The sequence below is a fragment of the Lolium rigidum genome, chromosome 5 (assembly GCF_022539505.1).
Source record: "Lolium rigidum isolate FL_2022 chromosome 5, APGP_CSIRO_Lrig_0.1, whole genome shotgun sequence".
Lineage (NCBI taxonomy): Eukaryota > Viridiplantae > Streptophyta > Magnoliopsida > Poales > Poaceae > Lolium > Lolium rigidum.
In genome coordinates this window covers 66,180,056-66,251,673 of record NC_061512.1, presented here as the reverse complement: position 1 = coordinate 66,251,673, position 71,618 = coordinate 66,180,056, and the positions used below count along the sequence as shown (strand labels likewise).

General features: G+C 43.5%; 4 protein-coding genes across 6 annotated transcripts; all 4 read right to left on the bottom strand.

Annotated features, from left to right (window-relative positions):
• Positions 1 to 23,367: 23,367 nt before the first annotated feature.
• LOC124658347 (pentatricopeptide repeat-containing protein At4g13650) lies at positions 23,368 to 32,959 on the bottom strand. 3 transcript variants are annotated; one of them, XM_047196702.1, is made up of 8 exons: positions 29,001 to 32,959; positions 27,011 to 27,086; positions 26,802 to 26,890; positions 25,300 to 25,620; positions 25,111 to 25,209; positions 24,874 to 25,023; positions 24,646 to 24,724; positions 23,368 to 23,981 (listed from the first exon to the last, which is right to left on the bottom strand). In XM_047196702.1, exon 1 carries the CDS (start codon positions 32,957 to 32,959, stop codon positions 30,200 to 30,202), a length of 2,760 nt encoding a protein of 919 aa, XP_047052658.1. In that variant the 3' UTR covers positions 23,368 to 23,981; positions 24,646 to 24,724; positions 24,874 to 25,023; positions 25,111 to 25,209; positions 25,300 to 25,620; positions 26,802 to 26,890; positions 27,011 to 27,086; positions 29,001 to 30,199. The 3 variants fall into 3 exon arrangements, with proteins under 3 accessions (XP_047052658.1, XP_047052657.1, XP_047052659.1); XM_047196701.1 differs by having other exon boundaries at positions 23,368 to 24,724; XM_047196703.1 differs by lacking the exons at positions 26,802 to 26,890; positions 27,011 to 27,086 and having other exon boundaries at positions 23,368 to 24,724.
• A 3,038-nt stretch (positions 32,960 to 35,997) lies between these two features.
• LOC124651432 (universal stress protein PHOS32-like) lies at positions 35,998 to 36,638 on the bottom strand. Its single transcript, XM_047190531.1, has 3 exons — positions 36,379 to 36,638; positions 36,187 to 36,294; positions 35,998 to 36,088 (listed from the first exon to the last, which is right to left on the bottom strand). The coding sequence occupies exons 1-3, from the start codon at positions 36,636 to 36,638 to the stop codon at positions 35,998 to 36,000; spliced, it is 459 nt and encodes a 152-aa protein (XP_047046487.1).
• Positions 36,639 to 37,174: 536 nt separating this feature from the next.
• On the bottom strand, positions 37,175 to 39,394 carry LOC124652708 (universal stress protein PHOS34-like). Its single transcript, XM_047191748.1, has 4 exons — positions 39,061 to 39,394; positions 38,878 to 38,966; positions 38,232 to 38,353; positions 37,175 to 37,562 (listed from the first exon to the last, which is right to left on the bottom strand). The coding sequence occupies exons 1-4, from the start codon at positions 39,269 to 39,271 to the stop codon at positions 37,475 to 37,477; spliced, it is 510 nt and encodes a 169-aa protein (XP_047047704.1). The 5' UTR covers positions 39,272 to 39,394; the 3' UTR covers positions 37,175 to 37,474.
• A 5,968-nt stretch (positions 39,395 to 45,362) lies between these two features.
• Positions 45,363 to 54,550, bottom strand: LOC124658429 (pumilio homolog 1-like). The gene is made up of 8 exons (XM_047196762.1): positions 54,445 to 54,550; positions 47,466 to 48,097; positions 47,151 to 47,292; positions 46,961 to 47,068; positions 46,337 to 46,549; positions 46,126 to 46,236; positions 45,837 to 46,037; positions 45,363 to 45,744 (listed from the first exon to the last, which is right to left on the bottom strand). The coding sequence occupies exons 2-8, from the start codon at positions 47,957 to 47,959 to the stop codon at positions 45,544 to 45,546; spliced, it is 1,470 nt and encodes a 489-aa protein (XP_047052718.1). The 5' UTR covers positions 47,960 to 48,097; positions 54,445 to 54,550; the 3' UTR covers positions 45,363 to 45,543.
• Between the last annotated feature and the right edge of the window lie 17,068 nt (positions 54,551 to 71,618).

Genomic DNA, 71,618 nt, shown 5'->3' with positions numbered 1-71,618 from the left:
CTGGGCCGCGCCGCCCTAGTGTGGCGGCGCCCCGTGGCCCCACTTCGTCTCTCCTTCGGTCTTCTGGAAGCTTCATGTGAAAATAGGCCCCTGGGCGTTGATTTCGTCCAATTCCGAGAATATTTCCTTACTAGGATTTCTGAAACCAAAAACAGCAGGAAACAGCAACTGGCTCTTCGGTATCTCGTTAATAGGTTAGTGCCGGAAAATGCATAAATATGACATAAAGTATGCATAAAACATGTAGATATCATCAATAATGTGGCATGGAACATAAGAAATTATCGATACGTCGGAGACGTATCAGCATCCCCAAGCTTAGTTTCTGCTCGTCCCGAGCGAGTAAACGATAACAAAGATAATTTCTGGAGTGACATGCCATCATAACCTTGATCATACTATTGTAAGCATATGTAATGAATGCAGCAATCAAAACAATGGTAATGACATGAGTAAACAAATGAATCATATAGCAAAGACTTTTCATGAATAGTACTTTCAAGACAAGCATCAATAAGTCTTGCATAAGAGTTAACTCATAAAGCAATAATTCAAAGTAAAGGCATTGAAGCAACACAAAGGAAGATTAAGTTTCAGCGGTTGCTTTCAACTTGTAACATGTATATCTCATGGATAGTTGTCAATGCAAAGTAATATAACAAGTGCAATATGCAAGTATGTAGGAATCAATGCATAGTTCACACAAGTGTTTGCTTCTTGAGGTGGAGAGAAATAGGTGAACTGACTCAACATAAAAGTAAAAGAAAGGCCCCTTCGCAGAGGGAAGCATTGATTGCTATATTTGTGCTAGAGCTTTGGTTTTGAAAACATAAAGAGAGCATAAAAGCAAAGTTTCGAGAGGTGTTTGTTGCTGTCAACGAATGGTAGTGGGCACTCTAACCCCCTTGCCAGAAAAACCTTCAAAGAGCGGCTCCCATGAATTATTTTTATTTTTGGGTGGCACTCCTTCCAACCTTTCTTTCACAAACCATGGCTAACCGAATCCTCGGGTGCCTGCCAACAATCTCATACCATGAAGGAGTGCCTTTTTATTTTAATTTTATTATGATGACACTCCTCCCCACCTTTGCTTTCTCAAGCCATGGCTAACCGAATCCTTCGGGTGCCGTCCAACAATCACATACCATGGAGGAGTGTCTATTTAGTTTGATTAATTTGGGACTGGGAATCCCATTGCCAGCTCTTTTTGCAAAATTATTGGATAAGCGGATGAAGCCACTAGTCCATTGGTGAAAGTTGCCCAACAAGATTGAAAGATAAACACCACATACTTCCTCATGAGCTATAAAACATTGACACAAATCAGAGGTGATAAATTTTGAATTGTTTAAAGGTAGCACTCAAGCAATTTACTTTGGAATGGCGGAGAAATACCATGTAGTAGGTAGGTATGGTGGACACAAATGGCATAGTGGTTGGCTCAAGGATTTTGATTGCATGAGAAGTAATCCCTCTCGATACAAGGCTTAGGCTAGCAAGGTTATTTGAAACAAACACAAGGATGAACCGGTGCAGCAAAACTCACATAAAACACATATTGTAAACATTATAAGACTCTACACCGTCTTCCTTGTTGTTCAAACTCTTTACTAGAAATTATCTAGACCTTAGAGAGACCAATTATGCAAACCAAATTTTAGCAAGCTCTATGTATTTCTTCATTAATAGGTGCAAAGTATATGATGCAAGAGCTTAAACATGAGCACAACAATTGCCAAGTATCACATTATCCAAGACATTTTAGAATTACTACATGTAGCATTTTCCGATTCCAACCATATAACAAATTAACGAAGAAGATTCAACCTTCGCCATGAATGCTATGAGTAAAGCCTAAGGACATATTTGTCCATATGAAACAGCGGAGCGTGTCTCTCTCCCACACAAAGAATGCTAGGATCCATCTTTATTCAAACAAAAACAAAAACAAAAACAAACCGACGCTCCAAGCAAAGTACATAAGATGTGATGGAATAAAAATATAGTTTCACTAGAGGAACCTGATAATGTTGTCGATGAAGAAGGGGATGCCTTGGGCATCCCCAAGCTTAGACGCTTGAGTCTTCTTGAAATATGCAGGGGTGAACCACCGGGGCATCCTCAAGCTTAGAGCTTTCACTCTCCTTGATCATATTGTATCATCCTCCTCTCTTGATCCTTGAAAACTTCCTCCACACCAAACTCAAAACAACTCATTAGAGGGTTAGTGCACAATCAAAATTTACATGTTCAGAGGTGACATAATCATTCTTAACACTTCTGGACATTGCACAAAGCTACCGAAAGTCAATGGAATCGAAAAATCCATCAAGCATAGCAAAACAGGCAATGCGAAATAAAAGGCAGAATCTGTCAAAACAGAACAGTTCGTAAAGACGAATTTTATTGAGGCACCAGACTTGCTCAAATGAAAATTCCCAAATTGAATGAAAGTTGCGTACATATCTGAGGATCACTCACGTAAATTGGCATAATTTTCTGAGTTACATACAGAGAATTAGGCCCATATTCGTGACAGCAAAGAAATCTGTTTCTGCGCAGTAATCCAAATCTAGTATGAACCTTACTATCAACGACTTTACTTGGCACAACAATGCACAAAACTAAGATAAGGAGAGGTTGCTACAGTAGTAACAACTTCCAAGACTCAAATATAAAATAAAAGTTCTGTAGTAAAAACATGGGTTGTTTCCCATAAGCGCTTTTCTTTAACGCCTTTCAGCTAGGTGCAGAAAGTGTATATCAAGTATTATCAAGAGGTGATGCATCTACAGCGGGGTTTGGAGTTTTCTCAACCATGCATTGTATTTTGGATACATAAGTTTCAGAGGCTCCCTTTTCATTAGTCTTGGGCTTGCTACTCTCATCAAACAAATTTTGAGGGACAAGCCAAGCATAATTATCATCTAGAGCTTCATGCATAGCTAGGAGCTTGCAAGGTATTGGTGCTTTAATCTCCCCACCATCATTAACATTATTAGTGTACTTAATTCTATCCATATCCATCTTTTCAAGTGTTCTTTTAAAATCGGTGATCATACCAAGCCTCTCATGCTTACTAAAAACTTTTCTAGCTTTTTTGGCTATATCCTCAAATTCTCGCACTAGGACTTTTAGAACAAAATCTCTCTTCTCTCCCCTCTCCATATCAGAAAGTGTAAGGAACATATGTTGTATCATGGGGTTGAGACTAATAAATCTAGCTTCCATCATGCGTACCAAACAAACAGAGGCATCTTCATAAGTAGGGACAGCTTTTGCAAGGTGTATATCTTTAAGATCTTCATGCATACTAACATGGGTGAAAAATTCATCTATATTATCTCTTCCAATTATAGACCCTTGTCCTACCGGTATATCTTTTACAGTAAAATTAAAAGGAAACATGATGAAATAAGTAAAGCAAATGCAAGTAACTAATTTTTTGTGTGTTTTTTTATAGGGTGCAAATAAGACAGTAAATAAAGTAAAGCTAGCAACTAATTTTTTTGTATTTTCATATAATGCAGCAAACAAAGTAGTAAATAAAGTAAAGCAAGACAAAAACAAAGTAAAGAGATTGGAATGTGGAGACTCCCCTTGCAGCGTGTCTTGATCTCCCCGGCAACGGCGCCAGAAAATCTGCTTGATACGCGTACAAGCACGCGTCCGTTGGGAACCCCAAGAGGAAGGTGTGATGCGTACAGCGGCAAGTTTTCCCTCAGTAAGAAACCAAGGTTTATCGAACCAAGTAGGGAGCCAAGAAGCATGTTGAAGGTTGATGGCGGCGAGATGTAGTGCGGCGCAACACCAGGGATTCCGGCGCCAACGTGGAACCCGCACAACACAACCAAAGTACTTTGCCCCAACGAAACAGTGAGGTTGTCAATCTCACCGGCTTGCTGTAACAAAGGATTAGATGTATAGTGTGGATGATGATTGTTTGCAGAAAACTGTAGAACAAGTATTGCAATAGATTGTATTCGATTAAAAGAATGGACCGGGGTCCACAGTTCACTAGTGGTGTCTCTCCCATAAGATAAATAGCATGTTGGGTGAACAAATTATAGTTGGGAAATTGACATATAGAGAGGGCATGACAATGCACATACATGATATGATGAGTATAGTGAGATTTAATTGGGCATTACGACAAAGTACATAGACCGCTATCCAGCATGCATCTATGCCTAAAAATTCCACCTTCAAAGTTATCATCCGAACCCCGTCCAGTATTAAGTTGCAAACAACGAGACAATTGCATTAAGTATGGTGCGTAATGTAATCAACAACTACATCCTCGGACATAGCATCGATGTTTTATCCCTAGTGGCAACAAAGCACATCCACAACCTTAGAACTTTCCGTCACTCGTCCCGCATTTAATGGAGGCATGAACCCACTATCGAGCATAAATACTCCCTCTTGGAGTTACTAGCAAAAAGTTGGCCGAGCCTCTACTAATAACGGAGAGCATGCAAGATCATAAACAACACATAGATAATAGATTGATAATCAACATAACATAGTATTCTCTATCCATCGGATCCCAACAAACACAACATATAGCATTACGTATAGATGATCTTGATCATGTTAGGCAGCTCACAAGACCCGACAATGAAGCACAATTAGGAGAAGACGACCATCTAGCTACTGCTATGGACCCATAGTCTAGGGGTGAACTACTCACTCATCACTCCGGAGGCGACCATGGCGGTGAAGAGTCCTCCGGGAGATGATTCCCCTCTCCGGCAGGGTGCCGGAGGCGATCTCCCGAATCCCCCGAGATGGGATTGGCGGCGGCGGCGTCTCTGGAAGGTTTTCCGTATCGTGGCTCTCGGTACTGGGGGTTTCGCGACGAAGACTATATGTAGGCGGAAGGGCAGGTCAGGAGGCGTCACGGGGGCCCCACACGCTAGGGCCGCGCGGGCCTCCCCTGGGCCATGCCGCCCTACTGTGGCGGCGCCCCGTGGCCCCACTTGGTCTCTCCTTCGGTCTTCTGGAAGCTTCGTGTGAAAATAGGCCCCTGGGCGTTGATTTCGTCCAATTCCGAGAATATTTCCTTACTAGGATTTCTGAAACCAAAAACAGCAGGAAACAAAGAATCGGCTCTTCGGCATCTCGTTAATAGGTTAGTGCCGGAAAATGCATAAATATGACATAAAGTATGCATAAAACATGTAGATATCATCAATAATGTGGCATGGAACATAAGAAATTATCGATACGTCGGAGACGTATCACTGCTCTATGTGATTTGGGAGCAGGAGTTAGTGTTATGCTCTTTTCTCTTTACAAGAGACTTTATTTAGATAAGTTGATACCAACTGATATATCTTTGCAAATGGATGATAAATCTACTGCTATTCTTGTTGGTATATGTGAGGATGTTCCTGTTCAAGTTACTAATAATTGCTTAATATTAACTGATTTTGTTGTGTTGGAAATGCCTGAAGATGATAATATGTCTATTATTCTTGGGAGACCTTTTCTTAACACCGCAGGGACAGTTATTGATTGCAATAAAGGAAAAGTTACTTTCAATGTTGATGACAAGGAGCATACTATTTATTTTCCCAAGAGGATTGATAAAGTATGTGGAGTTAATACAATTTCTAATGTGAGAACTATCAAAGTGGGAGTTATTGATTGTCCTATATATGAGCCTAAAGAAGGATATCAAAATATTATGATTGGATCCATATCAATACAATACAAGGTAACATGATTGATTTGAGGTTTATTTCTTCTTATGTCATGTAAAATCTATTTGGTGGAAAGACTTGATCAACCTTGTTAACAAGTACATTTTATATGCATAGAGGAGCTAAACACCATTTCTTTCTTCCTCCACTTGTTCTACTTGCTGTAGCACTAATTGTTTTGCAAGATGCTTTAATTGTTTAGAGGTTTTGAAAATCTTTTTCTGCCTTGTAATAATAACTTTATCACCCAGAAATGTGCATTTTTCAAAGTTTTCAAAAATTTACAAAAATTATACCGTTTGTCTTATTTTTCGAAGAGCTACCTGGGAGCACCTGGGGCTGACCAGTGGGGCACCCCAGGGCTGCCCCCCATGAGCCGGCGCGGCCAAGGAGGGGGACGCGCCACCCTGTGGTGTGGGCCCCTCCTTGCCCCACTAAGTCATCTCTTTCTCCCATTCTATTCTCTCTCCCGAAAAAACTCGTACCGACTTTCTCCCACTCACGTTTTTGCTCAAGAGCTCGGGATTCTTCGATCTCTTTGCTCAGCCCAGATTTCTGTCTGAAATTTGGCACATTTGCTTTCCGGTATGTGACTCCTCCGATTATCCAAATAGAATTTTGTTTGGTTGAGTATATCTTGAGTATTTTGCTGCTGTAGGTAACCTGTTAAGTGAGCTTGCATGCTTGTTCTAAGTTGTAAAAATTAGTTTTGATGCATGTTTAGTACTCTACCAAGTTCCTATATTAGTTTCCCTCATTTATATGTCTCCAAATCAACTTTTATAATGTTTGTTGAAAAATTTCAGAAAAAGAGGATGCATAACCATACCTTTGGAGAAGTGTTCGAAAGAGCGAAGACAAGCACGGGGAGGCCCTCAAGGGCAGCCACTCGAATTAGACGATCCTATAATGAGGATGTCATCGCACCGAGTTTCGAAGTTGAAGAGGATAATGGAGTTCCTAATGCTTCATCCTTTCCATGTTATGACTTTTTGCGTAATGCAGGGCTGCTTGATGACTTCTTGTTCCTCATCAATAATGTGGGCTTATCTACCTATATGAAAGATGAGAGGAGTCAATACTACATGCTAACTAAAATCTTTGTTGAAAGCTTTATGTTCAACAACACACACTTCCAACCATCAGTTACATTTAGGATTTATGATAGGCCTATTACTATGAAGTTGAAGGATTTTTGTGCTGCATTGGATATTGCTCCTATAGGTACAACGAAGAAGATCGAGAAAAGTCCCAAGGCTTTGACGGAGCTCTATTGAGAAGTTACCAATGATGATAGCTGCACCATTCAGCGCGGCAAGATAAGAAACATTCAACTCCCTGCCATTAGATATTTCGCTTACTATCTTGCTACTAGCATTCTTGGTAGGGAGAACACTAGCAACATTTCTAGTTATCATCTTGCTTTTCTAGTTGCTGCACTTACTGGAAAGACACCTTATCATCTTGGTGCTCTTGTTGCTCGTCGTTTATCCAATAAGGGGCATATTTTTGGAGCAATTGTTGCTTCGCGTATTATGGCATATCTAGATCTTCCTCTTGATCCTACTGATGAGAAATTAACCCCTACAAGGCTTGATATTGCTGCTATGAAGAGTCACCAATTTGTCACAACTAACTCTAGTTTAGATAATATTGTCTATAAAATGCTGTTTATTGACGGGGATGAGAGGGAAATCCCTTTGCCGCAGACCGATTTGTTCAGTGTTCACAGGAGACCGTGGTCGCGCTCTAAGGAGGAGGTGGATGAGCAGCTGAGGATACATGGTTTCCACCAGCAGCATGACTCCGAGGACGCCGAGCCCTCCTACGGGTAGACCTTCACGTATCCTGGTGCGTCCTCCAGCACATACCCAGAATAGGATCCTTCTTCGTCATACTACGGAGGTGCCACTTCATGGGCACCATGGGATTGATCTCCACTTAGGCCAAAAGCCTAAGCTTGGGGGGAGGTATGCCGGCATCACTCATTCATTGCATATTACAATTGCCGGATACTTGTACATACTTGTTTAGCTTCTTAAAGTGGTTTCTAATAAGAGGGAGATGATATTTGGGGAAGTGCTGTTTGAAAACAGATTCTGGACTGATACCAAAAAAAATTCCAAAAACAGCCAGAATGTTATTTTGCGAAGCCAATTTTTGTGCATGTTCCCCAGGTTATTATCTAACTTTCATTAGTTGAGCACTTTTCGAGCTGAGCAGCGGAATTTTTTTGTAAAAATCGATTACTCTACTGCTGTCAAGTTTGACAAATTTCTGCTACTTTGTGTTTATGTGACTCTTTTAGTTTTCATTTTCTTGTTTTTGCTTTGTTTCTTTCCTAAAACACAAAAAGACCAAAAATATTTCTGTTGTTTTTCTTTACCAATTGTTTATATTGGTTTCTTGCTCCTATTTTGCTTTATTTTGCTATCGTTGGTTTGCTATAAGAAAATCCAAAAAGATTTTGCTTTGTTTGTTTGTTTCCTTTTGTTCTTGTTTCCAATCCGAAAACACCAAAAATATTTGTTGTTCTTCTTTGGTTTTGTAAAGTTCATTATGGAGTTCAGCGGTCTCTGGTGTTTGGAGCTTGGTTTTCATTCCATATTATTCAAGCTACACAAGTGAAAGGCAATAATGACGATCTACGACAACTCGACTGTCGTGAGAGGTTGGTATGAACTCTATTTGTTTTCATTTTTGTACATATACTCATACATGTGAGAATGCTTAGTTGGTTCATGTGAGGTATATGTCATTTAAGAAAGTCTAGTAGTTCATGATCTCTCATGATTAGCTCCAATTTATTAATATGAGTAGCATGTCATAAATGTTTGCTTGCATTGTTTTATTCATAAATAGGTATGACATTGTGGTATCCTCCTTTGAATAATTCACTTGAATCGACTTGGCACATGCTCACGCAATTAAGCCTCGAAGATTTACTTTGCCTCAGAATTCTTGTATCATTTTTATGCCTCCGTTAATTTATTTTGTCGCAAGCATGATTATGACAGTTACTGCTCTCTTGATTTTCGCTTCCTAGTCTATTGCTAGCCTTCACTTGTACTGAGCGGGAACGCTGCTCGTGCTTCCAAACTCCTGAAAACCAAGTTATTCCAAAGTGTCCACCATAAATACCTATGCATGGCATTTCAAACCATTCCAAGTAAATTCTCATGTGCTACCTTTAAACCTTCAAAATACTTCTCAATTTGTGTCGATGTTTTATAGCCCATGAGGAAGTATGTGGTGTTTATCTTTCAACCTTGTCATTTACTCCTGACAGACTTTCATCAATGGACTAGTGGCACATCTGCTTATCCAATAATTTTGCAAAAAGAGCTGGCAACGGGGTTCCCAGCCCCAATTAATTAACTTTCATCAATAATTCTCTTCACATGTTTTGCCCCGATTTATCGATAAGCAACTTAATTTGCAAATAGACACTCCTCCATGGTATGTGAATGTTGGAAGGCACCCGAGGATTCGGTTAGCCATGGCTTGTGTAAGCAAAGGTTGGGGGGAGTGTCATCCATAATAAAACTAAAGTACGTGTGTAAACAAAACATAAGAGGGATGATTTACCTTGCTGGTAGAGATAACGTCCTTCATGGGAGCCGCTCTTGAAAGTCTGGTTGACGAGGTAGTTGGAGTGCCCACTACCATTCGTTGACAACAACAAACACCTCTCAAAATAATTTTGTTTAAAAATGAAAAGCTCTAGCGCATGTTAATCCCTGCTTCCCTCTGCGAAGGGTCAATCTTTTACTTTTACATTGAGTCACCATCCTTTCTTTGAGCACTTTCTTGAGAGCACAACTGTCATTCTTAGTATAATATGCTTGTCCCAAAATGTGATTAACTGTGGTATAACTTTGATGCTTTTATCTTTGACAATCTCTACTTCCAGTCTTTCCATGAACTTCAAAGGTGCCCGAGCATTTATGTTTTGCTGTACAAATACGGGCAAGCGAGATACCACTTTATCATATTCTTTTATGAACATTGCAATCTTGCTGATAGACATGATTCATGATGCTTATTATTAATTTGTTGGTACCTTTTCCATGATTGACATAGCTATTAGATGACTTTATTTGCATGTGTCTTATTATGAATTGCCTAAGTACTTGTCCATATCATGAGAATATTTACATCATATGAACAAATGTTTTCGTGAAAGTTCTTTTATCGCACTCAGTTGTTAACTGAATTGCTTGAGGACAAGCAATAAGCTAAGCTTGGGGGAGTTGATACGTCCAAAACGTATCTACTTTCCCGAACACTTTTGCTATTGTTTTGCCTCTAATTTGTGTATTTTGGATACAACTAACACGGACTAACGCTGTTTTCAGCAGAATTGCCCTGGTGTCTCGTTTTTATGCAGAAACTCAACTTTCAGGAAAATCCCCGGGATTAATTCCAATGGGCCTATTTTCACATAATATTGACGGAGCCAGAAGACCAGAAGGAGGGGGGCCATGAGGCGCCCACCCCACAAGGCGGCGCGGCAGGCCCCTGGGCCGCGCCGGCCTATGGTGGCGGCGCCTCGGCCAGCCTCTGACGCCCCCCTCTGGACTACTTAAGGGTTTCGACCTAAAAACGCACGGGGGTTAGACGAAATCGCCAGAAGACATCCAGAACACCGCCGCCATCGCGAAACTCCGTCTCGGGACCAGAAACTCCGTTCTGGCACTCCGCCGGGACGGGGAATTGGAGGAGATCATCGCCATCATCACCACCGACGCCTCTCCATCGACCAGCCATGTTTCCCCCATCCATGTGTGAGTAATTCCCCCGCTGTAGGCTGAAGGGGATGGTAGGGATTGGATGAGATTGTTCATGTAATAGCATAAGATTGTTAGGGCATAGTGCCTAGTATCCGTAATTGGTACTTTTATGATATTGTTGCAACTTGTTATGCTTAATGCTTGTCACTAGGGCCCGAGTGCCATGATCTCAGATCTGAACATGTTATCAATTCATGATGATATTCATTGCTTTATGATCTTACCTGCAAGTTGTATACACATATTGCTGTCCGGAACCCGAGGCCCCAAAGTGACAGAAATTGGGACAACCGGAGGGGAAGGCGGTGATATGAGGACCACATGTGTTCATGGAGTGTTAATGCTTTGCTCCGGTGCTCTATTAAAAGGAGTACCTTAATTTCCAGTAGATTCCCTAGAGGCCCGGCTGCCACCGGCTGGTAGGACAAAAGATGTTGTGCAAGTTTCTTATTGCGAGCATGTACGACTAAATATGGAACACATGCCTATGGTTGTTTAGTACTTGGATACTGTTTTATTACTATCTGCAAATGCCCTACCTTGATTGTTATATGATTTCTCTCATCCATGCAGCGCCCGTTCATCCATCCCTGTGCCTACAGTATTTTAATCGTGGTGTTTACTATAATCACTACTGCTGTCTTTGTTACACTGCTGCTGATATTTCACCACTGCTACTGCTATAAAACTGTTGCTACTGATAAACTCTTGCGAGCAAGTCTGTTTCCAGGTGCAGCTGAATTGACAACTCCGTCGTTAAGGCTTACAAATATTCTTTGGCTCCCCTTGTGTCGAATCAATAAATTGGGTTTTACTTCCCTCGAAGACCGTTGCGATCCCCTATACTTGTGGGTCATCAAGACTATTTTCCGGCGCCGTTGCCGGGAGCATAGCTTTATTTGTAAGTTCACTTGGATTGATATTGTTCGCTGCAAATTCTCCAACATGGGTAAACCTCGCGATACTAAAGTCGCCATATTACCATCCACTACAAGAAAAGGTACAACTCTGAGTACCTCTGCTGCTCTTGATTCACCATCTGTGATAAGTCAACTTGTTTCACCACCACAAGCTTCACATGCTGGGTACTTCGCTGAATCTGAAAATTCTTATAATTTTGATGGTGCTTCTGCTGTGCTTGATGATAGTGGTACGTTAGGATCTTTTCTAGATGCTACAATTGCTAGGTCTAGACAAATTGAAAATACTGAAACTCCTAATGAAAATATTGTTACACCTATTAATTCACCTGAGTCTGAATACTCTAGTGATGATCTTGATGAAGATTATGTGGAACTTGATGATGATTTTATTGATAAATGCAATGCTACTACTGATGCAAGTAATATTAAAAAGCTTCTTGCACAACATACTGTTAGATATAAACTATCTCCTGATCCTAAATTTGCCACATCTCCCATAAACATTAGGGAAAATTTGCTACAGGACACCGTTATTTTCTGTCGTTTGCCAAAACACACTGCTCAATTGTGTCTTTGCCAGGTACCATTACAATTTTGTGGCATATTTGCCAGAACACACCACCTAGTCGAAAACGGAAAGTTTTGCACTTTTTCCTGCGATGACTGGTTTTGAAGACAAAATGCATAACTTTCCGTTTTCGGCCAGGTGGTGTGTTCTGGCAAATGTACCAAAAAATTGTAATGGTACCCAGCAAAGACACAATCGAGCGGTGTGTTTTGGCAAAGGACAGAAAATAACGGTGTCCTGTAGCAAATTTTCCCTAAACATTAAGGATAAGGATTATGATTTTTCTCTTGATTTATCTCATATATCTATTGTTGAGAAAACACCTTTTTGTGGTACTAAAAAAGAAAGTGCTATAGAACACATGATTGAGCTGTCTACTCTGAGTAGTTTGTTTTCTGATGATATCAAGAAGCGTACTTATTTTGTTGCTAAATTTTTTTCTTTCTCATTAAAGGACGATGCTAAAACTTGGTATAATAGTTTACCTCCTGATTCTATCGATAGTCCAAGTGGTTTGCTTGATGTTTTCTTTCGGAAATATTTTCCTGCTAGTGCTCAACATATTGCTTTGCAGAAAATTTATAGTTTTGACCAGGAAGATGGAGAGAAATTGCCTGAAGCTTGGGCAAGATTTTGTTCTCTTATCGAGCTCGACACTGGACATGATCCGGAAAAGTATGATTTACTTGATATATTTTATAGTGGACTAACCATTGAGTCTAGGGCATACCTGGATAGTTGTGCTGGTTGTGTTTTCAGGAAAAGAACTCCGGACGAAGCTGAAGAATTATTGGCTAGAATAGGCCGAAATCATGATGATTGGACTACACCTGAACCAACCCCATATTTGAAAGAATTTTGGATCTGAACATTTCCCAAATTTGAAATCTAGACTTACCCAAAATTTGAACAATTAATATCAACAATTTTTTAATTTTTGAATTTTGAATTTTTTTCGAATTTCAACAAAATTTTATTTTGAACATTTTTTGAATTTAAATTTTTTTTATTTTGAACAATTTTCGAATCTGAACATTTTTAAAATTCTACAATTTTTTAATATAATCATTTTTCGATTTGAATTTTTTCGAATTCAAATATTTTTATGAATCCTAAATTTTTTCGAATCTGAAAGAGAAAAAGAAACAGAAAAACCGACAGAGAAAAAAAATATCAGAAAACTAAAAGAGCAAATGCGAATTGGGCCCGGCCCATATAAGGGTGTGCGGCGACGGCCGACGGGTATACACCGACCTGGTCTTGCCCACCACATGGTGTATGTGGTGAGCAACCTAAACCAACAAATATCAAGACCTGGTCTTGCCCGCACCAGCGCAAACGATACAGACGGAGCTCGAGAGGAAACCAGCGGCAGGATATGATCCGCGAACGAGGCATGACGGCGGACGGAACCGGCAGGCAACATGACTGGCGAGCGGCCAGGAGATCTGGTGGACGCGGCGGCGGCCGGAGTCAGGCTACTGGCTACAATCCGGAGGGCGGCCTCGACGGTGAGGCGGCGGAGGATAGCCACGGACTGGCGACGGAGATATCGCAGGACACAGCGACATGGGGTGGACGAGATAGATTGAGCGCCACGTGGAGTGGTGCAGTCCAGCGCTAGAGGCACACGATCCATGGGCCACCTGCATCAGCGGGAAGAGGGAGCAGCAATCTGGAAGAAGACCACGGAGAAATCCATCTAGAAAGAGAAGCAGCCACGAGATAACACGGGCAGATCCCATCAGCAATCGCTAGCAGCGACTGACAGGATGCATCTGTTGGATGCAGAGGCTGGGTAACCATTTTCGAAAGAAAAAAAAACAATGAAATACAGGAAAAAAATCGAATCCAAACTTGCAGCATGGAAGTTGCGATGTGAAAAAAAACGGGCTCTAGCACCATGTTAGACAAATAGCAACTTGTGTTACTAGAGGATCAAAGGCTACAATATATAATACTGTACAAAAAACTTGAGGCACAAAAATAGTAAATCTAGACTAATACAGACTCATAGAAACCTTGACCAATATTAATACTACTTAACACGTGCATCAGTGAAACAGACAAGAACGTTGATAACTTTCAGTGTTCTGCCAAATTTGCCCTTGACTGTGTTACCAGTAGCAATTTTACTAGTCACTTTTTTAGCTCTAGTATAAATAATATGGCTTAGATTCCTCAAAATAGATGGCTCTTATTTATTAATTTATTTATTTTAAACCCGAATCCTACGAGTCCTGATTATTTCATTGATAGAAGAGGAAAACATTTACATGCCAAAGACAAAGGAAACAAATTTAGAGCATCTCTAACAGAATCCGTAAAAACACGAACCGAAAAACCCGAGTTCAGTGCACCGAACTCGTGTTTACGGGCCGGAAAATGGCAGGCGCAGAACCGAGCCCGTAATTCTGTTTTTCAGTTTTCGTTACGGGCTCTGTTCTGCGCCTGCGGGTTCCGAACCCGTAAAAGCAGGGTTTTTCATATGCAACACATAGAACAATGTATCTTAATTAATCAAATAATCATCCAAATTATTACAACACATAAATAATTGTCTGAACCAAATTATTGCAATAGTTCTGGGAAAATTGAACAAATGTAAAATGTCTCAACTAAATTACAACAACTTCGGGAAAATTGGACAAATGCACAAATGTCTCAACCAAATTACAACAACTTCGGGAAAATTGGACAAATGCACAAATGTCTCAACAATGATACATGTGACAAGCAAATGAATGGAATGGTAGGATCAAAGGCGACGGCCATGTCGCTGCCAGTGGTGCATCTTCAGATCATAGACGAGCTGGGCATGGGTAGTGGAATTCTCAATCTGCCGATGTGCCTCAAGGAAAGCTTCAATGCGATCCAGATTGCGTTGGGGTTCCACTCGGGTGCCAACATTGTCATAGAAGCAGGGCAAGCTCAAGTCTCTTTCATCCTCGATGATCATGTTGTGAAGAATCACACAACATGTCATGATGTTGACAAGGGTTTTCTTGTCCCAAAATCTGGCTGGGCCACGAACAATGGCAAACCTTGCTTGCAAAACACCAAAAGCTCTCTCAATGTCCTTGCGAGCTGCTTCTTGAGCCTTGGCAAATTCATCTTCTATTCTATCTTGGGGATCCTTGACAGACTTAACAAAAGTTGCCCAATCCGGATAGATTCCATCGGCTAGGTAATAGCCCATTGTGTACTCATTGTTCATGACCTTGTAGTTGCAAGTGGGTGCTTCCCCATTTGCTAATTTAGCAAACAAAGGAGACCTTTGCAGGACCTTGATGTCATTGAGTGTCCCCGGCAAACCAAAAAAACAGTGCCAAATTCACAAATCTTGTGATGCTACGGCCTCAAGGACAATGGTTGCATCTTTGCTCTTGCCACAGTACTGTCCATGCCATGCTTTTGGACAATTCTTCCATGTCCAATGCATACAATCGAGACTATCAAGCATTCCAGGCCAACCTCTTTTCTCATTTATCTCCATCAACCGTTTGGTGTCATCCTCGTTGGGAGCTCGGAGATACATAGGCCCGTACAACTTGATAATCATGCGAGCAAACCTGCGGACTGACTCCGTGGTAGTATCTTCGCCAATTCGAAGATACTCGTCGGTGTAATCCGCAGGGATGCCATACGCAATTACCCTCATGGCAGCAGAGATCTTTTGGAAAGCGCTGAAACCCATCACCCCGGCGGCATTCCTACGTTGCTTGAAGTAATTCGAATGCAATTCGCAGGCTTTGACGATTCGGACGAACAAGCTACGCCGCATGCGATACCTCCTACGGAACAGATGGGCAGGATAGGTAGGTACCTCGGCGAAGTAGTCCTCCATCAGCTGCTCGTGGCCGAGGAGGCGATTCCGCTGGATGTGGTTCCGGCCGAACACGGAGCCGCGCCTCCGATTCAGCAACTTCGCGCGGTCCTCCAGGTCCTTGACGGCGAGGAGGAGCATGGTGGCCTCCAAGTCGTCGTCCTGGAGCAGATCGTCGAGGTCGGAATCGTCGGAGCTCGACGAATCCGACAGATCGAAATCGTCGCCCGAGCTCATCCTCGATTCCGATGGAGCGGCGGCGGCGGCGGTGGGGGCGGCAGCCGGAGTTGGGCGAGGAACAGCGGACGGGGTGCGGGGCGACCGTCGCTACCTCCGGGTTGCGAGGCTCGGGTGAATTGGGCGGGGCGGCGGCGGCGGAGTGTGGTGGCGGCGCGGGGAGCGTGGGGGAAGGAGCGAGTGAGCGGTTGCGTCAGCTGAACCTTCAGCGCGCCCTAGATAGGGATCGAGCGTTCGGTTCGCTCGATCGACCCCTACAAATACAGGCCGTTTTGAGTTTTCGGTCTCGGCCCGAAAAAAGTTTTTCGGTTTTGGCCCTTTTACGGTCACCGATCGGCGCCGTTTTTCGCCCCGAACCCGTAAAACGGCGGTTATTTTTCGGTTTTGGACCGTTTACGGGCTCTGTTAGAGTTGCTCTTAAAATGGAGAAAACCGATGAAATCATCGGAAAAGAGCCTGGCTACACCAGGCCTGCGGCCGCAACTTCATCTCTGATTCTTTGCGCTAGCGCCAGTGCACTCATTTACTTTCCTTCCAAAACTCCCCTTCCTCTCTCTATCCAGACATGCTAAACAAGGTAGCAAGCCAGCTAAATGTCCCTCTTTTTCTGTGCCTTTGGAATGCAATGCTGAACCTTGTTCCACTAAACTGCGTTTGGGAGCTCATCTTACCAGAGTCTTGTTGCTTGTCGCAAAAAAAGCCCAGACCTCTTTTGGACAACTACATCCCAAAGCAAGAAGGGCTCCATAAGACGAAAGTCTTATTGCAGTTCAAGCTCATTTTCGCAAGACGACCAGCTGTCTTGTTTCTGTTGCGCAACAAAAGCCAAATGTTTTTTTCTTTCTTTGACTTCCACCTTGGCCTGCCATACCCTTTCCTGGGCTGCTGAATTTGCCTCCAAAATTGGCATTCATAGGCTAACCTAGCAGAGTCGGACCCTTTTCTCATTAGGTAGCCACTGAATAGTATCTGAAATTTCGGACTGCTACACTGCATCAACGTTTGCTCAAAGCTGCAGAAGTTGATGCAATTAATCTTTACTTGAGATCCTAGACAGACTCGGGAGCCATCGCCCAACGTTATTTTTTTTCTCTTTGCCAATTTGAACAACAGTGGCACCTCCTCAGCTGGGGAAGCTCCATCTATCAACCTATCTTTCAAAAACTTTGCAATTTGCCCATTTCCAACAGTGATCTTGGTGCAGGCCGTAATATATAACTGCATGTCTTTGGGATCACACAGGGAATGTCATGCCCTTCCAAGGTCTTTCAGCTTGGTCCCAATGAAACCTCGCAGCATCGGCGCTTTACCATACATGCTGAGATCCTTAATTTCCAGACCTCCATTTTTGTTAGGAGCAAACAGTCCTCCAATCAAGGTTTTTTTTCCATTCTCGAAAAATACCGGTGGGCAATACCAGCCCAAATACCGTCCAATACTTTACAAACAAAACTTAAAATTTATCCACAATTTATCAAAAAAAATATTTGGCTAAATTACACAAATTTTTGTTAATACTGGCCGGTATTTCCTTACACCCGTTGGTATTAAGAATACCGGTTACGGGCGAGATTTCGGAAATTTCGGCCAAGAAAAAAAAAACCTGCCTCCAGTTGACCAAACAGTGCCCTCCCTTTGCCTCTTCAAATCCTCTCCATGGAAAACTCTTTTTAATTTTATCAATCTTCTTGATGCCCATCGAGTTAAGTAGAAACTTGTCAAAAAAATATGACAACAAGAGCCAGACCTTAGATATGGCGAGGCTACTGACAATTGGTATGGGCTTCAGTGTCAGCAAAGTAAGGGGATCAGGAATCAGGAACGAACGCAGCACTGACGCTCTTTATTTTGTCGATGTTAAGACTGAGTTGGTAAGAGTGAGGCATCCAGTCCTAGTCATCAATTTCCCTTTTCACAGTTTGAGTTTACCTGCAATTCTGCAGATGAGCTCTTGAAGGTCGCCTTGCCAAGAGGCAAGGGAAACTACTAGCCAAGCCTCCCAAACTAGTCCAAAACTTAATAAATGTCCAGGTTGCAGGCTGAGATATTGGCAAGGGAAACTACTAGCCGAGCCTCCAAACTCTTTCAAAACTTTAGAATGTCCAGATTGCAGCGCTGAATTGGGTAAGCCACACACTTGCCCAGATTAGCCTTAAGCCCAGAGACATTTCCAAAAGCATGGAAGGATATTTTGGTGGCAATCATATCATCTTTGATTGGGCTATATTTATTTGAACGTACCATAAAACACGAGAATAGCAATGAGACACCCAAATCGACTTGAAATCTAGCATAGATGTACGATTTATGAAATAGACATACCGATTTAGCATATTATTTGAGTCTGTTTTCTTTGGGTCGTGAGATAGTTTTTAGTGCTTAAGAATTTGGAATAGCCTTTTCTCTTCACGAAAGAAGAAGAGAAATAGATCTTTCTCTGTAGTACTGCTAAGACAGATATGTGGTCTTTTTTATCTGAACTATTCGTGTACGTCAGATAAAAAAAAAGATAGCAAGTTGCCATAATTTATTGCAACATGTTCACCAGGTTGCTGTTCGCTATGCTAGATAGACAGGGGATGGTTACAGTAGTGCCTGTGATGCGCATCTCGGAGACAGTTGGGGTTGGTGCCGGATGTCTCCTTTCAGGCTATAGTGATCAGTCAGCTGGGCTAGCCGTTCACACTTCCCTGTCTCTTCTCAACTCTTATCAACTCAGTCTGAACATCGACGTTGATATTGACATGTAACAATAATAGACAATGACTATTACAATTGAATTTCATGTTGGCACATGGGACCATATATGCTCCCTTTATTTGAAATGCATGTTACACATATTTTGAAATTTTAAAAAATTGAAACAAAAAATTAGCACGTACATCTTCACCTGCTACATGCTCACAAAGTCGTTTCATGAAAAATCGACTTGCCGTGTGGCGTGTCTAAAAAAGACAAAATTCAATGCTAAAAATAAGACTTTTCTGAACATAAATTTTCTCTTTTTTACATATGTCACAAAAAAATATTGGTTCCTTGAAAAACTTGACTAACACATGTATATTGTGGAGATGTACATGTAGAATTTTTTGTTAATTTTTTTGACATTTTGAAATATAATTTTTTGGGTAGAGAGAGCATACGCACCGGATTGAATTTCAAGTCTATTTAGAGAAGATACAGCCGTCTCCATTAACTTACCTACATTTTTAGTAAATCAATCATTGAACAAGTTTATTTACAATCACAGATTCTAATTCTGTTTAATACTAGACAAATCTGACCGTTAGTCTTGGTCAAATCAGTATGACACACGGACATGACAGCTGGTTCACACATGAAAAATCGATAATCCAGTCAGCCCAAAAAAATTGAAGAAAAAAATCAACCATGAGAACAATAGTGTCTTTTTTTTAATAAAACAAATGCAGTCACAAATTTAGAAAACCAATATGAAAACAGATAACAGAAAAAAAAGACTCTAGAAAAGATACTAAAAGCGGGAATTTCATAAGTAGGATACTAAATCTATGAGTAAACATAAACATTTTTATGTTAGAAAAACAAGCCCTTTCAATAATAGTATCATTGACACGAAGACTGCGATAGGGGTGTCTATGCATTTGCAACGAACGCTGGATGGAATCTGCCCGTTGGAACAATAGTTGAACTGGAACTGCAATAGGTATTGTGTATATATATATATGAGTTTTGTCAAATCTTTACCGTTGAGATATAGTAATTGAGTGTCTGATCACCACAAATCATTTTCTGTTGTTCTAGTTATATAATAGTGAATAGATTTTTTTTTGGAAAAAGGGGAGAACCCCTGGATAGACCATGTAGATAGATTATAGATACTTCTGGGGTCATTTTGATCCGAAAACATATTGGTTGTTTGCTGATGGTGTGGTTTCATTCTACCCATGGGTGTGTCCCTCGGATTATTCTTTTAGTCAGAGGTGGCATGAGTCATGACCTTTGATAGAAAGACGTTTATGATTGTTTCATCCATGTTGAAAGTTCACAACTTCAATCTTTAGTATGCTCTGCATGAGTTTATGTTCATGGTGTGTTCGTGTGTAAGTGAATATATTGTCTTGATGTTTATCATAAATAAATAAATCATGGAGCATGTATTGGTCACAATGTGAAAGTACGAGCAAAAGTTAGTTGGCATGGTCTTGCGACAGGGACAATTGGAGGGTAAACCCTAAATCAATCCACGTGACATGTCAAGCATGTGGAGCGCTACTCGTGCACGGTCAAACCCATCGTATAAACATGTGTCACGTGGCATATGCTCCATGAGATATATTTTTCGTAGGGTTCATTACAGATCGGAGCATATCTTTGGTAAATATGCATCGGAGGATATCTATGGTAAATACGAGAGTTGCGTAGAAGTTTTATATAAGTTACATGGTAATTTCTTAAGTTTCATTGTGATTTTATACACGACACGAATCTTAAAGTATGAATCAATCCCGTTAAATTCCCCGGGTTACATGTTTTAGCCAAACTGAAAAGCTATATATCAATATGCTGAATGCACCCATGTTCCAGAGAGTAGTAGTTTGCTATTTTCCGCCACTAAAACCCATTATTATTCAAAGATGAATCAATTGATGGTGTACCCGGAAGCGACAACAGATAGATCATTGATGGAGGAAGGCGCTAGCGACATAGGTGGTAAGTGAGTGGGAAGTGCTGCTATGTTCAGCCATACTTTTCCTCTCTTGACCCAGATGCCTCCATGTGTAACCTCCGATCAAAATGAAAGCACAATAGTTCTTCAACATTTAGACAATGATACAGCTAGTGGCAAAGTCAAGGAAAATCGCATTGCTTAGGGCTTGAGATGGATAACATAGGCATTCACACCGTTGCTCATACAAGGCTATGGCTCCACTCATGTTTGTTGATCCAGTTGGCCATTTAACCCAGAAAAAAATCCATATTCACATGTATTTTTAGATAGAAAAGGATTCGAACCAATGAATTCGTGGTGTTTTTTTTTCCGAATAAGCATCGATTTATTGATGCCCATGTGAAGTCTTGGCTCCACTTCGAAAACAACGACCTTGATCACTTGCCATCGGTCAACATGTCCAATCCTGTTTATGGCATAAACAATCATATCGTTTACCATGGGGTCTGATCAGCTTGCCAGTATTAATTTGCTTGCAGCCCATTGCACTCGGGCTCAACTTCTTAGCACATTAGGGAAGAATGACCAGGAGAGATGAGCAAGAGCAGAGCCACAACCGGCATGAATGGCTATACCCCGACGGGCGAGGTCGTCGGCGGCCGCCCACTGACTCCAACTGGGTGGAAGTGAGGCACATCAACAGCCATGCGGCCTTCATGGGGTACCTGTCGTCCGCCGTGACGGGGCTGGGCTTCCTGGTGTTCACGTGGACCACCGTGGTGCTGCTCGGTGGCTTCGTCTCCATGCTCAAGAAGAAAGACTTTTGGTGTCTCACGGTTATTACTCTCGTCCAGACAAAACAGTGCGTCTCCTTCCTTTCGTATATGCATAGTTTCATGCACTACATCTTTGCTACTCACTTACTTGTATATTTATTCATTATGGAGTTCCACATTAGTGCGTTTGTTTGTTCATGCCATAGTGAGAAGGCCACAAATCCACCATAGCAAAGGCTCGCTGAAGCCTAACTTGGCGAGCACCTCGAGGAGTTCCGAGTCCATCATGTCAAATGCTTTGGTGATGTCCAGTTTCAGAAGAATCGAGGAAATGCCCCAGATGCCTTGCACCAACATGAAGTCGTCGTTCAAGTAGGTCCAGCCGTCCACCCACAAACACCCCTCCGAGGCAAGCTGAGTCGTAGAAACCTCGGCCACCATATTCACACAGTATGGATCAGACTATGAAATCACGCATCTCCATTCTCCAAACACTCGGGATAGACTCAAGAGCCACCATGATGTTGCCCTGAATGACCGCCCAGCAGGAAGAGAAGAACCTCTCCATGAAGCCTTGTCATGTTCCTGAGACCGGACAACCTGCCACACTTAGTCCTTTGTGAAACCGCAGGTCAAGATGGTGAAGGTAAACCAGGGGCAGTATACGAGTAAAATCAGTGGCTTCAAGAAAACTATATGCTTTAGTTAACTTCACTAGTTAGACCTATTTTCCATGATCGTATAGTTTCCATGGTGATGACACCTCGAAGTATGCCTCCAGCCTGATCATCATGGCTCCGTGGCCTGAAGATAATTGATAATAATCGGTATGAAATCACGCACACAAATTTGTGGCTTCCAACCTCCTGAACTTTCTGTTCAGTTTGACAGGCTCCTGTATCTACAGGCCCAACTTGATAAACATGATGTGCATCTTAGAATTTTCTATATTTGCAAAGATATATTATACTCGCTTCATGCCCACTGGCAACTGTCCACTTGTAGGGTGTATTAGTTTCAGTTGAGTGAAGACTTTGACCAAGTATACTTTACTAATATGTATGCAATTATCACTAGATTCGTCAAAAGGACATACTGAAAACTGTAATTTTTCGTACATATTAATAGATGATTCATCTTTAAAGTCTTGTATTAGTGAAATTTAATAGCCCTACCGTAGGAATGGAAAAAAAAGTAGACGTGTAACTATTTACTGTAAAATAACCTCTAAGAAAAACATGTAGCATCTCTAACCTCTCTATGTGCCAAAGTACTGACCATTTATAAGAAAAAAAAAATGGTGTGCCTACATTTTAGGCGACTGAGTTATTTTAACAAATTTGTTCCTACAGTTCTAAACAATGTTCAGTGTGTTGTAATAATTCATTCTTTTAGTGCAAGAATACGTAGCATTGTCTCAGTCAACTGAGAATTAAATAATAATTCTTTGATTTCGCAAATTTGTTCAAACATTTTTGAAACAATGTTCACGTGTTGTAATAGGGGAACTTCTGTCTCATTCTCAGCCGATCTTACAATTTATCATATAAATATAAATGTTCAATGTGTTTTAACAGTTTGTGTATCAAGTATAAATTAATATAGTATTCTCTCTGTTGGCCGAGAATTAACTAATTTATAGTATCAACATCCAGTATAAAAAATATGTAGTAGCACAAAAAAAATGTAGTAGCACCACCTAAATCATGTGACCCCTTAGACACCAGAAACAAGGGCATCGCCGTCCAGAGGTCATAGTTGTGAAATTTAGAAAATGAAAGCCACAAACAACTTACATCTTATACGCATGCCGTATACACATTACAGATCAAAGAATCAAATTCCATGAGAATCAAATAATGAATCAAAGAGTTGTGAGCAGAACATTGTGGTATATACAGAGAACAAAAGCAATCTCAGAAGGAATTAGTACCAAAAGGTTGGAAAAAACCGCTAGGTGTAAGCGAGGTGGTTGACATTTTCCTAGCGCCAAGGTTGTTCTTAAAGACCCCACTCAAGAAGTGAGCCTAACTCACTTGGTTAGGGAAGTAGATGTACAACCTAGCCACCCAGGTTCAAGTCCCCAAGAACACAGATTTGGGTTCTGCGCGGCCTAGTCAGACATATACTTTTTATCGAGTGTGTATATGGGCTATTATAAGCATCCTAAAGCGTCGCCTTCTCCAAGAAACTACCAACTACAAGTAGTCACCAAGCAGGTAGCCAAGGTTGAATCTTTGCCTTCGAGTTGTCGAATTCAACCTCACGAGCAAGCAGGCAGACGAATAGTGATCGAAGTGTAACTCCTAGAGAACTTGGAAGCTACATCCACAGCCTCCACTGCAGATCTCCCATGCCGAGGGCCAAGAAGGGTCATCCAAGTGGGGAAGCCATGCCGACTTGTCGAGAAAGGAGAGCAGATGAGTGTTTGTCTCGCGCTGGAGGTAAAACGCCGCTGCTGGAGCGCCGGATGGCATATAGGAGGGTGGGTGTGGCACACTACAAAACATAGGCATCTTCATACATTGTGAAGATATTCTATAGACATGTAAAATTTCAAGATCAAGACAACTGAATTTGTGGGGATATGAATGGACAGTGATTGTTCGATGCTCAACATCATATATTTCATTGTTTGCCAAAATTTTATGTTCCGAACTAGGTCAAGTTTGAAGCTCCAGATTACTGCTACTTTAAAAAAAATTAAGAAAATAGTAACCCATTTTATTTATTTTTAGAAACGAGGAAAACTACTAAAATATGGTTTCATTGATCTGGTAGTTTTCACCAGATTTCTCGTCACTACAGATTTACTAACTACATATTTCCGGGACACCTTTTTCCTGACTGCACTGGATCATGCAACAGGGCTTTTGAAGTCATTCTGGGGGAAAGCGTAAGCAACAGCAGGCATTCGTACATGGCCTTACTCAGTAGTGCACTGAGCATTGAGCCTCCCCATGAGTTGTCAATTGCACTCATGGGGGCATACATGGTAGCACGCGCTGTAATGGCAGTCGTCCGATCCCTGGTGTTCATAACTGTGCTGCTCCCTATAGTTATCCTATATACGTGTGGGCTGTACATTTCTACTGGGATTTCGCTGTGGCGTCTGGTACAGCATGACTACGGTAATGCTGATGGGGATATCGATAAAGCGAACCTGAAGGCGGCGATGGATGCCTTGTACTTGATAGCTCTGGTCCAGGGTCTACTCTTCTTCTATAGGCTCACCTATGTATCTGCAGGAAGGAAGATTGTGAAAAAAGTGGCTGAAGAATATGAGTTTGGGGATCAGGCACAAACTTCAGTTGCGAACTACTTGCGTGAGACCAGGATCGGATGTGAGAAGGACCCATCTTTCGCCAATGGAAGGAACCTGGTCACATACGCTGTGGGACTCATGAAGTCGGAATCATCTGGCTGCTTTCTCTCCGGGGCAAGGATCCTGGGCATGCTCTTGTGGCAGTCAACGCCCTTGGGGCAGCTCACACTGATCAAACAGCTGCTGATTGGTTCATCGGCATCATCTAGCCACCACCTGCTCCAAAAGTTGTTGCGGGTGCTGGATTCAAGAAGTCCATATGATAGAGAGACAAGAGAGCATGCTGCAAGGATAGTGGCGCACCTTGCTGGCGACATCCGTTTGGAACAGTTCCCACGAGGGATCCAATGCATATCTTCGCTGATTGAGACATTTGAAGAATACCGTCTACTTGAGCCATATCTGCAGAGAGGCTGGTTAGTCGAGAGATATGAGCAAGACTGGCAGCAGGAAGCTCAGTATCTGTTAACATCAGACAGTGATGACTATTACCTTGAGAATGCCTACAAGGAGCTGCTACTGCAAGGCCTTCTTATCATCCGGAAGTTAGCAGCCGATGAGAACAACTGCAGAGTCATGAGCAGTACCAAAGGTCTGCTCCGCAAGATTATGGCGCCTGTCACATCAGACCTACTCCACCACATCGATCATGGTGCATGGTCCGACATAGTAGAGAAATCACTGAAAGTAATGCGTCAGCTTGGGTCTTGTCCAGGAGAGACTGGGCGCAAGCTGCGGCGCGAGATCTCAAACAACAAGGAAGCAATCAGCACCATGGAGAGGATTCTCCAGTGCGACAAATGCGAAGCAGAGCTGCAGAAACAAGCCATGGGCATTCTCACACAACTATCCATGGACAGCAAAAGCAGAAAAGAATTTATCCAGATGCTGGTAGACATCTTTACTGATGATAACAAGTACAACACCAGAATGTTAGCAGGTGAAGCACTGGCCATGTTATCTTTCGAAGGTGGCATTCATGCCACGATCATCTTACAAGTAACTGGTGATTTTGTGGGTAGCCTCATCAAAATACTTCTAAATGCCAAGAACAAGACATACAGAATTAGAGCAGCTGAAATCCTACAGCATCTATGTAGCCATGGCACCAAGGATGATGAATGTCTCAAGAAACTTAAGAAAGACATGACCCAGGTGATGCCAAAGGTAATCTATATGTAAGACATAATCATTGAATAATTGCATCAAGGTTCACCATATTTGACGTTTGGTACACAATAAAGTGTAATCGAAATTTCTAACTCAAAAGGGAATTTTTTTTATCTTTGATAAAGACTAGTTTGATGATATACCTTTGTGGAGTTAAATAAATTTAGAAGTAAATCATATGGGTTCTGTCTATAAAATTGAGAATAAATATATCTGAAAATCATATATTCTATGTATAACACATTTTCATACCTACACTTATGTTGACCATATAGCCATATAGATGTATTTTATCTGATGGTTCATGGTGCGTAAGTAGGTGCGTGTACATTATGACCCTTTCCAAAGTACACATATAATAGGATGATCCTCTCCTAGAATTGACTACATACCCTTGTCAAATAAAAAATAAAAAAATCTACTGTCTGCAGGTGCTCAACGAAATACTTCCAGGAGAAGCAACACAAACAGGAACAGTAGCAGATGGACCTAGTTTTTCCTCACCACATGCAGACATAGAGGGCCAAAATGGTGGTGGTTCAAAAGATATTGGCCACCACAAGAGCTCTTTCTCTCATCAGAAAAATGATGAGCGAAACGAGGACCGCAAACTGTTGATAGCCCTCTTATCTCTGTGTGTGACAGTTTGCGACAGGTTCATCAGTGGAGATCAAGATTTGGCTCTTGAGTTTGACCCACCTAGTTTTCCGAGGAAGCTCAAGGAGATGGTATCTAACAATTGTGAAACAACGGCCAACTGCCTGAGAATAATGAAGCTTACCAGCAGAATGGTCATATCAATGATGAAACACCAAGGCACATACCTAAAGGAAGACCTTGATAGCTTGATGGAATCATTGTCTAGTGCTTCCAAGATTATGTTTCTTCTTGACGGCTCCATGGTTTTTGCCCTCTGTGAAGATGGTGAAACAACAACCAAACCTATGAGGACTCTTGCTTCCCTCGTTAAGGAAGCACGGGAAATTGTTGCTGCAAGCAACGCACGGGAACTGGAAATTATGGTGCCACATACCTATGGCAATGGTGGCAAACTCTGCAGGTTATATTCTTCATCTGTTGTATGAAGCTTGCGTGCATTGTGCGGTTATCTGGATATTTATGTTGGAAGGTTGATGTGTCTTGAGGATGGAACATGTAAACCTTATACTCCCTCTGCCCCAAAATGTAAGGAGTGCTATACTTTGCATGGTCTTTGAGGCATGACTTTGACCAGTAATATATACCAAATTGTATGGGATGAGAATGTATAAATGGTATAGTTGTATTTGTCTTGCAAATACTTTTATTTCAATTATATATATATACACACTAATTTTGTGGACATATTATAAGTACAAAACATAGTCAAATTTGTAGGTTGTTGACCAGCAAAAACAAAGGACGCCTTACATTTTGGGACTGAGGAGTAGCAGATGACCTACTTCTGCAATAACACATGGAATAAAGCTTGCCGTTTCACTACAGTTAGTTAATTACATTTTTTAAATACTGTTCTAACTGAATTATTTTATATGCAAATCCCATCCGTACGAGATTTCCAAGGCATTATAATATTCAAAATGTGGTTATTTACATTTGTGAATCATTGACTTCACATACATTTTGCCACCATTCACTAATCATTGTCTACTTGCCAGTGGTGGAGAGAGGGAAAACTGTTAGTGGAGGAAAAGTTTTGGAACTTTTTGTAACTGAAAGGTGCATTTACCATATCATAGCAATCTTCAACTAATGCATACTACTATTACCGAGGGGATATTCAAACCTCAAGGTTCAACTAACGAACCCCGAAAGCACAATAAAAATTAGGCAGGATATGACGATAATATCTGGTACTCAAATACTGCATTACATGGATCTATAATCTCCCACCCTTAATTCATTTTCGGAGACTGAGACTGACACTGACTGCTAAATAATCCTACCCCATTACCCATTCTCTTCGGTCGAAGCGCTTACTCGCAATGCAGGACAGAGTTGGGCCTGAACAGTTAGATGAACTGCCTTGCCCTGACTCAAACAGAAGAGTGAAAGAAAGAAAAAAAGATGATCCAATTTTGAACCCTGAACTATTGCTGAAGTTCAATTTTAACCTTGAACTCTAAAACTGATTGTTTTCAACCTTGAACCATTGAATCAGTTCACTTTTTTCCCTCAAACGTCAAAACAGAAATCAGTTCACTTTACCTCGTTGGCCCTATTGAAACACACGTGGGTTTTGTGCCGACCGAAACACACGTGGCATAACAGGCATGTCAGCAGAAACTTAAGTGAAAACTAAAATTTAAGAAAACCAGAAAAAATGAGAATTTAATGAAAACGAATATTAATAAGAAATGGTCAAAAGTCAATACAAAAACCTGATTCAATAGGCCACAGATGACATGTAGCTAAAATATTTGTAGTTCTCAATCTGAAAAAAAAATGTTGTCTTTTCCTTAATAAAGTATTTCCGTGGAGTCAAACTGAAAAAGCAGTGGCGAAGCCACCTCCCGGCTACCATACCCAGGCTCATTCTAGGAACCTCTGTTGAAGTTATAGCAGTGTGTGATGATTTGATAGAGAGGTCCATGGGAGAACGCTCACCGGCATGGTCACTGTTAGACTGTACCCAGGCTCCATGAGTACAATAGTAAATCTTTTTTTAAATCCTACTTTCATGATAATTTTTGTTTTAAAAAATGTTTTTACTTCGTGATTTTTTATGTTTTCTTATTAAGTTGTTGACTTAGAGGGGTCCTTAAGTGTAAAACTGATGCTACTTGTCTGCCACATGCCATCTCAGCCAGCAGAAAACAGCTGGATATTGAGTCAATGGGGCAAAGTTAACTGATGTAAAAGTTAATAACAACCGGTTGCAGAGTTCGGATTTGAAATGTGAACTTCTGCAATAGTTCTGGGTTGAAAAGTGGACTTTTCAAGAGAGTTATAGAGGTCCATACAGAATCCCTGATTCATAGACAACAAAGGTGAAAAAACAAGCATGTCATAGACAACAATACCTGATCCATAATTATATGCAGTTATGTAGTGTTGTCTGGTCTTGGGGCATTGATTGTGCAGGCTTCCTAAGTTAGTTATACACATGCCCCACTGCAACAAAGAGGTGCACACGTGAATTGATTGAAGTAACATCTGAATGAACACAAATGGAAATGTAGGGGTCCTCAGGAGGAGCACTTTATGAACTTAACTTCAGCACACTTCGCCAGAAGTCTCCACATGAACAATATCAGTGTTAAAATGGTGAAACCTGTACACGTCTTGCAATATAATTTTCTTCCCATGACTTCAGAGGTAAAATTCATCCAAGTGTGGAAACTCAGACACAGAGATTCTTAATCACTCTAAAGGGCATAGAAGGAGGCAAACTCATCAATCCAAAAGAGACAGGTAACTTCTCGCTATGGGCAAAGCAGTGGGTCTGTTTGTTCTTTCTCTTTTTCATGGAAGAGAAATATTCTCTTGCATGTACCCTATTATGTCTAACCTATCATTTAGGTCAGCCAAATACTTGTAAATGTGATCAGCCAATGGGTGCACCCGATGACCAACAAAGAAAGCATGAACCACATTTTTTACTCAATTCAGCTACGGCTAGGTTCTTTTCTGACTCCTGTATTTCATCATCTTTCTGATGTGATCCCTACAAGCCCACTTCCCAGTAACAGCAAATGAATTTGAAAGGAGAACACATGATGCCAAATCATGAGGCTCTAACTCTAGAATATACTTGGCTGCAAACTCTCCAATTTCTATGTTCTTTGTACTCTGCAAGGATAACTACCATGAAAGTTTGAGACAAGAGAGAAACGGGGAGAGGGTGATTACTATGAACCAGTGGAATGGACACTAAGCCAGACATCTCTGTAAGGGTAATCATCATGGGGTATCAAAAGTCCTTCCTCTTAAACATGGAGATGAAGCTATCCAAGAGAATGATGGCAGCACATATAATCACCTGCAAAGACTGTCCCTTCACAGCCATTAACAACAAATGCCCCATAAAGATGGGATAGCTTTGATATGAGGTAAAACCTCCCAGCAGGAGTCATCACTGGACTATTTCTCCCTAAGACAAGAATTCCTTCCCTAACAGAGCAGCCATATAGGCCTGCATCTATATCCGTTGTTAGTCTGCGCTGGCTGGTCCATTCGGACAGCCATCATATGTCCTCAAGGTTGACTACTTCAGCAAACTTCACCAGAAATCTCCACATGAACAATTGCCATTATTAAAATGGTGAAATCTGTACACATCACGCAATACAATTTCCCTTTCCATGACTTCAGAAGTAAACTTCATCCAAGTGTGGCAGTCGTTGCAGACACGGAGATTCTTAATCACTCTAAGGGGCATAGAGGGAGGCAAACTCATCAATCCAAAAACCACAGCTAACTTCTCACTATGGACAAAAACAGTTGGGTCCTTTTGTTCTTTCTCTTTTTCATGGAAGAGAGAATGATTCTCTTGCTTGTATCCTATTTTCTCTAACCTATCATTTAGTTCTGCCAAATATTTGTAAATCTGATCAGCCAGCGGGTGCAATCGATCACCAACAAAGAACGCATGGACCAAATTCTTCACTTCAATCCAGCTACGGCCGGGTTCCTTTCTAACACCTCTTTCTTTCATTACCTTTCTGATCCGATCCCTATGTGCCCACTTCCCAGTAACAGCATATGCATTTGAAAGAAGAACATATGATGCTGAATCATGAGGCTCTAACTCCAGAAGACACTTGGCTGCAAGCTCTCCGATTTCTATATTCTTGTGTACTCTACAAGCACTGAGAAGTGTTCTCCAAACCATTGCATCAGCTGAAATTGGCATTTCCTCAACAAATTTCCTTGCCCGGTCAAGTTGCCCAGCACGTCCAAGAATATCTACAACACAAGCGTAATGATCAGGTCTTGGCTGCACTCCATGCACACTAGACATGGATTTGAAGTAACCAAGGCCTTCCTCTACCAAACCCACATGACTGCAAGCTGCTAAAACGCCTATGAAGGTAACATCATTTGGTTTTAGACCTTCATCCTTCATTTGATCAAAAAGTTGCAAGGCCTCAAGGCCACATCCATGCTGTGAGCAACTTGTAATAATAGTATTCCATGAAACATCATTCTTCTCGGACATTTCATAGAACTGCACCTTGGCATCTTTAATGCTGCCACATTTCCCATACAGTGAAACCAATGCATTGGCAACTTCAGTTTCAGAGGTGTGACCTGTTTTAATAACTCTAGCATGAATTTGCTTCCCTTGTTTTATATCTGCGAGGTTAGCTGAAGCACTAATAGAGGAGACAAATGTGAACACGTTATAGCTGATACCTGCTTGATACATCTTAATAAATACCTTGAGGGCCTCTTCATATAGACCACTTTGTGCAAAACCAGATACCAGTCCATTCCAGGTTATGTTGTCTTTATGTTCAATTGCCTCAAATAAAGACAAAGCCTCTTTGCTTCTTCCACAACGTGCATAAAGGTTTGTCAATGCGTTCAAAATCGGAACGTCTGCTGAATAACCAGACACATAAACCCGAGAATGAATCTGCAAACCCTGACGCAGTGCTTTGATTCCAGCACAAGCACTTATAGCACTTGCTAGCCCTATGTTATCCGGCCAGATTCCAAAAAGCTGCATACCTTTGAATGTTCCAAGGGCCTCTTTGCAGAACTCATGTTGCACGTATCCAGCAATCATGGATGTCCACGAGACCACATCTTTTGCTTCAAGCATTTCAAGAATTCTCCGAGCTTTATCAAGCCACCCATGTTTAGAGTACATATCTATCAATACACCACTGACATACATATCAGACTCAAAGCCAGTCTTTATGCTTAATGAATGAATCTGCTCTCCAAGGTTAATTTGTCCGGTGTAAGTGCAAGTCCTTAACAAGCATGGGTATGTGAATTGGTTAGGGCGTACCCCTGCAGCTAGCATTCGACAAAAGAGGTCAAAAGATTTCGCTAGATCAGTAATCTGTCCATATGCAACAAGCATCAGGTTCCACAGCACTACATTTGTCCTATCACCCGAACTGAAGATCTCAAGAGCTTCGTCAACGTGACCACATTTCACATAGAGGTCAAGAAGTGAGCCTTCAACTATGTAATCTGGAGACATGCCTGCTTTTAGCAAATAGGAATGGAGCTGCCTGCCCTTATGTAGATCCCCAATAGAGGCACAAGCTGCAAGGAGACTAGCAATGGTCACACAATCAGGCTTCCAGCCAGACAACCGCATCCTGCCAAATACCTCCAAAGCACTCTCACCATGTCCACACTGAGCATGTCGCGAGATCAGCGTATTGAACGTTACTATGTCGCAGCACGGCATGTCCCAGAACACTCTTTCCGCCAGGCTAAAAGATCCAAACCGCAAGTAGAGGGCAATAAGCGCATTCCCCACGACGGTTTCAGAGCTGAAGCCTTGCTTGTAGACTTGGACATGAACCAACCGCCCTTGCTGAAAAAGCTCAGCTTTGGCGCAGGCGCTCAGTACGCTGGACAGAACGTAAGGCGTAGGAGCAACTCCGGACCGATGCATCTGGTGGTAGAGCCCAACTGCTTCTTCTCCGAGGCCATTCTGTGCGTATCCTGACAGCATTGCGACCCACGACACATTGTCCCTGGCAGATAGCTCCTCAAACACCTGCCTTGCCCGCTGTACGAGCCCTCTCTTGGCGTAAAAATCGATCAGAAGGTTGCCGACGATCCGGTCAGCTCCAATACCGCACGTGATTGCCTTGGCGTGGATCCCTGGAACGAGTGGCCAGTGCTTGCCGCTGCCCCTGCACACACGCAGGGCGCAAGCGAAATCGACGGAGCTGAGGCCCCTGCACTGCCTGACCTTGGCCGCGAAGAGCGACAGGAGCTTCTCCGGCTCTTCATGCGCGAGGAATCCAGCGAGCGACCTGTTCAGCGTTGCTGCTCCGCGGCGCGTCATTTCGCCGAGCACCTTGGGCGCGACGCGGTGGAGGACATTGTTCTGGTCGTTGGCTGGTATATGCCGGCGCTCTGACGTGCGCGAGGGAACACGCGCAGCACGGCGAGGTATGAGATGGTGGTGGAGGCCAGGACGGCGGCGTGCGCTGAAGCGGCGGCGGCGTGCTGTGGAGGCCTCGGGAGAGAGCTCGCTGAAGCTTTTTGGGGAATTAATTTTGGTGCCGGAGAGCAGAGTTGTGAGGATCTAGAGGGGCACGTTACATCGCACTATTCCGTTCACAGCATCTCCAACCGAGCCACAATATTTCGGCGCTGCAAAACGTACATCACGCACTGCGTCGAATTCTCTTCCACACATCATTTTGAAAATTGATTTATTTGTTACACTCTGTTACCCTCTGTCGTTGACATGTGGTGGTCGATGTGGCAGTTGTTGCCTCTCTAGGAACACGGGAAAACGGCCACCGTGTCTCCTACTAAACCCTAGCGCTACCTTGGCTAGGCAAGCCTAGCAGATTATACAAGATCATATGTCTCTTAGCGCCCATCTCAAAATGGTGTTTTAGAAAGGTGGTGTTGGTAGTTCGTTTGGTGTGGCGGAATAATTGGACGTCGGGACTGCGGCCCTGAAACTTTGATGGTGTTGAGGGCTCATCAGAGGTTTGGCTTCTTCATCTACGCTCGAGCGTCCCGTGTTTGCTCCTCGCATACCAGTCATGGCATCTGCGTCTTCTCTCCTACATTGATGAACGGTTATCTTGTTTTAATTGAGTGGTGTTTCAAGCGGGATTGGCCCCTAGGTGTTGTCGTTGTTCTGTGGTTTTCTTCTTGTTTTCCCGCTAATTAACTAAACACCTTCTTCATAATTAATGGATAAGGCAAAACTTTTTTATTCGTTTAAAAATATGCCTCTTAGTGCCTGGGCGTTGAAAGCGGTTAGACATTCACGTTACCAATTCCGTCTCAGTGGCCGATTTACCCTCTTTTGCAATAAGTTTTGCTACAACACCTGCTCCTCTAGCTAAGCCTAAACGAATCCTATTTCGGCTATGACCTTCTCCAGTTCCATCTCTTGTGCGCTAGCGGGCAATCGATGAGTCCTCGCCTCTTATGTTGGTCGTTCCAGCGACGGGATGGGGTGGGGAACTTGGACCTGCACTTAACTATGTTCACAAAGTTAGTGTTTTGTAATACCAGGTGGTTAGTAATAGCCCGGCTTCAACCCCATCTCGGTGGCGTGGTTGATGGTGTCGAAGAGTCCTGGGCATGCGTCGTCACTAAGCTTGTGTTCCGGTTTGTCTAGGGTTGGTCTAGTCGTCGGCCTATTGGTCTTGTCTGCGGTGTTTTTGCCTTGTGTGCATATTGCAATACAGATTTGTGTCATCCACTTATTCAACTTTTTCTCCACGTTCCGTTGTATGCAGAGAAATTTCCATCAACAAGTATGTTTGGGCGACTCGGTTACTTCTCTACATGTCTTCATTATGTCCTTCAGAAATGCAACATCAACCTGATAAGTAGTGGCGGATTCCGTTGTGGAAGGTTTCTTGGGTACTGGATGTATTTCTAAGATTCTTTATGGTCTTATCTGTAAATGTCCTATGTTTGGATGTGTCCTTTGTAATCATGTTTTTTGTAATTATATTCTAGATGTTAGACCTAGAAAAAGCTTACCTTACCGAAAGCAATTAGGAATTGAATGATATCAAATAAAACTATCGTAATGTTGTTTGTACGAATTGTGTTGATCGGATGATTTTTAGCGTTGGTTTAGGACATGTAGAATTGTCATATCTTAGCAATACCACATAGTATAATTGATGATGTGGAGGATAGCGTAAAGAAAAAAAGAGGTTATTCTCTTAGCTAGGAGGTAATCTCTTAGTAAGAAAGATAGTTTTTTACCTATTGCATGAGATACCATACCTTAGTGACACTTTTTCTAGTTTAATCTCAATATCACCATAATTTAATGAGCATGCAAACGATAGGTGTTGGAGTAATGCCAAAGAAAGTTGTAGCCACTAGAAACATAAAAAAAGAAAACAACATCAAACTTTTTACCCTAAAATTTGAATATACTGAAATAATTCTTCGCCAACTTTGAACATATCTACTCCCTCCGACCATAAATACTTGTCGCATTTTTTTGGTAAAATGTACACTAAAATTCTGTCTAGGTTTAGTGAACCCGCGACAAGTATTTATATTATCCGGAGGGAGTATTGAATTTCTGTTGTATGTATTTGAACCATAGAATGACTCATACACAAATCACATGGAACCAGATGGACCAAGATCTCCAAATGTCTATTTTATTAGCAGCTCATACGACTATTCAAAACATAAAGAGATTAGTTAAGACTTGTGTGGTATGATCATTTACGACTTATTTGTTAGGTACATGGAAAAACATCGAGATACCGGATACGATTGATGACGTAGCTACAGACGGCAACTTTAGAGTGCTTTGACATAACTTTAGAGTTCATCAATATTATTGTTGGTCACTAATGTTTCGGTTTATTCGATCTGATGTAACTTCATTGCCTACTGATAAACTTTGACAGTTGGTCTAAAATAGTTACATGATTACAATGTCATGCTCACTGAATCCTACATGATTATTTTTGCACCAGTGTTTGTTTGATTACATCACATGTGAAGCGAATGACGTTTTTTCAAATGCTTCGAGCGCATGGAAACTTTCAATAAAATGTAGTGACAAAATTCCTGTAAAATTTCCTATATGATTTGATCTTACAAATTAAACATCCTATATAGAAGGAAAAAAATTCTAAGAGTACTCCAATATCCCAAAATCCCTATGAAAATCTTCTGAATTAAAGAGGGCCTGAAACTCTAAGCTGCATTTTTATTCCGACCTAAACACACACATCAAGACACGGTAACTTGGATAGGCAACAATAGTACTATATCTGTGGAATGCCAATTTTATGCTCCTAATTTATCAGCGGGTCTCGTAAAATGTTCAGGCTTCTTTTGAATGGAACCCCCAACGTAACCCCAATGCTCAGATTATTTCTTGTGGTGCTTTTGCTTCTTGACTATCATGACGGTGCAGTGCGCGTGGTGGGTGCAGTAGTCGCTCACGCTCCCAAGGACTGCCCTGCAAGAATTCATCATTTTTGCATGCAGAAGTGTTAATAATTTGCATGTCTAGAAAAAACAGAGTACAAATTAGGGAAAAGGTAGCAGGAAACAAACCTTTTGAATGCCCCGTAGCCATGGCTGCCCACGACGAGCATGTCCGCATGGTGCCTCTCGACCGCCTCGCACAGCACATTCCTCGCGTCCCCCTCCTTCACTTCATAGCTCACGTCCGTGACCTGCATAGCTTATTTATGGCATGCCGATCGACAAACAAACAATAGATGTCTCCTCGATCCGACGAAGCACAGTAGATATATACGTACATGGGAGCAGTGCTCCTTGGCCTTTTCGATGACTCTCGCGGAGGCGCGTTTGAGGTCGAGCTCCACCCTCGGGAGCAGCTCGGCGGTGCCGATGCCGGCGATGCCGATGACGGCGGCGGCGGGCGGCTTGGCGCTGACCACGACGAGGTGGTACTGCTGCGTCTGGCCTGGGGCGAAGAAGTGGTGCATCGTCCACTCCAGCGCGTAGTAGCTGTGCTCGCTGTCGTCGATCCCAAGAACCATCGCCGGCTTCCCGCTCGCCGCCGGTTTCCCGCCGCCGGCCGATTCCATCTTCGCAGGCACCGGCGCCGTGGAGGCCTCTGCATGCTCCACTGTGATAAGGGACTCTGCCTCCGCCGCCATGTCTCCTTGCGTTAATGTACGTGGTAGTGGCCGGAATTTGGTTGGCTTTGACGATGAAGAAAACGGGAGGAATGGCGGAGGACGGGGAGCTACTTATGCCACAGGGAGGTTGGGCCAGCGGTTGAGAGGAGAACCAGGAGCGCGGGAAGCGCCGACGCGTCCTGTGGCTGTCAAATTTTCTTCCTTTCTTCTCGAGAAAAGTAAATAACTGAACTTCATAAAAGTTATACTCCCCCTCCACCCATAAAAAAAAGTGTGGCAAATTATAAAAAATTGTTGGAGATTGTCTAAATACGAATGTATCTATACATTAAAGAGTGTCTAGGTATATCTAAATTTAGAGAATTTTGCGACATACTTTTATGAACAGAGATAGTACTAGTTTCCAAGTAGAGACAATATACACACATGTCCACTGTATGGAACTTTCAGTATTGATCACATTACATACTGAATAATTGCATTGCATGCATGATGCATCACAAAAGACATTGTTCTGATGTGCGCAAGGCACATCGATTATTGACCTTCTTAATCCTGATCTTGCAGGGGCAAAGGAGCTGGCTAACTATACATGTGGTATCCAGGGTCCATTTATTCACCCAGATGCACAATCTGGCAATATATACATACGTAACAACAATACTGATCACAGGGTCCAACGATGAATACTGATCACTGGGTGGTTCAGCGACAAGGCAATGCTGGGGCTTTGCTCAGTGCTTGTGCTTTGGCTTCTTCACAATCATCACCGTGCAGTGCGCGTGATGGGTGCAGTAATCGCTCACACTTCCAAGAACAGCCCTGCAGCAAAGTTCAGCAAAGTCAATGATGCAAATGAACAGTGCTCATATGGACAATTCGAAGCAAGACCAGTTAGTATTATTTTTGTTTTGAACACTGAGGTATAATAAGCACGTTTGGTCATCTTTTAGGTTAGCAGAAATCATAGCCCGGCGAATTCTAGTCTAGTCTTATCACGTGTCATCACTAGAGACACTATCCGAAGTGAATTCAGAAAGGCAAAGATGATTTGATCTAGGATTCACATGATCTTCACCAAGCATGTGTCACTTTTTGCAGAAGCAACTATTGCAGACTGTTTGAATAGACACTGAAGTTATTCCATCGAGATGAACTGAAGAAAATCGTGATGTCTACCAAAATACATTTATAGTCTGAACATAGTGTCCAACGGCCTTCAGTTTTCGTCTTGTACTACTGTCTGTACTATATAGACGCTAAAAATACTACCTCCGTTTCCCAAATGTAATAGTTTTGGAAAGCTAAATTACATTTTTGGAAGGAGGCAATACATGCTCAAAACAATGCAAATGAAAGTATACTAACCGAGACGACAACACTAATTCATGGATTTTTTTTCCACAGGAATTAGACTACTACTACTAAGGTGCCAGGCCTATATGAAAAACAGGGGAGAACAGAGCACACAGGTAGAAAATGTGGCAATACCTTTTGATTGCTCCATAGCCATGGTTGCCCACAACCAACATCTCAGCATGATGCCTTTCGACCGCCTCGCAGAGGACGTTCCTCGCATCTCCTTCCACCACTTCAAAGACAGCGTCGCTCACCTGCAGCAAAATCATCGTCAGGTTTATGATAAGCAAGAATCATGATGATCGAAACCAGCGTGCATAGTCTGAAGAAGGAAAACAAATAAGTGTGCACGCCTCTTGGTTAGATTCGGATGTGTTCAACAGTTATCGTCGCTCCCTTATTTGAGTTCAGTCAGGTAATTAAGCTGCTAGCTTATGGGCTCCCCTGATGTAACTTAAAGCAATAGTCAAGGCTCAAGACCATTCGCGTAGAACTGTCTTATTTCTGGAACACACACCTAAGCTTGTGTCGTTTTGTATTAGTAGAAGAAATCGCCAAGATGGCAGGGGCCGTTCCAGTCCTGCTGTGCGATTATTCAATTGATTTGAGCATGTCATATCTAGATTACCTTGTTGGTACTCATCTGTCATAACGAACTCTTCCATGCTCTTAGCTACACCTACACTACTAGAGTACTAGGATTAGGATGTCCCAATCACGCACCAAGTAGTACAGAAAACAATCATCGAGAAATATAATATGCTTGTTAGAAACCTACCTGCGCGCAGAGTTCCTTGGCCTTGCCGATGACACGCAGCGAGCTCCGCTTCAGGTCCGCCTCCACCATCGGCAGCACATCCGCGGCACCTAGTTAAAATCGAACCGCGATTGACTAATTGTCCATATAAATTCGATCGAACCCAATTAATCCCCAATTTGGAAACGCGGGAGTGAAAATCACCTGGTCCGGCGAGGCCGACGGCTGAGGCTGCAGTGGGCTTGGCGGTGACGACGACGAGGCGGTACAGCTGCACCTGGCCGGGCGAGAAGAAATGGAGAAGCGTCCACTGCAGCGCGTAGTAGCTGTGCTCGCTCTCGTCCACCCCGACCACCATGGTCATCTTCCCATCCCCGCCCACCGGCGCCGCCGACGCTCCCGCTTCCTCGGCCATGGCTCCACCCACCCAAGCTTTGGCTTTCTCTCGTGTGACACGGCACGCAAATCCTCGCGGTCTCTCGAGTGTCGACGAGTCTAGGTTCTGGAATGCACGCGCAGCTGCGTGTACTTCCTCCTAATAACATGCTCTGACAGGTGGGGCCAGGGGCGCGAAACTGGTGGCCGGTGCGTTGTATTCCGCCGCCGGCTTTGCCTGTCAAAGCTGGATTCCTCATCGACAACTTCGTCGGCAGTCGGCCAATCATGTGCTTGGCTGGGTGGCTGGAACTCCCATTTGTCATGGAGATAGGTGGACTGACGTAGACGTCCAAACAGGGGGCGCTTCGTTTGAGTATAAACATGGGGCACTGGCCGCTGGGAGTGCTTTGTACGTCGGTTCAACTTGCTACATCGAAGATGCGTTTTATGTCCTCATAATGCTATTTCAGTTCATCTAAAAAAAAAAATGCTATTTCAGTTGTGTGTCAAGTTGGCCAAATAACAATTTTAAAAAAGGACTTCAATAAATATCCAAAAAGAAAAGATGTCAATGTCGAGCGAACCTTTTTCCACGTACGTGTTGAGCTTCCCTGGCGTATAACATCTCCCGATCCCGCCTCCACGGACAGACACGTACATGTCCTTCATCCCAAAAAGAGGAAACCTCAAAAAAGTCAACGAGAAACTATCAGCTCCTCCCAGCACATGTTGATGCCGCACAACCGCTCTCTTCTCCACCCCGTACGGGCGTTGCTCCTCCTGTGACCCAAGGCCGTCGGCGGAGAATTCGTCCATGGCGTCATAGGAAAACCCTCGCCGCAGGACCCCGCCACGGGCTTCACCGGAGAACCCCGCCGCCGGCTTCGCCGGAGAACCCATTGTGGCATCGCTTATGCTGCATGCTCTTGATACGTCTCCGACGTATCGATAATTTCTTATGTTCCATGCCACATTATTGATGATATCTACATGTTTTATACACATTATATGTCGTATTTATGCATTTTCCGGCACTAACCTATTAACGAGATGCCGAAGAGCCAGTTGTCTGTTTTCTGCTGTTTTTGGTTTCAGAAATCCTACAAAAGAAATATTCTCGGAATTGGACGAAATCAACGCCCAGGGGCCTATTTTGCCACGAAGCTTCCAGAAGACCGAAGAGAAGACGAAGTGGGGCCACGGGGCGCCGCCACACTAGGGCGGCGCGGCCCAGGAGGGGCCCGCGCGGCCCTGCCGTGTGGGGCCCCCGTGACCCCTCCGACTCCGCCCTTCCGCCTACTTAAGGTCTTCGTCGCGAAACCCCCGAGCACCGAGAGCCACGATACGGAAAACCTTACCGAGACGCCGCCGCCGCCAATCCCATCTCGGGGGATTCGGAGATCACCTCCGGCACCCTGCCGGAGAGGGGAATCATCTCCCGGAGGACTCTTCACCGCCATGGTCGCCTCCGGAGTGATGAGTGAGTAGTTCACCCCTGGACTATGGGTCCATAGCAGTAGCTAGATGGTTGTCTTCTCCTCATGTGCTTCATTGTCGGATCTTGTGAGCTACCTAACATGATCAGGATCATCTATCTGTAATGCTATATGTTGTGTTTGTCGGGAACCGATGGATAGAGAATACTATGTTATGTTGATTATCAATCTATTACCTATGTGTTGTTTATGATCTTGCATGCTCTCCGTTATTAGTAGAGGCTCGGCCAAGTTTTTACTCTTAACTCCAAGAGGGAGTATTTATGCTCGATAGTGGGTTCATGCCTCCATTAAATCCGGGACAAGTGACAGAAAGTTCTAAGGTTGTGGATGTCTCGTTGCCACTAGGGATAAAACATTGATGCTATGTCCGAGGATGTAGTTATTGATTACATTACGCACCATACTTAATGCAATTGTCTCGTTGTTTTGCAACTTAATACCGGAAGGGGTTCGGATGATAACTCGAAGGTGGACTTTTTAGGCATAGATGCATGCTGGATAGCGGTCTATGTACTTTGTCGTAATGCCCAATTAAATCTCACAATATTCATCATATCATGTATGTGCATTGTCATGCTCTCTTTATTTGTCAATTGCTCAACTGTAATTTGTTCACCCAACATGCTATTTATCTTATGGGAGAGACACCTCTAGTGAACTCTGGACCCCGGTCCATTCTTTTACATCGAATACAATCCGCAATACTTGTTCTACTCGTTTTCGCAAACAATCATCATCCACACTATACATCTAATCCTTTGTTACAACAAGCCGGTGAGATTGACAACCTCACTCGTTTCGTTGGGGCAAAGTACTTTGGTTGTGTTGTGCAGGTTCCACGTTGGCGCCGGAATCCCCGGTGTTGCGCCGCACTACATCCCGCTGCCATCAACCTTCAACGTGCTTCTTGGCTCCTCCTGGTTCGATAAACCTTGGTTTCTTTCTGAGGGAAAACTTGCTGCTGTGCGCATCATACCTTCCTCTTGGGGTTCCCAACGGACGTGTTAATTACGCGCAATCAGCTCTCCCCACGCCGCGCATCCCCTCCATGCACGCCAGAGTCGCCCCTCTGTAGGCCACGACCAAACTCGCATAACTCAACGTGACATCGCGGGTGCAGCAACACTGCCGTCTACGTTGCAACAATTGCAACAATGCTTTTGGTCCCATGTAGCACCAGCACACACCACTGGTGGCACCATCTCTCCCCTCTTGCAACATCCCTGATTTCGTGTTGTAGAAATGTCGCCTGCTCCGCCCTCATCTCCGGCATCCACCCTTGCAGAAAAAGACGACGGCCCCTTGTAGCACCACCGCCCACCTTTAATAGCATCGACTCCCCCCCCCCACTTGCAACATTCATGAGTCCGACTTGCAGCAATGTCGCTTGCTCCTCCTCCAGCTCCGTCATGTACCCTTGCAACAACACCGACGGCCCTCTGTAGCACTACCGCACACCACCGATTGTAACACCACACTCCCTTTGCAGCATCCAACCGGCAGCACCACCGGCGGATGATGGGAGCATCGAAGGCTACCCTTGGAAGCAACAACGGCCTTCGATGGAAGCAACGCCTCCCACCACTTGTGTAGTGCTGCCATGATCACTTGGCGAATCCTGTGGTGGTGTGGTGGTAGCAGCACACATGACCCTCTGCAACAACTCCAATGGACGATGGGAGCATCGAGGGCCGCACTTTGGGAGCCGCGCAGACCACTGAGGGGAGCAATGCCTCCCACCACTTGAGCACCGCCACCATGGCCACTTGCAGAATCTGGTGGCGCCGTGGACACTCTATAGGCCATGCATGCTCCCACCTAATTTATCTCGGCCCCTGGTGTAGGCTATGGCGCCCCGTGAAGAGAGAGAGAGAGAGAGTAGAGAGGAATTTTAGGGAGGGGGGTTACGGGGTGAAGACGACGAGCGGTTGGGAGAGGACAAAGAAGGATAGGGCAAGGGGGTGGAGAGCGATGGGATAAGTGTAACACCCGACCATCCTCTGGCCGGGCCTGTTACACCCGATAGCTCTCTAGGATCTTTAGACTGCCCCATATATCAACACATGTCTTTTCTGCACACTATGTCCTCACTTGTGTGCATCCGGCATCAACTTCCTGGTCGACCACCCGTTCTCAAATCTCTCCAGACCAAGTTGGTCACTTGAGTTGCAAGTTGGGTTGCAAATGAGTTTTTTAAGGTTCCAACTATGAGATTTGTTTCGTGATCTGTGCTAGTGGTGAGTTTTAACATAGGCTCGAACTGAAATTCGATGATGTCATTCTACTGAGAACATTTCATTCTTAGTAGACTGAGCACATTTTATTCTCAGTAGACTGAGCCTAGAGAGACCCCTTGTAAAAACGTGTCTTCTCAGAGAGAGAATATAGTGAACTGGGTGACATATCATCCTACATCAAGCCGGTGTTCCATTGGTCCAACAATATGTGTGGGGTCCACTTGGAAGGTTGGATTTCCCATATGCATGCAGTGGTAAAAATTACTAGTACTCCCTCCGATCCTAAATAAATGTCGGAAGAGCCATTTTATAGAAAAAACCTTGCGTTTATTATTTGCTTAACCCGCACTCCACCTTCAAGCCAGGATCTCCGTCATCCCTCCCCAACCGAATCCTCCCAAAAAGCACGAAGTCTGGAGAGGAACCAGACCCATCTTCTTCCCAGAAAATTGGCGGCGTGCCTTGCCCTTGCTGAGCGCCGCCGCCCTGCCCAGCCGTGCGGCCGCCGGCCGCCCTTCCAAAGCCGTCCGGCTGCCCGCCCTGCTCGCCCCGAGCCGTGCGGCCGCTCTGCACCGGCTCGCCCCCAACCATGCAGCCGCCGCTGCTCCCACCGGCGGAGCCACCGCTCCGGCCTCCTCCCATCGATGGGGTCGTCTCGAGCTGCTCTCCCTGCTCCGCTGCGTGCGCCTGTTCGCATCGCCGATCCGCATCGCAGCCCACGCCATGACCCTTCCACCAGATAGACTCGGGTGATGCAAAGGACCCGGTCAACACTTCTTAATTAACTATTGCGTCAATTTCCGGTTTTAGAAGGGCTAAATGGTAAAACGCAATTATACTAACCGTCCGACACATTTTTCGGATCGGAGGGAGTAGAACATAATACATGAGGGGACCGCTTTGTAGAGAGAGATAACATTTTTGTTTGCTTCTTCTTGCTCGAAGGCTCGATGCTGCACCGGACATGCTACGGTGCTGGGTAGGCTCCATTAGTGCGGCGGAGCAATTCTTCATGGGTGTTGCAGAGATGACGAAATCCGTCGACAACATCAGCGGGGGACCAGAGATATCAGATAATGATGGCGCCAACTACGTCTAAGTTAAATCTGCAGCAACAACATTGCCAGGTTGCAGATCTCGCACCGCACGCCTGAGCAGAGGAAGGCACATGTGAACAAAGAGACGAGGGAAGCTTGGGTAGAAACAGAGGAGCTCGTTGCCGTTGGCGACTGTGTGCGTTCCGACGGGGACGACCGACCACATCCCGAACACACAGCCTCATCGTTGAGATCAGTGAGTGCCCAAGATTGAGGTGCTCGGCTGCTCGGCCTCGCTCTGAACCTAGCCGAAGCACCGTGCAGGGGTAGTAATATGTAGTATGAATCTAGCAATACTAAATTAGTATCATAAATACTGCTGATTTTTTCTAAAGAGTTTGTTAACATTAATAAAGTTTAACTTAAGACATGTTTAAACGTACGCTTATTTGTGAATCTTTATCGAAAAAAACTTATTTGTGAATGGAGAGAATATGTGTATTTTTACTGCTAAAAAGAATCCTTGAGGCTCTTCCCTAGCTCAGATTTTTTTTATGATGTCCTAGATTTTTTTGGTTAGTTGTTGGTAAGCCTGCATTTAAGCAAAGAGATGTTTCAATCAATATTATTCCACCTCTAATCTTCTGGCATTCATGAATGTAGAAGAAAGTAAGCTATTTTTGATCGGGTACCCGGGCTGTAGCACCGGTCCAGTCAAAAGCTCAAGGCAGCATGTATGAGGTAAAATGGCCAGAAATTAACAGCCCGTTAGCTTCACCAGCTGCCCCTCCTAGCATCCATTGGCCATGCGAGGGTCTGCTCGTTCCCACAGGCTGTTCGCTTTATTGTTCGGTCGCTCCCATCCCAGAACCCATGGCCGACCTCCCGATCGAAACGGCAGTCCCAGGTCGCCAGTTGCCGATCGACGACAGACTCTCGTTGCGCCGTTCATCTCCCTCTGTTCCTCCTCGATGGCTCGATTCCATCTCTCCTGGCCCCCGGCGGCAGGCATCAGCCCCTGGCAGACATATTGGTCCTCGGCACAGCGGCATTCCAGCGGGCACCGGCAGGCCAGCAGTTACTGTCCAAATGACCATGATCTGCTCCCTCCGGCCTCCACCAATCTGCCCTCTACACTGGTCCGGTCGTCCTTGGCTGCTGAGGTGTGATTTCCATCGCTTAAGTTCATACCAGTTAAAATCCAAAGACCTACACTTGAGCCATTTATATGTAGCTGAACAAGATAAGTTCATACCAGTTTTACTGATTATCACATCCAGCTCCCGCATTATAACACAGTAATTAGAATCCACAATATTCAAAAAGTATCGCTGGAACTACATAGGGAGCAAATACAATTCCTACACCAATCTAGGAATTGATGCATAGACGCGCAGTGTTGTGTATTCAAGTAAAATCCTTACAAGGAGCATGATATTCCAGGCTAGCTTCCCGGTGCATTTCTTCCTGTGTTGCGGCACTTACGGGTTCAGGATTCGGGGATTGTATGGTGGGTAGATTATTGCTTCTATGATCTCACACCAGAGAGCGATGGAGCCTCGCCCTAGCATTGACGAGCTTCTCGGCCTGCTTGATCACGTGCCTCCCCTGGGTGTATGTCACCAGCTCGCCCACATTGCGCCGCACCACGTCTATGATCACCTTGAACTGCCACTTGTCCGCCACGCTGATCATCCTCTGCACCACATAGTTGGCATACTGGTCGATCATCATACCCTGCACGACAAGGAAACCACACAAGATTAGTCATCTAGAATTTGCTGGCATGTGGAGCAACAATGGTAGTTAGATCTTGATAGGAGGCAGACCAGGAGATGATCAGCATTCCCAGCACCCACTGCATAGAGGGTCTCATTTATGATCCGCTGGCGAGCGTGGCGGCTGCCGTGGATTAGGCACTTCTCAATGACATTGGAAGAGTGCTTCTGGCAGCTCATGTGCACAATCCGCCCTGCAAACTTCCGCAGAATGGCTCCCCGGGTGTGGGGCCCTCCATGCTCCACAATGTACTGCAGCCACATGTACATAAATCCACTGGTGAAGTTTTCAGTTCAACAAAAGATTTATTGATCAGTTAGAAATCACTCCATATTTTACCTGCACAACGTAGTTTCCAAACGGGTCAACCGACAGCTCGTTGGCACATTCGACAATTTCCTTGACTAAAGCACAAAGGATCTGTAGATCCTTGCAGAACCCCAGCACTTTCTGGGAAGATTATGAGGGAGAGAAGGATGAATAATGTATGTAACACATAGAAAATAGCGTGAAAAGATAGGAAGCAGTCAAAAACGCAATGCCCAGTCACCTGAACAACACGGCATCCGTAAGGATGGGAAGACAACATTTTGACCTTCCCACATAAGCTTCTATAGAGGAATCGGTTACACTGTGCTGGCACACACTCTATGCATTTCTGAACAACGTGGTTTGCATGTTGGTCACATGAACATTTCAACAGGTTGCTACCAAGCTCCTTGGCCATCTCTATCTGCTGATCAATGTCGCTTATTTCAAAAACCTGGCGAAAGAGACCAGATCAATTAGAAAAGTACTGAAGTGATCAAGTTCACCGTGAAAAAATATGGCAGACTGTGGTACCGATTTAAAAAGGAAGAATAATTATCAGCTTGAACTAAGTTATGCAGTCGATCCTTACATGATATTTATGGCAGAAGCCATCTAAAGATATAGAACACCTTAACAACAGAAATGAACAGCTTAACTAAATTAAGTGTTCTAACTTATATGTGAATCACACCATAGGCCTTCGAAATATAGAAGTGCAACTTTGCAATCTTTTTTAGAGAAAGGACCTTTTGGCCCTACTCTGGGGACAGCAGCAAGTCACAGGATAAGCTTTGCAATCCATAGACACATCTTAATGCTTCCCTACCTTAGATATTAGAAAAGTGAACAGTATTCAGTTTACCTTCTGGATCACTCGACAACCATAGACGTCAAGGCTTAGGCCTAACATCTGCCCGAATAGATGACCAATCAGTTTCCTAATGTAAATTGGCGGTCCATGCTCAAGAAGCTGATGAAAATAAGTAAATAGTTAATCCAAACATCCTCAAAGATTCAAGTTATGAAAACCCATAAGAGTTGGAAGAAAAAACCTCCTGGATGACATAGTTGCCAAAGGCGTCTTTTGCCAGTGTGCAAACGCGAGGCACAATTTCTTTATACAGCATAGTTATTTCTCCAGTAGTTGCTGTGTCGAGCATCTTTTGAATAAAGCGGCTCCCAGCTGGATCAACACTGCATGCAAAATACAACAAAGGGTAATGGATGGCTCAGCCATATAAGGTGACAATTGCTTAACAGATCACAGAGTACAGCAGGATGGGCATACTGACTGAAACTACTGCTTAGCACTTGTGAGAATAAAGCTAAGTAATAATGAACTTGAGGGTTGCATGAGTTATGTGCACCTGAGAGAAGGTACATGACCCTTGATATGAATGAGCTGCATTGAATGGTTCAGTGGATTGTTTATCTGGTCAAGAAGGTAATGGAACTCAAAGTTTCTGTTGTTCGGTACATGGCCAGAGTTGTGGATATTGCCCGGTCTGCCACTAGAATGTTGGGTTTGAGAAAAACCAGCAATCGTTCCATGTCCAGGATCCTTTGTATCTGGTGGAAGTCTCCCAGGATATGCCACCTCAACATGAAGAGCATACTGATTCTTAAGATCCTCAAACGACTGATGCCAGAGTCGGTAGCCAACTTCTTGGTCTGGGTCAACCAATGCACGATTGCATGCCTCCTCTATTTCCACTGGTTCAGGAAAAGTCGAAGTAGCAGAAGTGTACACTGGAGCAACTGAAAACCGTGGACCTGAGCCAGCACTAGAGTCAGGCACAATGATTTCACTATGGCAAACTTGACCTGGATGTTTCACCTTAGCACTATCTCCCAGTAGCATGTCTATATACGTTTGTTCCTTTGGAGGCTGGGTAGGCAGTTGCTTTTGCACTGTGAAGTTATTGGTAGCTCTGCCTGTGTCAGCATTTTCAGGCAACTTGTGATGTTCCTGAGTTAACACTTCACTGTTTGAATCAAGCTGAAAAGGAAACGGCAATGTTTCATTACCATAATGGGAATTGCTAATGGTGCAAATACTAAAATAGGTAAAACAGAAATGACAAACCAGAAACATACTCATGATGGTATATGCTAGTTTTGAGGGTAAATTCCACCCATATGTTACCTCTATGATACTGACTGCTAACTGCTCAGTGGATCACATCTAGTGTTGACTCAGGCACAACACTCAGCGTCCTCGCTACATCACACCATCTCTCTATCTGCTACCGCCACAGTCTGTAGCCTCCCATCCCACATAGCCGACCAACCTAAAGTGCAAGTTTATAGACAGTTGCTACTGCCTTTATACTATCTCACAGAAAGCGTCAAACACCGTCCAATGCTGCTCACTAGAGTTGTACACGTGGAATGCCAACAAACCCTAAACCTAACCCCTACCACTGGGTACTGCCCCGTGTAATTAAATGTTCCTTTGAATGTGCCACTGGCGATTAAATACTCGTTTTTAAGTAAAAATTAAGGTACCTCCTCCACTTGCCTACCCAGCCTCATGCTAATGCCCAGTCAGCATGATCTCCCTCCTAGGGCTTTGATTCGGTTGAGCCAGACCAGTGGTTGAGCCAGTCAAGCGGTTGGTTTTTTTTTGCGGGTAATTAGTAGAACTGCTAGTCAAGCGGTTGGTTCACCTATTAATTAGTAGAACTACTAGCAAACAATTCAATTATAGTGTTTTAGATACTAATAACATATTCTTAGTCTCCCTAAAAAGATATTACATATTCGTGATTCATTACATACATCAATCAATACATAAAACTTAGATGCAATCCAGAAATAAACAATAATGATTCATAAATACAACAAACTACAACATCAAAGCCTTTTTCCCAAGCAAGTTGGGGCAGGCTAAAAATACAATTTGAGAAATATGCTCTCTAAATAAATAGTTCAGACCGACTGCCACTGGTGCAGTTTAGCTCAAATGCTGCCAATTTAGACACTAATTCATCGACTCAGAATGGACCACATACATGAATGATCTTTAACCTAAGATGGGACCAAGTTTTTATTACAATCTATGATCACAGGAGGAACTAGGTCTTCAGTAGTCCCAAACCCACAATGTGCGCTGGTGTTGATTCAGTGTACAATCATGAGGTGATTTGGGCATTAAACTAACTAGCTAAATAACAGTGTTCACAAAAAAAAACTGGATGCTAGTGCCAGACCAAAGCGTTGCAGTCACAGAATATGAGGCCGTGGCGCCTGTAGAAAATCATGGACGCTTGCACCTGCCCCATAAGCAACCATTCTCAGTGTGAGGAGAGGAGTTTCGGTTTTCTCCAATAAGAAATTCAAAACTCGTGGCTCGAAGCCTAAGTAATCTCACGACAGCTCGATCGACCAATTAATTTGGAAAACTCGCTAGAAACCAAAGCCTAAGTAACCTAAGTCAGTAGATGCCATTAACTCTATGTGTCGATCTTTTCCACTTTCGTCCTCGCCACTGGCTCAAATGTGTCGAATGACTCGAGAGCATGCGCTTTCAATTTCCAATTTTGTCATGGATAGACAGCCGCTGGCCATGGCATCACCCCACTTTCCGCCAAACAGCTGGTCCCCCCTCTTCCTGTCTCCATCGCCTCCCACTCCTCTAGCTTCTCAACTCTTTTGACCGCTGGCTCATCCTAAGGCCTTGAACTGCACATTATGGTGAAGATGAAAATGGTGTGCCTAGTGAAGGGCGGGCATGTCAGCTAGGCTTGACTCTGCCGGGAGACGCGAGGTAGAGGAGTCATATAGGTACAATCGACAACCGTTGGATGGCATGCATGATTAACCGTGTCCTGCTGCCAACCTCCCTTGGGAAGATTCTCAAACATATATGTATCGATTAACACTAACTAAGTAGGATTTGCAATTAACTGCTCCCAATTCCCACTTTTCCTTCTCTATTTTTAGGAAACGAGACCTGGATTTAAAAGAAATTAATTACGCAGTTTTGCATGGTGGAAAGGGACGTGTGATACCACTGCCATCTACAACTAACTCCGCTTCAATAGTAAAGATAAATGAGCAAGGCTGCAACTAACAGTTAATATCCTCTTGCAGGCGGTTGCTACGGAAAGACTTGTGATTCTAATAAGGACAGAAAGTTATTGATGAGTGTTTGTAGTAAAATCTATAGTGTGTCAGAATTTAATTTGGCATATTAGTTGAGCTATATTAGAATGTTAGATTAAGCTTTTATTCATCTAAAAACCACCGATGGGACAATAACTAGTAGTTCAATTCTACAAGAGAAGTTGTTGCGGTGATGGTGTAGAACATCAGCCGCATAACTGATGTGTTCCATAATTAGCATTTTGTATTATAATTTGTCAACCGATTTAATAATATGCCTATTTTAAGCATAGCCCTGATACTGACTACTTTCGGTAACTTATGTGGTAGTCTTGTTTATTGAATATATAAAATTACACCGTATAAGGGATTCCCCTACGGTAAAGGTGTCAAATAAAAATGTGTTAGTCCTGTGGTTTTTTAAACCAAACAGTCATCATATGAGATAATATGTATATTTGTTCTTTTAACATAGGAACTTCTTATCGTTACATCAACCCCCTCTATCTATACTATTATATTCACGTAGGTATATTTTAAGTGAGAGGGGGTGTTCGTAGCTTGAATTATTTCATAGAAGCAATTATTTATAATTTTTTATCAGAGTTTCTAAAGAGGAATTTTTTAGATGACAACGCAAAATAGTTAGAAAACTTTTTTTCTATTAGGTTATATGTCTAAAGATGTGCTTCAAAATAATAGATTTTAGTGTCCTGATGGTGAAGGGTTTTTTCTTAATTCTTTCATCTAATGCATCTCACAAGTGAACATAGTTACTCACTAGATACGTTATTCAAAATTACAACATAGTGTTTGTAAATGTTACATAATTTCCCGATCTCTTGGGAATGTTGACAAGGACACATAAATTTGGATCTTCTTAAGGGAGCTCGCCACAAGAACCTGGTGGTTAGAGTTCCACAATGACTCTCACATCATAGAGCAAAGCTTGTAGCTCCATTAGTCGATCTACCCCAAGGAGGTACTTCCATGTAGTAGCCATAATAATTCATCCAAAAATAACAGGACCAGAAGCTTCTAACGGAAAAAGAAGCAAGTAGATTTTCCGCTACAAAAAACAAGCAAGTAGAATCTTGCCCCTACGCAAGAACTCATATTTAGACCCATAGGTAGCCTTGTGTGCTGGAATAACCAATAAAAAACAATTTAGTTTAATGATGCTCTAAGGGAACTGATATACTAGACCATCTTGATGCATGTTTACTTATTAAAGAATTCAAATACGTATATCGGGGGTCTTTAATTTGGCCCCATAAGGTTTTACACTTGGTACCAACACGGGAAAGCAATGCACCAAACTTCCAATCAACACACCTGGCCTCCACTTTGAACCCATGAAGTGATCACTTCATACTTACTCGGTGGAGAATAGTACTGAACCATCAAACACAACAACTGAGATCAGCTAATAGTAACCCATTCAAGATCTCCATCGTCCTTCATCCTCAAATGTAGGCCTTAAGTATTAAAGAGTCCTTGAGGTACCATCGTCTTTTGGGCACCTTGTGAAATAAAAGGCTTCGAGGACCAAAGCATGACATCTATAAAAAAGGAGCATAACATGCCGAAAGGTTCCAATATTTTGCACTCTTCTTGGCCACCCCCCTAAATACCTTTGGTCCATGTATCCACCACCAAACCTCTAACATCATAATTGATATTGCAGTGGACACAATTCGTAGTGCCACTCTACTTCAATGCACATCAGATCCTAAAGAAGATACATGCCCGCACTATTGACATATTAGTAAAGTAAAGTTGGTCGATTCATATCAAGTTGACAGCACTAGTGCAATCAGTGTGGAAAGAGTAGCCATGGAGCTATGGAGTGCCACGCTCTAAAACTTTGTTTTCTTTATTTGGACCAATTTTTGGTCATTTTGGCCAAGTGCGGAGCTCTAGAGGTAATGATGCGCTAAAAACGGATGGCCGACAACGATAGGCATGGAGCCAATGAAGAGGTCTTCAATAAGTATGGAGTGATATGCTACTGAATTAATGACAATGTGGAGCGAAATCAATATATCATCACTGGTTGGTTGAATAATTGCAAACCTAGTTTACAATTACTTGCTAAAGCTATAAAGGGTATAGGAGACAAGAGAACGTTTAGTTTCGGGCTAGGCACGAAAACCTGGCTGCATTGGCCTACCTATGCTTTGGACCCCAACTACCCCTTGGAAGCTGTGGTGATTGGAATATGATGGCAACATAAGGGTCACACAAGATCAAGCTTGGGTCAGACTACCAAAAATTTGAAATAATGACAGACCTATCTAGGTCCTAAACATTGGTCTAGGCAACATAGGTCAAATAATCGGCTAGGTAGGGGTAACCAAACAATGATAGTATGAGGGGTGAACTTCTCCCCAATTGGTGTAGGCATTGTGATAATGACTAATAATAACTAAGATCTATGAGTCTCATATAGCAAGCATGCAAATACATGTTCATTCAAAGGAAGTAACCAAAAAAAGAGACTACACAACCATACCAAGCAAGAGAAAGTTTTCTTGCCAAAAACAAGTAATGGTATGTAGTTTGGCATATATATGCAGCCGAAGACAAAAAAAAAGTGGAGGAACTTCCCATTGCTATCCCATATCACAATGAGCAATGTGGCACTTGCACTAGTAATTCGAATGGTTGATGGAGTAGTCATACCCTTCCCAATACAAACAAACCCCAGGTTTGGCTTGATATGTCCCATTAATGCGGATTTTCTTTGAGTGGTAGGTGTTGTTTCTGTCACTAGCAATGCATCCATGACAAAATCAGCTTCAAGCACTCTAAATGCATTCTCACATAGGCTATCCTGCTTGGACGCGCGCGTGTGTGTGTGTGCGCGAGTGTATTTCGAAAAAGAAGATTACTATGATCAATCTACAAAACATGTTAAATCTTACATCACTGGTGCAATAGTCCAAAATTGCTCGCACTGTTATTTCATGCTGTGAAATTAAATGCCTTGTGTATTAACTTTACTTGGCTATGAAAGATAAAGGAGTAGTCTTGTAGATCCATAGTAAGTCCAAGAAACATTGCTGGATTTCAACACTTCATATAGGCCATAGTAAATCCATGAAACATTGCTAGAGTTCAAGAGGAATCTCCGTGACAGAAGATAGAAACAAGGGAACAGTAAAAAGAAGTTCAAGAAGAAGCTGCAATTAAGGGTAAAAGTTGTTAGGACCATTTGGGATCGAAACCGCTTGGAATCTGGCGGCATAAGATATGACAAGAGAATTTTAACATCTGAACACAACCCGATCCGTATCCAAGTATGGTTGTTACGATATGGTATTGCTAATAAACGGAGATATAGGATAATCTCTTCTCTGTAGCTGGATTATTCAACCTTTTGAATATTGGTATCCTTTTTGTTAGTAAATTTTAATCACGAACTTGCAATGCGTGGATGTTTTGTTTGTCCATGAGAAGGTGTAAGCTTAACTTCTGAACCGAAGCTCTTCAATTTGGTGAGGGACAAAAATGAATCAGCCAAACACGCTTACAAACACATAGTGACATGTTTAACATAGTACTATTGTTCTTTATGGTGAGCCGATGAGAAAGATCGAGTGCAAAATATAGGGGTAATAATTAATTTTTTGTGTGAGAAAAATCAAGTGCAAATCCTAAAGGCTCTTTTGTAGAAAATAATGGATATATTTGATTGAAGCATTCTTGCACACTACCTTTAGCGGAAATAAACTTTTTTTCCAGAAGAGGCAGGAGTTTTGCCGATTATATTTATAAATTAGGAGTAAACATTGGGGGCTAGGCCAAACTGAAAAAAAAAAACAGCCAAAATGCCAGAAGTTACAAGTACAGGATTCTTGGTCTGAGCAAATTAGGACTAGGAGTAAAGCATGTCAGCGGACCAATGAACCACGGCTGGCCTCCACCTAGTGGTAACAGGAGCTGGGAAGACAAAATAAGGTCTGAGAATAAGTACCCTCTGGTGCCACAAACAATTGTTCTGTATTTCATATTTTTCGCTTCTAATTCAGAAGTAATTGATCTAAATACCACCTAACATACGCATGAACTCATGAATTCTAATACATCAAAAAGATGCAGACTAAATTGCAAGCCCTACTCACAATTCACGCACGAGAGCAACCGGAGAAAAAACAATTGGAACTATTTCATGAAAAAGTGTCTGAATAATCGAAGATCCAAGTACGGGATTTGGTTCTTGGTCGCAGTGCATACCTAGAACAAGCACAGAACAATGCGCCAGCTGATGGCTTGCCTTCGAGCAGGGTATGGATCCCGCACCATATCAGTGCGGTTCCTGGAACTGCGGTTCGCTCCTCTCCTCTTCTTCGTCTCCGGCCTCTCTTCCCCGTCGCCAGCGACTTGCAATGTCGCTGCCGATGGCGTCCATGGAGTCGACGCCAGGCGACTGCACAGTCGTGGGCTCTGACTCCGCAGCGCGATATGCAACATGCATTATGGGCTCCGCCACCTTCGCTGGGACCGTCGCGTCGCCGGCTCGCCGCCGCCGCCGCCGGTGATTCATTCGTTCAGAGAGTGGGTGATAGTGAATGTTGATTCGAAAGGCTACGCCGTCACCGGGGACGAACACTAATGTGGGCTTAGAAGTCTACAACGCTCAACGCTGGCTGTATGTGGACTTCAAAAGCCCAACGGCTATTACTAGCCCGTTAAGTTAGGAGTATGGACAGCCCGTGAATGGACTTCAAAAGCCCAACGGAAAGAAAATCTGGCAGCCGAAAGGATCTAGCCCAACCCAGCCTTGACACCCATGGACTAGTGTCAAATTATCATGCTCTAGTCAAAGCATCCAATGGCCTCGCGGTCTCTGTGTCGCCGACTTACCATTTACGGCTGCTTAATCCAGAGATTGCTTGTGGTAACGAACATAGGTCTTTGGTTCTAGCAAAAAAATTGATAGAGCACCACATTGTTCGTAAAAAACAAATAGAGAGAGACAGCACCCTAGCATATATATCTGCACGCACTCCCTTCGAGAAACCAGGGTGATTTTTTTCCTGGAAAAGACATAGGAGTATTATTCGTGTCATTTGCTAAAATGGGAGTCGGCCAACCGTTACAACTCTACATACGACCTACAAACCATAAGAGTAAAATACATCAAAGGTCACTGAACTCAATTTTTTCTGCCTTAGTCATCGCATAGAGATATGCGATTTACGGTCACTAAATACAAGAGTGTATCGTACACAATCACTCATTGCGGTAGAATGTTGTATTTCACCGACGTGGCAAGTGGTGGACACGTCCGTAAGGTCCTAGCCCTATTTTATTTTGTAAATATCTCCAAAATCTTTTTTTTCTTCCCACTAAGGTCCCTCCTATATTTCCCAACCTAAAACATACCAAAAAAGAAATCCTTGGGATGACACTCCTCGTCGTGCCCTGCCTCGTGCTGGGTTTATCCGGAGGGACACCGACTCCCTTGAAAGTGGCACGAGAAGGTCGTGACACCGCACTTCTTGGCGACAAATGGTGGCCACCCGCACGATGTCGGCTATTCTGTCCTACACCACCGCCCGGTTTGTCGTTCCTGGGGTCCCCGTTGTTTGCGCCTTGATGGTAGGGTGGACTAACGAGTTGCTCGGATCGTTTAGGGCTCGGCTCATTAAGCTCAAGATCATTAAAGCTTGAATCATTAACCTCGTTAAGAACAACGAGGTAAAATTATTGTTTGGCTCGGCTCGTTATGTGCTTGTGAGCGCTCGCGATCTGCTCATTAAGGATCATTAAGAATAGACATGGACATGTGGCTAAGCCTACATATCTACCTCATCAGTATTGAGATCAACATGGTAAGATAGACATGCACATACAGCTAAGCGGGAAAGAGTTAGGGCGGCTACTTCACTAGATTATTGGGTCAGCTCTCTTGACGTAGACATGCACATACAGCTAAGCGGGGAAGAGTTGGGGCGGCTACTTCACTAGATTATTGGGTCAGCTTTGTTGGTTTCCCTTGATGGGTTTGGTTGTTGTATGTATGGCTCACCTTTGATCGGCTCGGTGCCTAAGGACACAATAATGTGACCCAACACTAGTTTCTTACCGATCTTAACGAGTAGCTCAGGAACATGGTCTGCTCGGTTGTTTAGCTTGTTAACCTTAACGAGCAAAATTTGCTGCTCGGCTTGGCTCGTTAAGAAAATGAGCCGAGCTAAATCGATTCGAGCAAACGAGCACTCATTTAACTCGCCGAGCTTCGAGCTTTTTGTCCAGCCCTACTTGATGGAGTGTGTGGTGTGCCCCTCTAAAAACAACCGGGTCGTCACCTCCAAGTCCATCCGCTCCCCTGGATCCCGGTGGGCCAGCAGTGGTCATCCCTTCTCCTGCCTGACGCTGCATCGGCTCCTTCACCTCCCACTGCATCACGCTTCCACGTGCACTATTAGACGATCTTCTCCTTCATGGCCTGCAACGGCTCGCGGCCAGGAAGCTTACGGTGCTGGCGGGAGACCCGACGGTTCTTGTGACGCAAGGTATTAGGGGTGAGGCGGCGGTGCTTGCGGGAGACCGCAGGTGTTGTCGTCCTGTCGTGAGGACGAGCGCGCAGGGGATCCACACCAGCGGTCTAGGTTGACATTCACGGCGCCCATGTAGTGTTGACGGCCTTCCCTGCCATCCACGGGGAAGAAATAGTACCGTAGCTCTCCCATGGAGGACAATGATGGCTTTCCCTCTCATTCCTTACGTTGGGATTCACAGGCGGCACACTAGAGCCCTCCACCGTCGGGGTACTGCGAAGCGGAGCAAGTCCCTGGGCAGCGCCACGGGAAGGACGACGAGAAGGAGGAGTCTGGACAGCGGCGCCGGCTATCTGTGGTTGGGAAGAAGGAGGAAGGGGAGGTGGGGGCATCCAACGGTGGCATCTCGGGGTACTAGGACCGGAAGAGCGGAGGCCAGGGACCAGCAGCGGCGCAGAAGAATCTCTTCGGGACCGTGCTCCACTCCATCCTCCCTTCCTCCACATCGATGAGCAGCGAACCATCTACAAACCCTTGCGCCTCTGCCCTGGAACTCCACACGCCACCGCAGAAAAGGGGTCTACAGCAGGCCATGGTGTGGTCGGGCGGAGTGCCTTGCGGCTCAAGGCAGGGGCAGACATCACACAACAGGGAAGGCAGCGAGGCCGCCGGCACATGGATGGAGTGAGGACGCATGCATGGCTGCGGACATCGACCATAATGGGGCCAGCCGGGGACATGACAGGGTTGGCGGCGCACGACAAGGTGTCGTCGGTTATTTTTGTTCCCTTACTCTTGCAATTTCACCCTTCCTTTTTTATTATTTGAAAATAGGCTATATGGATGGTTTGGGGCCTGACATGTGGGGTTGACACCCTTCCACGTCAGCAAATACAGTGCTCTACCACCTCCAGTGATCATGTACGCCACAAGCTCATGTCTTCGGTGACCGTATTTCGCGTATAGGCATGTAATGTGATGAAGGCGAGAAGGAGGATTGAGTTCAGTGACCATCGATGTATTTTACTCAAACGATAATTATCGACTACTCTCGCTACACTTTTCTTTAAAACATGATTATTTACCATATTGTTCACCACATGTCAATGACAAGGGTGGTTCTCACCTCACGTAAAAAAGTAATATCCACATTGAGAGGGAAACATTCCTAGCGCTCACTAGACAGTTGGGGCCTGTTTGGTAGCCTGTGGACCTCTTTTATTGCATGGGCTGGTACGAAAAATGGGCTATTTGATTTCCTGGACTCTCTCTCGTTGTTGCACGAACCAGGTTTTAAAGCACCTCTGGGCCAGGCCCCGGAGGAACACCCAAAATGGTCGTTGATGTGGAGCCTGGCCCGTTCTCTTCAAACGGCTGCTCGCATCGAGAAGGGAGACGGAAACGACTCCCTTTGGGAACACACACCATAACTAGCCTCACCGCCCCCTCTCCTTCCTCTCACTCGCATCTTCACTCTCCCCACAATTATCACATCACCAGCGTGGTTGCTCTATCACCGACAAATCTGTCGCACCGTTGCAAGGAGGAGCAACGGGACCGAAGGAGGAGACGACGGCCAGAACCACCACGACCTCGGCCGCAACCTATACCGTGCTCTTGACCTGCATCTCGAGTTCAGGCGCTACCTTGACCTCGTCCTCGACCTGAACAATGGCGGTAATCTCCTCTTCCTCTTATCTTCGTCATCGTTCTGCGACGACACGCCGTTCTTCACCGTTTGTTACGACATGCTGATTAGATCTGCTAGGGTTTCCATTAGGATTGAGTTCTAATAAATGATTTCTTGTTCTTCGTGTCGATTGCTTGCTATTCACGGTTGTGATTCGTTGATTTGTTAGTATAATTTGCAATCGCGGTAGATCCGTTCTAGATCATACTGAGATTGGTCAAATTAATTGTCTGATTTTACTCTACATACATGCAAAGAGGGGAAGGGTTTTTTATGCTGGGGTTTTGCATGTTGCGATTCTTGTGCCAAAGATTAAGCTGAGCAGCGCTCTAGTTTGTTCATACCCAAGCACAAGATGAGCTAGACGAGTTGAAGAATGAGGTTGTTATGCTCAAGAATGTGCAGAGAACTCAAGCACAAGTTATGAGATCTAAGAAGCATGAATGGGAGCAGAAAGAAAGAAAGGCATTGGTGGACGAAAAGAGAAAGTTAGAGTGTGACATATACGATATGCTCCAAGTGAATTTTGTAAACAAGGAAAAGCTCAAGAGAATCAGGGCTATTTGTGATGAGTGATGAATGTGTTGGAGATGTAGTGTAGGCGCTAATGGTTGAGCTATGTAGCATTTGTAATGTATACTAAGTACCATTTGTAATGTACACTAAGTATCATTTGTAATGTACACTAAGTAGCATTTGTAATATACTTTGCCCTCTATTTGAACTAGTACTTGTGTTGTATGTGAGTGAACTAGGCCGATGATTATATCCAGTGATCATACTATGGAAGAGATGATCGACCAGAACCTATGGCATAACTGAACATGACCATGCTATTTGTTCTGATCAAACATATCTTTCATATGTCCTCATACTATGAGACATATCTTATCTTGCTTTGCATGTTTTTGCTTCTTGAATGGTGCTATCCAACCGTGTGCATCAATTCTGCATTGCCCAATGATTCAAATATGACACTATGGAAGGCAAAGTGTTGTCCTCAAACTTAGTCATGTGTGCCATATTCCCTGCACACTAGACTTAGTTTGGGGACAATCCCTTTGCCTGCCGTGTGACCCAATGTATGAGGCATATTTTGGTTTTTCTTCTGCGTTGGCCAATGATTCAAATATAGCACTATGGAAGGCAAGGTGCTGCTCTCAAACTTAGTCGTGTGTGCCACATTCGTTGGACACTAGACATAGTTTGGGGAAAGTCCCTTGAGCTGCCATGTGACCCAATCTATGAGGCCTCGCTAATGTTTTTGATGTCCTTGTTCATCTATTGTGCACATGCTTGTTGTGATCAGCCACCTCTAATGGCATGTGTTTTTGTGTGCAGAGTGAGCAGATCTAGCTTGGGGCACCTACGGAGGTTCCCGGCGAGGGACCGTCCAAGAAGCATCGAGGAAGGAAGGCTACCGTCGGCCACTTCCACGACGACGTAGGGCTAGACCACTACCTCCGGATCGTCTTCAAGTCCACCTTCAGGCAGCTTGCAATTCCTTCCGAGTTAGTCAAGTGATTCAAACCCATCCGTTTGAACATCATCGTCCGCAACAACACTGGTTGCAGCTGGAGGATGACTACGAAGAAAGACGACGCCGAAGCATTCATCGACCAGGGGTGGGAAGCCTTCACCATCGCCCATCGGTTGAAGATAGGCCAGTTCTGCACCTTCAAGATGGTGTCCACTGCAGAGTACAGTGTGGTCTTCGTCGACCACACCTGCACTGAGGTGATGACCAGGTGCCCGGACCATGGCGATGCCACCAGGTGTGTCGTCGTGGAAGAAGAAATCTGAAGCTATGCTAGTATTGTGTCTCTACTGGTATTGTGTCTCTACTGTCCTAGCATGTTGTGTCTGAACTCTGGTCTGTGAACAATTGTCGTGTCGAGTCGACCGAACGCAATTCGTATCGTCTATGATCTATCGTGTTGTGCCTGATCTTGCCTTCTGTGTTTGCTTGTGTGCTCTACCGATAGATCACTGGTAACCTCACCACCCAAGGAAAGAGGTAACCAGAGCCTGATTTTGGGTTGCAACCAAATAACATCATTCACGTTTTGGGCTATTACATGGCCTTAAAACTGACCTACCAAACAGCCAAAGCACAAAAACTCTTCGCGAGCAACCAAACGACAGGCCAATTTGGGTCCGTGACCCGTATGGAACGTGCAGGACATTCCATCTCACTGGCGCAATGAGACGAAAAATTGGCCCAGGCTACCAAACGCGCCCTTGGTTTTCGCCTCACATCAACCCTTAATTATTTATCAAATATTTTGAAATATTTAATGAAAAATCGCTATGTACACATGCAATAATGTGTCCAACATCTAAAAAAGATATCCTATTAATTGTACAGGTAGTATATAAAAGTAGTGTATCTAGCAATAAATTCCATCATTATATACTCCAAAGATATTTTACAATCTGGCAATAAATGGTCAATATCTATCCGTAGTAGTAAATAATGGCAGCTTTTATTTTGCAGGAAATAATTAATGATCACTTCTACTATGGTCAGTGATATTTATTTTATTTTGAACTTGTATTGCATCACCCATGACAAGTTTTTTTACGGTCAGAAACAAATCCACCACGCAGGGTGTTTGTCCCTAACAATGTACACACACCCACACGCATAGCTACGCCCAAACATCTATGCTCAATGACATGATAGTAATGGTTATTTATGAATGAATTACCTGTGAAGTACCAAGGAAGAGGCTCCTGTCACGGTGGCGGCCAAGGCTAAGCATGCCACATAGAACAGCCATGGTAGCATCATCCTCCCATACCTCCTTGCCCTTCTCCGTATGTTCACCATGGGAATGCAACAACGTCTGCATGTGCTTATTATCCATGTCTACACAAGATAAAAAGAAGATACCTACCTACAAAGTAAACCTTTGAATGGAGAGAAGAGGGGGAGGGGGTTCTCCTCTATTTATAGGGAAATGACAAAACATTTATGGCCCTAGGTTTTAAGCACACGACCAGGGGTATATTGGTCATTGTAGGGATCTTGATGGTAATATTCTACCCAGAATATCTTCACATAATATGCTTCGCCTGACGTGGCGCTGTGGGGTTGCAATGGATCGTCCGATAGGCTTTACTAACACATATTTTGCATTAGGCACACCATTGACACATGAACATCCTTCATGCAGGTCACATGCTTGAAAACACCATGTATCTCGGACATACCTTTGATGCATGCACATCCTTTGTGCAGGGCACAACCTTGTATGATAACCACTATTGAAGATATATGAGGCCAACCCGTAGATCTATGACCTAGAAACCTACACTAATCCAACCCACGACGTCCAAAAGAGGAGGCCCATGCATAAAAGTCCACTGACCTAATCATCCATGCAACAAGAAGCATCTACTATGCATCTGTCATCAGAGGACTATTGAAAGAAGGTTACATGATAAATTTGAAGTGCGATACATTCAAGATCTAAAATACAATATGGGGACTTCTACAATCAACACCTATATATACATGAAGACCATCTCGCCAAGTCAAGTTAAGCCCGAGTTGAAGCACTAGAATACTCATCGTAGGCATAAAGCCTAGTTATCTAATTTCACTGGGTGTCTCTGTAAATCTGGCGAGATCCATCATGTAAAGTCTCTTATAATTTTGTGATCACATCCTCAAATAATGTCTAAGGGAATTTCTTCATCTTCATCTTTATATATTGGTTCGAGCCCTTACCAAACAAATAAACACTCTTCTGATACATCAGTATTATGATTGTCGATGCATAATGCAAAAAACCATTGCAAAAAACCATTCATTAGTTGGTGCGCTAGGTAAATGATGTGCGAGTCATATAGACCGGGTCTCCACTAGCCCCTCCATTTATGATATCGACCCCAAATCAGGTCGAAGAGGATCTCCAGATGAAGGAAGTCAAGGATGCATGTAGGAGGATCATCAAGACGTGACCTCCCTATGCAATTGAGACCAGAAAGGTGGCATAGGAGGAGTACTCCATCGATTCCTCACATATGGACTACATTGAATCTGTGGAGAATATCCCCGACGATGCGTATCGATGGCACCTCAAGGAGTGCTACCCGGCATTAGGGACTTACTGCTCCACCATCAGCCCACAATGCATGTTGATCCAGGTCTCCCGAGGTACATGGTATCCTTGAGCCACTATTACCTTTTCTATAGAATATACTGCTTCGTAGTAGAAATTTTTAGAAGAATGTTAAGCCCTTATGGAGGGGCTAAGAACCAAACATGAAGCCCAGTGTAGTAGCTAGGCAGGCCAGGGAATGAGCCTCTTTGTTCAATATCCGGTTCTCGTGGCAGAAGGGAACTCCCCTCTTTGGCTCGCTCCCCGATAATCTCTCGAAGGATATTGCTAAAATCTCCAAGAGCTGGCTCCTGGATACCCTTGATTACCTCTAGACGGTGTGAAGCGATCTTGCACTTGCCAATATTCATATCAACAACGAGAGCAAAGGTCTCACAGACTGCCATAGGCTCCAGGCTCCTAGATCAACAGTGAGAGCAAGGGCATCATGGACTGCCATAGGCTCCAGGCTCCCAGGATGTGTGATATCAACCATAGTAATCACCGAAGCTTCCCTAAACTGCCCAAGATCAGATCAGCAGATTGTGTCGAGCGGCTATTACCTACCCAGGGTGATTTACGTGTTGATTCTGGACTACATGACCAGCCCGATGTTTGTCGGGTACTAACATTATGTTCCTACACGGCCATCGATCTATTACATTTTTTTAGGATAATCGAGCTATTACATAACCAGCCTGACTCCAAGCTACTATGCAGGCTACTCCACCATCAGCCGTATGTGGACTTAAGTCCAAAGTGAACATCTACCTGTTGGCCCGTTAAGGAAGTAAGGTACGGGATGAGAGATCTAGCAGCCGAAGGAACGGCCCAACACAGCTTCTTGTCGCCCATGGACTACGACACATTTCTTTCCTGTTATTCTCGTTTTTCCATGAGTGGGGAGAGAGAGCATCTAAGAAAAAAAATGAGTTTAGAGAGTTGGGTTACCATGGTATAGTCAAAGCATCCAATGAACTTTCAGTGTCACCAATTCACCATGTACGGCTGCTTACTCCTCCAGAGATTGTTTGTAGTAACGAACATAGGTCTTGGTCCTAGGAAAAAATGATATAGCACCAAAATCCATTTTACCTGACAGGTGTAGATGCACACAGTGGATAAACATATTTTAAATGTTTAAAAATTTCTAAAAATATGAGGGTGTACATTCATACATTTGTCATTGATACGTCTCCGACGTATCGATAATTTCTTATGTTCCATGCCACATTATTGATGATATCTACATGTTTTATACACATTATATGTCATATTTATGCGTTTTCCGGAACTAACCTATTGACGAGATGCCGAAGGGCCGGTTCTCGTTTTCTCGCTGTTTTTGGTTCCGTAAATCCTAGTAAGGAAATATTCTCGGAATCGGACGAAATCAAGGCCCAAGCATCCTATTTTTCCACGAAGCTTCCAGAACACCCGAGAGTCGCCAGAGGGGGGCCACTGGGCCCCCAGACGATAGCCCGGCGCGGCCTAGGGGGGGCGCCCCCCTAGTGTGTCACCGCCTCGTCGCCCCTCCGACTCTGCCTCTTCGCCTATATAAAGGTCCCTGACCTAAAACACCGAGAGCCACGGTACGAGAAACCTTCCAGAGCCGCCGCCATCGCGAAGCCAAGATCTGGGGGATAGGAGTCTCTGTTCCGGCACGCCGCCGGGACGGGGAAGTGCCCCCGGAAGGCTCCTCCATCGACACCACCGCCATCTTCATCAACGCTGTTGTCTCCCATGAGGAGGGAGTAGTTCTCCATCGAGGCTCGGGGCTGTACCGGTAGCTATGTGGTTAATCTCTCTCCTATGTGCTTCAATACAATAATCTCATGAGCTGCCTTACATGATTGAGATTCATATGATGATGCTTGTAATCTAGATGTCATTATGCTAGTCAAGTGGGTTTTACTTATGTGATCTCCGGAGACTCCTTGTCCCACGTGTGTAAAGGTGACAAGTGTGTGCACCGTGTGGGTCTCTTAGGCTATATTTCACGTAATACTTATTCACTCGTTATGAATGGCATAGTGAAGTGCTTATTTATATCTCTTTATGATTGCAATGTGTTTTGTATCACAATATATCTCGCGTGCTACTCTAGTGATGTTATTAAAGTAGTTTATTCCTCCTGCACGGTGTAATGGTGATAGTGTGTGCATCGTGTAGTACTTGGAGTAGGCTATGATTGTGATCTCTTGTAGATTATGAAGTTAACTATTGCTATGATAGTATTGATGTGATCTATTCCTCCTTTCGTAGTGTGAAGGTGACAAGTGTGCATGCTATGTTAGTACTTGGTTTGGTTATGTTGATCTGTCATGCACTCTAAGGTTATTTAAACATGAACATTGAATATTGTGGAGCTTGTTAACTCCGGCATTGAGGGTTCGTGTAATCCTACACGATTAGTGGTGTTCATCATCCAACAAGAGAGTGTAGAGTCTAGCATCTATTTATTTATTCTGTTATGTGATCAATGTTGAGAGTGTCCACTAGTGAAAGTATAATCCCTAGGCCTTGTTCCTAAATATCGCTATCGCTGCTTGTTTATCGTTTTTATCGCATCTTTACTTCCTGCAATATTACTACCATCAATTGCACGCCAGGCAAGCACTTTTCCGGCGCCGTTACTACTCGCTCACATTTATTCATACCACCTGTATTTCACTATCTCTTCGCCGAACTAGTGCACCTATTAGGTGTGTTGGGGACACAAGAGACTTCTTGCTTTGTGGTTGCGGGGTTGCATGAGAGGGATATCTTTGACCTCTTCCTCCCTGAGTTCGATAAACCTTGGGTGATCCACTTAAGGGAAACTTGCTGCTGTTCTACAAACCTCTGCTCTTGGAGGCCCAACACTGTCTACAAGAATAGAAGCTCCAGTAGACATCAAGCTATTTTCTGGCGCCGTTGCCGGGGAGGAAAGGTAAAAGGTACTCACACTCCGGATCTCGGCTACTAAGCTATTTTCACCGTTGTAAGTACTCGAAGCTATTTCCTTTAGATCCTGCAATTGCATCTTTTTTGTTTCTTGTTTACACTAGTTTGGCATAATGGACAACAATGAGCTTCTTATTCTATTTCCTGATTTAAAACATGGATTGTTTGATGCGAAAATTAAAAAACCTATGAAATCTTATTTGCATGCTGGTAGTAATATTAGTATGAACGCTTTGAACACCATTGTTGATAATGATATAGAAAGTTCTAAGCTTGGGGAAGCTGGTTTTCATGATCTTTTTAGTCCCCCAAGCATTGAGGAGAAAATTTACTTTGATGATACTTTACCTCCCATATATTATGATTATAATGATAGTAGTCTTTTGCAACCGCCTGTTATGGAGGATAAATTTGATTATGATTACAATATGCCTCCTATATTTGATGATGAGAATAATAATGATAGCTACTTTGTTGAATTTTCTCCCACTATTACTAATAAAATTGATTATGCTTATGTGGAGAGTAATAATTTTATGCATGAGATTCATGATAAGAATGCTTTATGTGATAGTTATATTGTTGAGTTTGCTCATGATGCTACTGAAAGTTATTATGAGAGAGGAAAATATGGTTGTAGAAATTTTCATGTTACTAAAACACCTCTCTATGTACTGAAATTTTTGAAGCTACACTTGTTTTATCTTTCTATGCTTGTCACTTTGCTCTTCATGAACTTGTTTATTTACAAGATTCCTATGCATAGGAAGCATGTTAGACTTAAATGTGTTTTGAATTTGCCTCTTGATGCTCTCTTTTGCTTCAACTACTATTTCTTGCGAGTGCATCATTAAAACCGCTGAGCCCATCTTAATGGCTATAAAGAAAGAACTTCTTGGGAGATAACCCATGTGTTTATTTTGCTACAGTACCTCTATTTTATATTTGTGTCTTGGAAGTTGTTACTACTGTAGCAACCTCTCCTTATCTTATTTTTATTGCATTGTTGTGCCAAGTAAAGTCTTTGATAGTAAGGTTCATACTAGATTTGGATTATCGCGCAGAAACAGATTTCTTGCTGTCACGAATCTGGACCTAATTCTCTGTAGGTAACTCAGAAAATTATGCCAATTTACGTGAGTGATCCTCAGATATGTACGCAACTTTCATTCAATTTGGTCATTTTCATCTGAGCAAGTCTGGTGCCTCAATAAAATTCGTCTTTACGGACTGTTCTGTTTTGACAAATTCTGCCTTTTATTTCGCATTGCCTCTTTTGCTATGGTGGATGAATTTCTTTGTCCCATTAATGTCCAACAGCTTTATGCAATGTCCAGAAGTGTTAAGAATGATTGTGTCACCTCTGAACATGTTAATTTTTATTATGCACTAACCCTCTAATGAGTTGTTTCGAGTTTGGTGTGGAGGAAGTTTTCAAGGGTCAAGAGAGGAGGATGATATACTGCGATCAAGAAGAGTGAAAGCTCTAAGCTTGGGGATGCCCCGTGGTTCACCCCTGCATATTCTAAGAAGACTCAAGCGTCTAAGCTTGGGGATGCCCAAGGCATCCCCTTCTTCATCGACAACATTATCAGGTTCCTCCCTCGAAACTATATTTTTATTCCATCACATCTTATGTGCTTTACTTGGAGCGTCGGTTTGTTTTTGTTTTTGTTTTTGTTTGAATAAAATGGATCCTAGCATTCATTGTGTGGGAGAGAGACATGCTCCGCTGTTGCATATGGACAAGTATGTCCTTAGGCTTTACTCATAGTATTCATGGCGAAGGTTGAATCTTCTTCGTTAAATTGTTATATGGTTGGAATAGGGAAATGCTACATGTAGTAATTCTAAAATGTCTTGAATAATTTGATACTTGGCAATTGTTGTGCTCATGTTTAAGCTCTTGCATCATATACTTTGCACCTATTAATGAAGAAACACATAGAGCTTGCTAATTTGGTTTGCATATTTGGTCTCTCTAAAGTCTAGATAATTTCTAGTATTGAGTTTTGAACAACAAGGAAGACGGTGTAGAGTCTTATAATGTTTATAATATGTCTTTTATGTGAGTTTTGCTGCACCGGTTCATCCTTGTGTTTGTTTCAAATAACCTTGCTAGCCTAAACCTTGTATCGAGAGGGAATACTTCTCATGCATCCAAAATCCTTGAGCCAACCACTATGCCATTTGTGTCCACCATACCTACCTACTACATGGTATTTCTCCGCCATTCCAAAGTAAATTGCTTGAGTGCTACCTTTAAATTTCCATCATTCACCTTTGCAATATATAGCTCATGGGACAAATAGCTTAAAAACTATTGTGGTATTGAATATGTACTTATGCACTTTATCTCTTATTAAGTTGCTTGTTGTGCGATAACCATGCTTCTGGGGACGCCATCAACTATTCTTTGTTGAATATCATGTGAGTTGCTATGCATGTCCGTCTTGTCCGAAGTAAGAGAGATCTACCACCTTAATGGTTGGAGCATGCATATTGCTAGAGAAGAACATTGGGCCGCTAACTAAAGCCATGAATCATGGTGGAAGTTTCAGCTTTTGGACATATATCCTCAATCTCATATGAGAACACTAATTGTTGCCACATGCTTATGCATTAAAGAGGAGTCCATTATCTGTTGTCCATGTTGTCCCGGTATGGATGTCTAAGTTGAGAATAATCAAAAGCGAGAAATCCAAAATGCGAGCTTTCTCCTTAGACCTTTGTACAGCGGCATGGAGGTACCCCATTGTGACACTTGGTTAAAACATGTGTATTGCGATGATCCGGTAGTCCAAGCTAATTAGGACAAGGTGTGGGCACTATTAGTATGCTATGCATGAGGCTTGCAACTTGTAAGATATAATTTACATGATACATATGCTTTATTACTACCGTTGACAAAATTGTTTCATGTTTTCAAAATAAAAGCTCTAGCACAAATATAGCAATCGATGCTTTCCTCTTTGAAGGACCTTTCTTTTACTTTTATGTTGAGTCAGTTCACCTATTTCTCTCCACCTCAAGAAGCAAACACTTGTGTGAACTGTGCATTGATTCCTACATACTTGCATATTGCACTTGTTATATTACTCTATGTTGACAATTATCCATGAGATATACATGTTACAAGTTGAAAGCAACCGCTGAAACTTAATCTTCCTTTGTGTTGCTTCAATACCTTTACTTAGATTTATTGCTTTATGAGTTAACTCTTATGCAAGACTTATTGATGCTTGTCTTGAAAGTACTATTCATGAAAAGTCTTTGCTTTATGATTCAGTTGTTTACTCATGTCATTACCATTGTTTTGATCGCTGCATTCATTCCATATGTTTACAATAGTATGATCAAGGTTATGATGGCATGTCACTCCAGAAATTATCTGTGTTATCGTTTACCTGCTCGGGACGAGCAGGAACTAAGCTTGGGGATGCTGATACGTCTCCGACGTATCGATAATTTCTTATGTTCCATGCCACATTATTGATGATATCTACATGTTTTATACACATTATATGTCATATTTATGCGTTTTCCGGAACTAACCTATTGACGAGATGCCGAAGGGCCAGTTGCTGTTTTCTGCTGTTTTTGGTTCCATAAATCCTAGTAAGGAAATATTCTCGGAATCGGACGAAATCAAGGCCCAGCATCCTATTTTTCCACGAAGCTTCCAGAACACCCGAGAGTCGCCAGAGGGGGGCCACTGGGCCCCCAGACGATAGCCCGGCGCGGCCTAGGGGGGGGGCGCCCCCCTAGTGTGTCACCGCCTCGTCGCCCCTCCGACTTCGCCTCTTCGCCTATATAAAGGTCCCTGACCTAAAACACCGAGAGCCACGGTACGAGAAACCTTCCAGAGCCGCCGCCATCGCGAAGCCAAGATCTGGGGGACAGGAGTCTCTGTTCCGGCACGCCGCCGGGACGGGGAAGTGCCCCCGGAAGGCTCCTCCATCGACACCACCGCCATCTTCATCAACGCTGCTGTCTCCCATGAGGAGGGAGTAGTTCTCCATCGAGGCTCGGGGCTGTACCGGTAGCTATGTGGTTAATCTCTCTCCTATGTGCATCAATACAATAATCTCATGAGCTGCCTTACATGATTGAGATTCATATGATGATGCTTGTAATCTAGATGTCATTATGCTAGTCAAGTGGGTTTTACTCATGTGATCTCCGGAGACTCCTTGTCCCACGTGTGTAAAGGTGACAAGTGTGTGCACCGTGTGGGTCTCTTAGGCTATATTTCACGGAATACTTATTCACTGTTATGAATGGCATAGTGAAGTGCTTATTTATATCTCTTTATGATTGCAATGTGTTTTGTATCACAATATATCTGCGTGCTACTCTAGTGATGTTATTAAAGTAGTTTACTCCTCCTGCACGGTGTAATGGTGACAGTGTGTGCATCGTGTAGTACTTGGAGTAGGCTATGATTGTGATCTCTTGTAGATTATGAAGTTAACTATTGCTATGATAGTATTGATGTGATCTATTCCTCCTTTCGTAGTGTGAAGGTGACGAGTGTGCATGCTATGTTAGTACTTGGTTTGGTTATGTTGATCCGTCATGCACTCTAAGGTTATTTAAACATGAACATTGAATATTGTGGAGCTTGTTAACTCCGGCATTGAGGGTTCGTGTAATCCTACACAGTTAGTGGTGTTCATCATCCAACAAGAGAGTGTAGAGTCTAGCATCTATTTATTTATTCTGTTATGTGATCAATGTTGAGAGTGTCCACTAGTGAAAGTATAATCCCTAGGCCTTGTTCCTAAATACTGCTATCGCTGCTTGTTTACTTGTTTTACTCGCATCTTTACTTCCTGCAATATTACTACCATCAACCGCACGCCGGCAAGCACTTTTCTCGGCGCCGTTACTACTGCTCACATTTATTCATACCACCTCGTATTTCACTATCTCTTCGCCGAACTAGTGCACCTATTAGGTGTGTTGGGGACACAAGAGACTTCTTGCTTTGTGGTTGCAGTGGTTGCATGAGAGGGATATCTTTGACCTCTTCCTCCCTGAGTTCGATAAACCTTGGGTGATCCACTTAAGGGAAACTTGCTGCTGTTCTACAAACCTCTGCTCTTGGGGGCCCAACACTGTCTACAAGAATAGAAGCTCCAGTAGACATCAGTCATCTCCGCAGGGGACCGGTGGTCCCTGGATCCAATGGCTGGACCACAACTACAGAGGCTTAAGGACCCTTCGTGGGGCTCTGGCTGGAAGGCTCTTCAAAGACCCGGCGAAAGCATCCACAGAAAAGCCGGCCCCATCGCCGAAAATGACTAGGGTGGACGTGGCCGGCAGCCAAGACCCGGCCTACACCTGTACTCATGACTACTCATCGCATCTCGTCGGCATATAGTTCCACACCGCCATGTCGAGCCCATGTACGCGACACCTCACCACGTGGATCTGATACGTCTCAAACGTATCTATAATTTTTGATGCTCCATGCTTGTTTTACACTAATTTATATATGTTTTGTTCACACTTCGTTGCACTTTTACATGATTTTCGGCACTAACCTATTAACAAGATGCCACAGTGCTAGTTCCCTGTTTTCTACTGTTTTTGTATTTCAGAAAAGTTGTACAGGAAATATTCTTGGAATTGGACGAAACAAAAGCCGAAGTAAATATTTTACCGAAATGAAGATGAAGTCCGGAGGGGGGACGAAGAGGCGCACCAGGGCGCCCACACCACCGTAGGTGCGGCCTAGGGCTGGCCCGCACCTAGGGTAGGTGTGGGGCCCACAGGCGTCCCACCGACCTCAATCCTCCGCCTATTTATACATCTTCTCGCGAAAACCCTGGATACCGAGCCTCCATCCACGAAAAGTTGCATCGCGGCCGCCATCGCCGAACCCATCTCGGGGGGTTCTGAAGCTCTTCCCGACACCCTGCTGGAGGGAGAAATCATCGCGAGAGGCATCTACATCGCCATGCCCACCTCCAAAGTGATGCGTGAGTAGTTCTTCCCTGGACTATGGGTCCATAGTAGTAGCTAGATGCTTGTCTTCTCCACTTTGTGCTTCATGTATCGATCTTGTGAGCTGCCCTACATGATCAAGATCATCTTTATGTAATCCTCTATGTTTGGTTTGCCCGGATCTGATGAATATTATGTACTATGTTG

What these genes read in the sequence shown, in the direction of transcription:
- LOC124651432 (XM_047190531.1), bottom strand. Translation starts at nt 36,638, where the DNA reads ATGGTTCTTGGGATCGACGACAGCGAGCACAGCTACTACGCGCTGGAG. An exon ending in CATGTACGTATATATCTACT is followed by an intron (nt 36,295 to 36,378) that starts GTGCTTCGTCGG and finishes CACGGACGTGAG; the next exon opens with CTATGAAGTGAAGGAGGGGG. An exon ending in GGCTACGGGGCATTCAAAAG is followed by an intron (nt 36,089 to 36,186) that starts GTTTGTTTCCTG and finishes GAATTCTTGCAG; the next exon opens with GGCAGTCCTTGGGAGCGTGA.
- LOC124658347 (XM_047196701.1), bottom strand. Translation starts at nt 32,959, where the DNA reads ATGACGCGCCGCGGAGCAGCAACGCTGAACAGGTCGCTCGCTGGATTC.
- LOC124658429 (XM_047196762.1), bottom strand. Translation starts at nt 47,959, where the DNA reads ATGCTACTGGGAGATAGTGCTAAGGTGAAACATCCAGGTCAAGTTTGC. An exon ending in GCAACTATGTCATCCAGGAG is followed by an intron (nt 47,069 to 47,150) that starts GTTTTTTCTTCC and finishes TATTTTCATCAG; the next exon opens with CTTCTTGAGCATGGACCGCC. An exon ending in TTGGAAACTACGTTGTGCAG is followed by an intron (nt 46,038 to 46,125) that starts GTAAAATATGGA and finishes ATGTGGCTGCAG; the next exon opens with TACATTGTGGAGCATGGAGG.
- LOC124652708 (XM_047191748.1), bottom strand. Translation starts at nt 39,271, where the DNA reads ATGGCCGAGGAAGCGGGAGCGTCGGCGGCGCCGGTGGGCGGGGATGGG. An exon ending in CGTCGGCCTCGCCGGACCAG is followed by an intron (nt 38,967 to 39,060) that starts GTGATTTTCACT and finishes GATTTTAACTAG; the next exon opens with GTGCCGCGGATGTGCTGCCG. An exon ending in CCAAGGAACTCTGCGCGCAG is followed by an intron (nt 38,354 to 38,877) that starts GTAGGTTTCTAA and finishes ATTTTGCTGCAG; the next exon opens with GTGAGCGACGCTGTCTTTGA.